This window comes from Orbicella faveolata, unplaced genomic scaffold (assembly GCF_042242905.1).
Source record: "Orbicella faveolata isolate gen_17 unplaced genomic scaffold, um_ofav_v1 contig_26, whole genome shotgun sequence".
NCBI classification, from domain to species: domain Eukaryota; kingdom Metazoa; phylum Cnidaria; class Anthozoa; order Scleractinia; family Merulinidae; genus Orbicella; species Orbicella faveolata.
Genome location: NW_028301554.1, coordinates 20,815,566 through 20,876,513, shown reverse-complemented (window position 1 = coordinate 20,876,513; position 60,948 = coordinate 20,815,566). Strand labels below are relative to the sequence as shown.

The following is a 60,948-nucleotide window of genomic DNA, read 5'->3' as shown; positions in this document are numbered from 1 at the left end:
CAGTTCTGCTTTGTCATAGTTTGGATGGTACTCTTAAGTTGAATGAATCTGTTCTTACTTTTAGCGGAAAGCTAACAAATGAACTCTTACGTGAAGTTTTATCTTCTTAGTTTAAATAGCTAACTTTCTGTAACATTCATTGTTCGTTTTTTTTTCATTTTATCATGATTTTATTGTTATTTTGGATAACTAACGCCAAAAAGTGTCATCGGGGATTGTTAATGAAATTTTTATTACATTTGTATCGTATTCAGTATTGTTGTTCACTTTTGGACGCCATTAACTAGAAGGCTAGTTTAAGTGGTCTTTAAATCCAAGAGAAAATAATTTCCATTCTTTAATTTCATGTCATGGGGGTAATGAAAGGGAAATTTTGTGGTATTAGTTGTCAGGGGATAAACTGCACTATTGTTGTCCTAAGCACCTCACTAAAAATAACTGACAGTTGGTGATTTTATTGATGATGTAATAATCTTGTAAAAGTACTGATTACTAGTAATTTCTGCATTTAGTACCGAAATTTCAAGAACTCTCAATGAGACAATTGTGACACGTGAAATGTAAAAGGTGTAATCTATTTTTAGTTGCTTGAACTCGTCTGTAACATTCATTGTTTATCTAGCTGATCAGATGTAACTTAATCATGCACTCGTTACTATAAATCAAGCGACATTGTAACTACAATTCGATTTATATTCCGATGTACTCTCCGATGTAGACTTGGATTTAACCGAGTGCTTTAATTTACAGTCACAACTCATCAATGCTAATGTGCACGGGTTGTTGTGTAGGTAGTGTAGTTTCTAACAGTTTCTCTCGTTCGGTTTCTCCTAACCAGCGTTGGAAGCAGGCGCTTTTACGCATTGATCTCGCTTGATTATCAGCGAGAGCTGAATTCTTCAAATCTTTTCATTCTTGCCACTGAAATAATTTCTTTTTACCATCAGACTTTGGTGAGAAGATTGACCGAATGATTCCGAAATTGGTTTGGTTGTTTCTTGTCCTGTCCTTTGCCACGATGTTACACCTGGGGGAAGGGTGCCTGTGGGGTTCAGGTTGCCACAAAAGAGACTGCAGTTTGACTTCTTGGTCCAAATGGAGTTCCTGTAGCCAGCCATGTGGTACTGAGGGAATGCAGATTCGTTACCGTAAAGTGACCAGATCAGCTAAGTGCGGTGGATCCTGTTGGTCACTCACGCAGACTCGGCAATGTAACAGGGAGTGTCTCAATGGTGGAACTCCAGATCGTCTGCGGTGTAACTGTAAAACTGGTTACAGTGGAAGATGCTGCACTGGAGGTAAACAATAGCATTCTTTCCGTCGTCCATCCATCCATTCATTCGTGTATTCAACAAACCAGCCAACCTATCGAACAATAATCAAACAATCAGCTAGTTAAACTTGTTAAAGGAGGTACGTCACGGTTTCGCATCTTAAAACGCGTAGCCTAAATTTTTGAAGTTCGTCGTTTGTAACCCGTGTCAGTCTTCTCCATCTTAAACCATCTTTGTTTCTTTATGGTGTATTATTATCTCTTTGGTCTTTTTCTACCTTAGTAAAGTATCTTTTTCTCTTAGTAAACTTCTATTATCAGGTTTCATGGCCAAAATAATCAAAAATGCCGCGATTGAGCTCCTTTAAGAGGAAAACGCACAGATGCGATTCATAACGTACCAAATTCGAGGAGGATAGGAAATGCGTGATGCAATGTGACGCTAGAAGATTGTATATCTGTTTTTCACAGTTGACGGTGGTTGGTCAGACTGGAGTGTTTGGAATTCCTGTAATGAGACCTGTGGGACTGGTTTTCAAGAGCGTTTCCGAAACTGCACGCAACCAGCACCTGAAAATGGTGGGAAAAATTGCAAGGGAGAAACGCAACAAAACCAGTTGTGCCAACTACCACCCTGTCCCGGTAAGTTAGAAACAAGCTGTCACGTGAGTAAATCTAGATCAAAGATGAAAGCGCGTTTATTATTACTGCCGGATTATAAGAATAAAAGAAGCCACCTTAACCATCGATGGAAGTAGCAACTTAGCTTTAAGAAACCGAAGAAAACTAACTTTTAATATGAACAAAGGTATTAGTGAATCTCTTGTTTCCAAAGAAACTGTCGAGCTGCGTAGGTGGTCAAGTGAAACTTTTAAGCTCCTGTAGGCTTTTTTTTTCACATGCCTAAAGACGAAGTGACTGACTTTTCCCCAGCGGCCGCTACATTTCGCCAGTGAAAAGTGGGTTGGAAACAGGAAGCGGGGAGCTTGATGGTTAGGACGCCTAACTTTGGGAGTGCAACGGTCCGCAATTCCGCGCGGTCCAACCAAAAGGGACTTGCATGGGGACGAGAAAAGGAATTTAGATTCTATACATTTTGATGTATGTTTATCTCCGTATTGTTACAGTTGATGGAGGTTGGTCAGAATGGAATGAATGGACGTCCTGTAGCGAGTCGTGCGGAGGTTTTCAAGAACGTTTTCGAAATTGCACGAGTCCAGAGCCCAGTTTTGGCGGGAAACCTTGCGAAGGAGAAGAGCGGGAAACTTATGAATGCGAAAATCAATGTGCAGACCTATTTGGCCGTTTGTAACAAATTTCACGAAGCTGTATAGATTTGAAATCTTTTGGCAAGTTAATTATTTATGTTGTTTTCAATGATTATCATTTTAACCGTTAGGCCAGCTTGCTCGGTCCGTGCATAGTTAATAGGGGGGGGGGGGGGGTATCATTAGTTAATATGAGGGTTTTATTTTATTAACTAGCTTCCTCACTTGATGTTTCTATTACCCATAGCTTTCAATCTCTACCCTCACTCCTGTTCTTAAGTGCTTTTGAACTTAGCGAATTTATTTGTAACAGCTACATGTATTTGGACATGTAACACTAAAGCCTTTCTAATTTAGTATTTCAGTGTTTTGTATATTTAATAAAGTAAAGTAACACTTCTCAAACGTTGTCTTTTTTGTTCCACTGTGTACCAGTTTGAGTCATCTACTGCAGTAGCTACTTTGAACAAAAGAACACAAGAAGCTCTTGAATGGCTTTGTCTTGCACTCTCTCTCCCTCCCTTTGAACAAGAATCTACTGGCAAAATTTTAATATGTGAAGAATATACCCAAGGATAAGATTTTTGAGAAGTTTTTGTGTGTGTGTGTTGATGGGAGTAAAATACAATAAAATAAATGAACTTTATTTGACTGTTGAAAAGTGTGGTATTATTTCATTTCTCTAACAAAACCAGGTAACAAAACGAAAAGTAAACTACGTATAACGTAAAGCGATAAAGCACGTGCGCAATGTAACAAAATACTGATACCATACACTTTTATTCAGCTGAAAGCAAAGAATGTGCACCACAACATTTTCAGCATTAAGTCGGCAGAAAAATAAGAAAATCCAGCCTGGGCATGAAAAATATACATTCTTATTAAAAGTGAGTGTACTTCGGTGGCATTTCAGGCGGGTTTGGTCGAGCCATGGTTCATATTTTGGTGAGACGTAGTAGAACCAGAATACCGGCCATAGCGAGACCAAATCCCGGGACGGGGTAGTCTCCTCCGCAGCCGTTTTTTGGGATGTCACGCAACGCTCCCCCCGAAGAAACGGCTGCTCACACCCGAACAACATTCCTTTCAACAAATTAGCCAATCACCGCTTCCGTTCCATTATCAAGAACGTTTTCGCGCCAAATTCGCCCTTTGAAACTTGTCCAATCGGAGAATGTTTTTTATCTTTGTATCCCGTCGTGGGAGATGCCACAAATGAACATACAGATTTCCGGCTTTTGTTTATGGACGCCGAAAAATACCGGCGACGCTTGAACGAGCTTTCTATGTAGCTGAAGACTCTTCAAAGTTCAAGCTAATTATTAGAAGCTTTCAACTCAAAAAATTGTTGTCGAGAAGGAAGATATCTATTTTAATTTAATAAAAGAATCAGAAAATCAAGTAGCTTCGCTCGATTTGTTGACAGCAAGTTCTGAATGCCGCTCTTTGTCCTCTTTCCTCCTGATTTCAATCTGTAGGAAGCGTTTAGCCCTTGATTGACGCTTACAATTTAACATTTCCAGAAAATATATATTCTCTCATTAGCTGAACATAGCGATGAGCACATGAAGCACTTGTACTTAAGGCTTTCATTTATCTTTTGTTTTCGTCTGTCATGATGGTAGCCCGCGAACACCGCCTATTTTAGGCGACGTGCGGCGTGAAACAAAAGCCAGAAATCCCTCGCGTGTTCGCACCGCAGGCCTTTTCGCGCGAAAACTTACATCATTCACACTTTGCTATTATGTAATTGGTCTGTTCAACAGAGCGCAAACAAACCACAAACACAAAAGGAAAAGAATGTTGTTTGGATGTGAGCAGCCGTTTCTTTGGTGGGAGCGTTGCGTGACATCCCAAAAAACGGCTGCGGAGGAGACTAGGGACGAGGGAACTCCCAGATAAAAAAGACGGGGGTTCTCTGTTAGTTTTAAGGGGTTAAAAGAGCGGTTTTGGTGCCTCTTAGGGTGTTCCGCCTCAAAAGGTCCACAGCAGGAGCTTTTGCAGTACCTTTTAGGGTATTGAACCGAAAAAATATGGCAGGAGGTAATGCTTTGTTTTAGAATTGGTATCTCTTAAGGGCGAAAAAAATTTCAAGCCACGCCCACAAAGCAGGATCTTGGTACCTCTTAGCGGTTCTTTTCAAAATTTCCGACGAACACCCCCGTCCTTTTATATGGGAGTTCCCCCCGGGGATCAAACGAGCCTGATACGCCGCTGAACCATACCAAAAACGGTACGATTAGCTATTTACCGTAACCAAATTCGGCCAAGTGTGCATGATATCGTAGCCATATCAGGTCATATCACTCACAGATGGTGTAGTGCATGCGCAAAACAAGAGACACAAATTTTCTGCTTACTGGGAGGTGACACGAAAAAAATGTAATAGGCACTGTAAACGTTTTCCAAAAGATGAATAACTTTAAAAAAAAGCGTGGTTACCTCTATAATTTACGTTATGAAATGGAAGTGGCAAGCCTATTCAACACCTGCATAGTTTCTAGTTGTGAGGAAAAGCTATTTAGACTGAAGAAGAGAAAGGCTGTCAGAGATGCTAAAAGCGCTGTTGCATCGATTTTGTTATTAAAGGAGGAAGAGTTTCCTGTAGTGCTTTTTATGATGCTCTCCATGAAAAACACTTCTCCCTCTTCGGCTCCCCTACAAATGTCCAATGTTTTCCTGGACTCATTCCCCCAAGGAATTGCTGATGTCCTTCGTAGGGCGGCGGAAGTGGGGGATAGTGGGTGAGAATAAGCCTGTGTGGCCGGCGGTCAAAAGTGAGGGAGAGGGGGAAACTAACCATGGAAATAAAAAAAGACCTGAATTTGTTCCTTCTCAAGTTAACATTTATCTTTAAACTATGGTTTCGCCGTCAAAGGCAGTTTGAGTACTGGATTGTGAAAATGACTATTTCAGAATTCCTCTCAAGTTATTTTTAGGCATGGTACCATGGTACGTTCTTTCGCGGACCATGTTACCATGAGCGTCGCGTGGATGTTTTCGTTGAATGTGAAGACGCTTGTAAGCTGCTTGAGCTATCCATGTGAGCAGAATCCGCGTCAATGGATCGGCTATTTCTAGACGTTTCTGGGAATTCAGAAACTGGCAGGGCTCAACAAATAACTTGAGTGGGATTCATCATCGTCAAAGCTCCCAGCTCTCCTCTGGGAGAATAGGGACATTGACTTGTCTCCTCCAATCTGCTGTCTCTCGCAACGGTGACAGCTTCATTCCAAGTGCATGGCAAATCCCATCTTTTGCCTCTCTCCCTCTACAGGGATTACCTTGGGAGGGGACAAACACTGTTACCCTCCATCCTCTCTTGTCTTGCCATATTTTTTAAGGTATAGGGTGATCAGATTCCTTTGCCAAAGAAATCCCTCTCGATCTATTCATTTTATTGAAAAAAGATGATTGCTTGACTCATAATGAGAAAAACTGATAGGACACTAAACTCTTTTTCACGAAAACTAGTGAGCTCAGCTGTAAAGAAAACGCTCCATTTTCTTACTGCACGGCCACTGATACGCAGTTTAACAAACTGACGTCAGTTTTACATGCGTCTGTCCTGTTATTCATTATAAATTTCATCACAACATTGTCAAAGTAGCTTTGGATCCACGAAGCGATAGCCTACTTTGACAGGGTTGTGACGAAATTCATTGTCAATAACGGGACAGACGCGGTGGCCTCATGGCCTCGTGGTTAGTGCGCTCGTCTCCGGATCGAGCGGTCCGGGTTCGAGCCCTGGCCGAGGACATTGTGTTGTGTTCTTGGGCAAGACACTTTACTCTCACAGTGCCTCTCTCCACCCAGGTGTATAAATGGGTACCGGCGAACTTAATGCTGGGGGTAACCCTGCGATGGACTAGCATCCCATCCAGGGGGGAGTAGAAATACTCCTAGTCGTTTCATGCTACAGAAACCGGGATAAGCTCCGGCCTGATGGGCCACTTGGCTCGTATGGAGACTTTACCTACTACTTTACTCGCTCATTGACGCATCGCATAAATTATAAATTCATGTGTCTGTCCGTTTATTGACAATAAAAATTAGCCAATGAGCGCGCGAAGAATGTTTGCACTTGTCGTAAAAAACGATAACGAGCGCAATACTAAAGAATCACCCCAGAACTCTCACAGCCTGCACTTGTATACTGATTATGTTGCATCCTTGGAGACCCAGGGGCTGCTAGTGGGGACGATGCAATATTTTCGGCTGAGCTCGCTCGCCCGAAAACATCGCATCTAGCAGCCCCTGGGTCTCCGTGGATGATTATGTTGATTTACAGTAAAACTCCGACATTGAAGGCCTTCCACCAGTATATTAACCGTTAACATTGTCAACCTGATGTAACTTACAATGCAGGCTACTGCTATGCAGAGCACCTATTGCAAGAGCTTTTCCGACATCGTAGGAAACGCGCAAGTGTTTTGGCTTCATTACAGAAACTTAGTTCTGAAAACTCTTATTAGGATCGACACATCAATGTGTTTTACGACACGGCTAAGTAAGCTCAGGGGGCCAATAATTAAAGTCAACCAGTCACAACTGCTGTGTTTATAACTGCGATGATCAATCACGTCTTCATATCTTTCTCCGCAGTTCAAATATATGAAATTTCATATATTCACTTGTATTCTTCACCATCTACTGGTATATTACGAACTCAAAATGTGACCAGCACCCAGTTGGCTTGATAGCTTAGTTGGTAGAGCTCTACACCGGTATCTCAGAGGTCATGGGTTCGAATCCCGTTCAGGCCTGAATTTTCTTCAGGCTTGAATTTCACACCGTTTAAGTTGTGTGTATTATTGCGATGATCAATCATGTACTCAGATTGCTCTTCTGTTGGCCCAAATTTTGTGCTGGACCGGGCACCGTCCCTGGCTTTTCTTTTAACAGCTTTAACTTTTCTATGAGAATTAACGACCATTAACTTCAATGTGAAACTGTCTTTTTCTTCAAAATCTATTTTCTTTCTTTTTTTCAAAAGCTAGCAGACGAGAGTAAAAGCAATTTGATCGGTTTTCTTCAGGCTTGAATTTCACACCGTTTAAGTTGTGTGTATTATTGCGATGATCAATCATGTACTCAGATTGCTCTTCTGTTGGCCCAAATTTTGTGCTGGACCGGGCACCGTCCCTGGCTTTTCTTTTAACAGCTTTAACTTTTCTATGAGAATTAACGACCATTAACTTCAATGTGAAACTGTCTTTTTCTTCAAAATCTATTTTCTTTCTTTTTTTCAAAAGCTAGCAGACGAGAGTAAAAGCAATTTGATCGGTTTTCAATCAGAATTGCGGGCTTGAAGTTTACGGTGTGTGCGTGTGAACTGGCTGTTAGAGTAACAAGCGGGCGTGGCCTGACGGGAAGAAAGGAGTCATTTTTTTTCGAGTAGAGGAATGGGACGACTCGTGTTTACGAGCATAGCAACATGGCGGTAAAGATCAGGAAGTTTTTGACGAACTATTTGTCGCCGTGAAACTTATTTCACGGAGTTAAAAACTCATGGCAAGAGCTGGAGGTAAGCCTGCAACTTTACTGTCCCTCGAAGCTATGAATGACGTATTTTTATTAGAGTGTTTGATACAGTTATAGTATTTTCATGGTATTTTCCCTCTGAACATGTGCCCCCGATGGACGGTCGAATTTAGCTCAAGGTTTCTCTGGTTTCTCTACTTTATAATTATGTTTGGTCTCTAATTGTTAATGATTAGGCTTGTTAGAAAGATAAGCTGTTTGTTAAAATTACAGGTACAGTGCATGTAGGATAGGAGAGGCAAGAACGTTTGCTGGCATGCATAGTTTTCTCGACAGAATTGGGGAATAATGCAACAAGCGCATGCTTGAATGGTCCTTTTTGTTTTTCCCTCCGCTGTTCCAGGCTCAGTCTTGACTCCTCACTTGCTGAAGAGCAGAACTGGTGAATTTGATCTTGAGAGCATCAGTTTTTTGGATCTCAGTGGAATGGGTAGGTACAAGAAGCACATAGTAGCTCAAAGTACAGGTACTTGTAGTGGAATGTGGATAGAAGACCCAGCTTGAGAGTTGGAGGTTTCATTCATCACAGTATCTACCAACTAAATATAGAGATGTGGAAAATATGCATGTTTGCACATAACGAGAACCATGAATTTCCCAGTTTCCCAAGTGAACACTCCCCAGACCATTTATAATTTATGACATACATGTATGTGTGTTTATTACAATAGAGAGATATAATATAATTATGCAATGCTGGAATGGTAAACCCTTGTATTTTCTCAGCGTACACATGAGGCTTTACACAAGTGAGTATACCGAGAAAATACAAATATACAAGGACAGAAATTATGTAACAAAATGCAATGTGTTCTCTAGGTTTACAGGACGTCAGCTGTATAAGTGACTGTATGGGACTGCTGCACCTGGATCTTGCCAAAAATAATATTTCTGATCTGAAGGATTTGGGTAGGTTTAGAATTTTACATGTACAGTGTATATATAGTCAAACCAGAGTTCCACAAGCAGATACTCTTGGAGCATGAAAAGTGCTTGTAGGAGGTGTCTGCTTTATGGTAGGTTAAATATGTACATGCGCATGTACTTGTTTGTATGTGGGTGGAACCTTGACTAAGTGTCAACCTATCGAAGGCATGTAATTTCAGTAGGTGTCTGTTAGTAGAGGTTGGACAGTACATATCAGTGAAAAATGGCCTGTCTACAGAAATGGATGTTCTGTGTACAAGTATGTACACTTGTTTGGAAACTGTGGTAGTACATGATTGTATAATCATGTAATTTTTTAAAGTTATGCAGACACTGTCAATACATGTACAAACATGGGAGACAATTGTTTTTGTATTCTCAGTGAAGTTGCTAGTAGTTTTGACACTATTGAGAAGCAGTTTCTGTCCTGTTTTTATTGTTCTTATGGTACTCATCAGTGGATAGAGACCATAATAATTTGGTACATTGAGCACTGATATTCACTAAAGATTTACCATGTTACACATGTACAATTGTACTGAATTTATTCAGAGAACTTGTATGTACTTCTAATAGAACATGTTGTAGCTGGATACTAGTGGCTAGACCAGACTAACATGTAAGAGAGCAAAATTTGTTATACTGGGAACACATTGATTTGTTACTTTCAAGAAATGTTGAAAACAACCATTTGCATGTACATATTTCTGAATGAAAGAGATCAATGCAGTCATAGTTGATCTCTTCTTTGATTTAGAACTCTTTTGTAAATTTGTGCTCCAATGTTCATTTCAGGTGAGCTGGAGCTGCTGGAAACCTTGAATGTTTCTTGTAACAAGTTGTCTTCCCTTGGTAAGTGTTAGAAAGACACACAGTGATAAGTTGCCAAGCGTAATTACCCTTATGCACTGTGTATGCATGTGTAAACAGGTGCTATTACACATAATTTATACGTATCTACAAATCATATATGATGTATATACATTCAGTACTACAGTCATATGCAGTAATTTTGGTATTTTGATTGGCTGATAGCATGCCATGTCATGCCATGGTTTTTTTTTTTGCCCACTGTAAAAAGTCTGCATACAAGCCAAGTGACCCATCAGGCCAGTGCTTATCTCCAGTTTCTGGAGAATGAAGCGGCTAGGAGTTTTTCTACCCCCCCCCCTGGATACTAGCCCATTGCAGGGTTACCCCAGGCATTAAATTTGCTGTACCTATTAATTCTATACATCTGGGTGGAGCAGTGTTTCCGCCAGAGCACGCCATTGAGGGAATCCCGCGTTACAATCAGAGATGGCCCCCAGAAAAATGAAAAAAGGGCCAATTTGGCCCTTTTCTTTTACAAGACTGCAGGCTTAACACAGGCATAATATTTTAAAGCCATCCCAGGGCTCAAAATTGTGATCGATACGGTCGCCAATGCAACAAGCATTTCATCCTTGGCGACCAAAAGTCCTGGTTTAGTCGCCATAATTCTTGGTTTTCAACAGTCATGTGATCAAAACTAAAAATCGTAACCATTCAATAATTAAATTCAAGAATCTGGGATATGATAGATGATTGCTATATAAACAACCTCACCAAGAATCAGGTTTCTGCTGTTTTTCATTCGCCCGTTATTTGCAGAAGTGTGTCACCCAAATTTATAGAGCTTTGTATGGAGACGCCATGTTTGTGCCGTTCGGAGGGGCACAAACATGGCGGCTGTAAAATAACAAAAACATCTGTTGTTCAGTTTTGCCATTGAAACGAAAATTCTTACTCGAGCTGCAACGCATTGAAATAAATGCTTCTTCTAGTGCAAGCACCGTTTATTTAGCAAAAACTAAAGCGATAACTCATCTTTTGACCTATGCGACAGTCTTTGTGGGCCGCCATTTTCATGTCACGCAACTTTGGCAAAAGCTTGGAGTGTTCTATTACAAAAAGAACTCTGTTGAGCTAAAACATCGTCAAACATCACATTCCTGTAGGGTCTTTTATCTGATGAAATTAAAACCTCAGAAGGAAAGATAATTTCTAATTTTGGAATTTGACCGTGTCACACGAAAACCAAGAATATGGCATAATGGCAACTACATTTCTCTGTGTTGACGATCAATAACGGTTATTTTGTCACACATTATGTCCTTGTATAAAAATCATATTGAAAGATCTTTGTTTCTAAAACAGTCAACATAAGAAAAGAAGTCAATCCGTCCTTTTGCTTTGCCCTATTGATTCTCTCATATCGGAAAACTTCCAAAAGACTGACCATGTTTGAAATTGCCCTATAATGCATTGCAAACCCTTGACCATTGACTACGTCATGTAGGCCTAAGGATTGTTCTCTTGTAATGCACGGATCCTTCATACTAGTATCTGATTCAAAAGAAACTTTATTGAGTAGAAACCCTTCAAAAAGCACTTACTATTAAATTTTATCATAGATCCTAATAAACTGCTTTATTTTCCTTGGTACCCTGACACATTTTTTCCTTCTGTAGCTTTCAATTTAGTGACCCCTTTCCTAAAAAACTGGCCCCTAAAAAAGATCTTCTACGGCCACTTTGGCCCTCAAGTAAAATTTTCTGGCTGAAACACTGGTGGAGAGACACTATGAGAGTAAAGTTTCTTACCTAAGAACACAACACAATATCCTTGGCTTGGTCTCAAACCCGAACCGCCAGATCTGTATCAAGCGAACTAACCATGAGGCCACCAGCCTCGCACTGTATAGGCAACATATAATGGAGAATTTTTAATCGAAAATACAGGTAAATTCTGTGCACTGAAGGTGTGCAATGGGAAACTAAAAGTTGATTATTTTTAGATGGAGTTGAGGACCTTTCAAATCTATCCTCTTTGAATTTGTCAGGCAACATGATAAGAAGGTAAGAGAAAGGAAACATATTTATGTTGTACCGCTCTTAGAATTTTTATATCACAGTCTGTATTTAATGAACAGCATCTGTTTATTGTGACTGTAAAAGTTACTTGCTCATTTACATCTGCAGTATACATAAATTATGTATTGCAAGTCTGTTAAGTAGATTTGTAGCAGACATGAAAATGACGTCTTGAGAACTGTGAATTTGTTTGGTTGTGTCATATAGGGCATATATGTGTAGTGGATGGGCATCTTTTGAAGAAAATAATGTATATGTACACATCCTGCTATACTATGTTCAAAGAATAGTCAAGTTGTACAGTAAAAGTACAATTACAGTGATATATACAGTATTCCCTTTAATAATAATAAAAGTACCAATGCTAGATGAATAGAGACAAACCTGTCTATTGTGGCTATGCTGAGAAAGAATTTGACTGGCCATTGTAGAAAGGTTAACTTTTAAAGGTTTCACTTGGAATAAAAAGTATGAATTTAAACACAGGGTTTGGATGAAAACTCCTGGCTGTTAAGGAGAGGTGGCAGTTAGTACAGGTTTGAAGCTACCTTTAATTCCATATCATGGAGTGATCAAGTTTTAATTTCTCATTTCAATACCAATATATTTTCAACAAAACAGGTGATGAGAATAAAGAAAACCATCATCTATATTGCCTTGATATAACACCAAATTCTCAGAACTGACATTAAGAGAACCAATGACTGCCAGTAAGAAGAATTGTGACATTCTGAACCTGGGACTAGACGGGTTAAATACTAGAATATTTATTTTAAATCAGGTTTTTTTAAAATCCATAATTTTTGTTTACATTTTGCAGTATCGACAGCCTGTCATGTTTAACAAAACTGGAGAACTTGAAAGTGTTGAGACTTCATGACTCCATACAGGGTTTTCCAATCCTGGTAAGAAATTAATTTCAGTATATTTGATGCTTGTTAACCGCTGTGCAGACGTGGCCACTTGTATATGATTGTGCATCTACCAGACTGTACATTTTTTTTGTGTGTGTGGAAATGTATCCTTTTTTGATACACATAAACCTATATACAATACAATGCAATAAACTATAATTTTAATAGTTGCAAAATTAATACATTTTAAGCTATAGTAAATGAAAATAAAGAGAGATTTAATAATAATAATAATGACTTAACCAGAGTAGACCAAAGCGGGAGCATCATTGCATGTAAATTTTGATTGAAATTTTCTAGCCTGTACTTAGAGGAGATTTTGCTGACAAAATCTGTGATGAGAAGAGAATTATTGTGTAACTTATTTGTATAGATAAAATAGTGAGCAAAAAGCAAGGTGTAGTTAAATTTTTCCAGTTCTTTATTGGCAGGATTGGAAAAAATCCCAAATAAATATTCTTGATTTGATGGTGTGAAAGAAGACTGATTACAGTTGTTGAACCATTGCACCACTTTTGACAAGAAATCTTTCGTAAAAAACAGTCTGAAAAGGTATGTTCTATCAAATCTTGTTCTCCACAATATAGGTATTCACTCTTGTCTTTGATATGAAATCTATGGAGCTCTTTTTTAGTTACAACTATTCGATGGAGAAATTTGAAGTGAAAATCCCTCAGCTTATTTTCTCTGGAAACCTGTTTAATCGATATAAAATTTTTTTCCCATTGTTTTGCATGCACTGGCATAGATTTACATGTACTCCATTTAGTTGGTCCAGTATGTGGACCATTATTAACTTGCTTGTTCGATAACCAGTAGAAATCCTTTACCTTGGCAGTTTCAAAGTTTACCTTCGTTGAACTATCAAGATCAAAAATTGAGTGGGTTTGTAGACTGTACATAGAAATTTGAATTTAGCAAAAGATGTGCATGTAACAAAAAACCATAAATATCCTGGTTAACAAAATAACATACACTTGTAGCCATTTTAAATGTAAAGAACTCACATGTGATTGTACAGGACTGTATTTGTCTAAATTATCACTTTCACTGCACTTTCAAATCATGATACATGTACATTGTACAGCACATGTAAAAGTTTAAGTACATGTATGTTGATTTCTTTGTTTTGAGCTGTGTTAATGTTTTTGTTTCTACAGTTTGTGTATCTGAAGAGAATTACAAGAAATCTGTTTGTGACCTTCTACCTAAACTCAAGACTCTTGATGGTGAGTTATGAGTGAACTGTGTACTTGTGTTACAGTCTTAACTACCAAAATATACTGTAAATTAATTTCATTTGTAACATGTCTGGGTGAGTGCTGATTAACAAGAGAAATCCTTTGTCTGGAAATCTAAGAACACGGTGAAGGTTCCTATTCACTATAATTGCTGTTTCTTTAGGTGAACGAGTCAGTGGAAAGGGTGCTGACTTGTATGAGATATGTTATGAACTTGATGCCCTGCTCACAGGTAATAATTAATTTTTACTGGTGCATGATCAGTACACCTACTATGTGTACCTTTGACCCACGAGGCTTCACTCACATTGGCATAGCCCTTTGCATGTACCTTAAATGCTAGGTGTTACTGTACTAATATCATGGATGACAAATTACTCCTTAATTTTGGCACAAAATTTCAGCATTAATTTACAATTTCACGCACGAAATTACAAAATTGCCATGGTAACATTTGATGCAGAATTTCTCAATAAAATAAACAGGTCAAAACCTCATGATTGTAAGCATAATTTCTCACCAACAACAGGTATATTAAAAAGATGATCAAATGGTATATTCCTAAGCCTAAGGAGGCCTTTTGCAACCCATGGGGTAACAAGGACAGATGGTGATGATGAATTTGCCTAAAAATTCCCTGAAAACAATTTTACTGCTATCTGTCTTCTTGTTCTCCTTATTTAGGTAGCATTTTCAGCATTGTAAACAAATAAAAATTCATTTTAAAGCCATGAAGGCTCTTTCACTTTTTAAACGATATTTTTTCTCATCTTGTCAGATAATGATTTACAATCTGAACATGGAGTAGCTCTCAAGACAATGCCGTGGAACACACATAAGAATTCAAACAAAGTGGTTTCTTACTACACAAGCACCTTCCTAAGAGCTGCCGTGAATCTAATAGAAAATCTGAGGCTGTATTCTCATCTTCATCTGCCAATTTTAAGGTCTGTAGCATTCAATTTCAGGCAAACAGTCCTCCATCCACTTGAACTGAACATCATGATTTTTTCACCACCATTTTGGACAAACATGGTAGCTTTAATGTCCACAATGTCTTCATATTAAGTGGGTTAGTTTGACAAAAAAATTAATGTATGGGCTTACAGCACACCAAGACTCAAAGCTGTCTGTAACAAGCAGGTGTCCATATAAGGCAGCTGGCTGAGTGTTAACTGTCAGGTTCATCTGTAACATAATGTACCTGTTCTCTAATGCTATTAGTTTCATGCTATTGGAGTGAAGTTTCTTTGCTTTATAATTTGTGTTAATCAGATATAAGGGGTTCCTCTTTGCATGCATGAAGCAATGCTCTGGTACAGTGTATTTTCTCATATTTTGAACTAGAAAAAGTTGCACTTGTAGCTAATGGTTGATGTTATTTGTAATCCTACAGAAAAGCTGCTGTCCTCTAACACTTTGGTAGAGGATAGGAGCGTAGAGGAAGCAGAGAAGGGATTTAGAGGTAAGCTGTGTTTGCAGCGAGTTCTCCATCTTTGTACACTGTATGTGCAGAAATTGATCCTATTTACCTATGAATTGATTCATAAAATTTGACTTAAGCAAGCTCGTTCAAGAGTTGATTATTTCAAGTTTGTAAATGCTAAGTAATGTAGATTGTTGTCAAGGTAGCATAATAATGTCATGTGGACGGTCATTTATTAGAACAACTTTGTCATTGCACTTGCCCTGACTGGTCAATCACATCCATTCATGTACAACAAATGTTGTGACTATTGTTTGTTAGTCACTATCTGTGATACCACGCATGCTTTGATCGGTCAAAAACCACTAGCCTGCTTATCAAGTGTTCCTGTATGGAAGAAGAGTTTCTCCACATTCTGGCTCTGCATGGTCAGAGACAGAGATGAAAGAAGTTGTCTAAGTAGGCTATTACCTGTAGAGGCAAAATTGTCCTTAGTAATATAAGCAGGTGTCAGCCAAATTATGAATACACATTTAAAGAAAATACACACACCCTTAAATTTGGAAGACATGTTTCGGAAAATAATGTTTAATTTTTGTGATTAAAACACAATATCTGAATTTTGTGAATGACAATTTACTAATGTACACATGTGCAACTAACTTAGGGTCCACCACTGACTAGAGAAAAAGAAATACAGAAAGTGCACTCTGTTGCTTAAATTCATTAGAACTTTCTCTAGTTTATAACGGCCAGTTCTAATGAGAGCATGGTATATTTCTTGCATTGTATGACTATGAGTTTTAGCATACTTGAGTAATACTTTGTAAAACCACTTTTGTAATGAGTGACAATGACAAGAACATTACATGATTCTTACATTGCATAAGTTATAGTCTATGTGGATAATTCATAGATAAACTACTTTTTATTCATCATCTACTTTTATGATCAGTGGTAATAATATTGTAATGACAACCTGTATTAAAAGAAAAGGTTAAGTGTAGCAGATTTTGAATTATATTTTTGCAAGTGTTTTTCAATTGTAATTTCATATTCTGAACTCTTAACCATGCACAATTGAACATGATATGAATTCTGAATAGTTACAGTAATTAATTAATTAATTGACTGTCACTTATAAATTGATTATTATGCCATTTTGCAATAGTGACCTTTTCGCACAGTGCCCAGTGTCCAAGTGTATCGTCACTTCATTAATCTCAGTGGATAGTGATATGCAAATCAAAGTAGATTTCATGGTTGCTTTTCCCCCCAAGATTCTTGAATTTTACGATAGCAAATACTTGAAGAGCACTTAACAGAAATAAGATGGCATCATAAGGATTGACAATAACACTGTTTACCATTTTTCGAAGAGCATTTGCACAGAACAGTACACTCCTTTACCATCGCACCTCACAACCATTCACCCAGAATATCAAGATATTCATACGTTCCGTCACTTAGCATGCACAAAGAGAGTATCTTTCTTCCGGTCGTGGTTGACGTAACCAGCCCTTAGCTATCTCTCGTCAATCTTCCCGCACTTTCTGTTCGCACTTTTCCTGCACTTTGCTTGTTGGCCATAACACCTCGGCCCTAAAGTCCTGTAATTTGTGTGTTTTCAGATGTGATATTGCAGTGTAAGAAGATCAACGAGGATGCCTATAAGGCCATCAATAATGCCAAAGAAGCCCTGTGGAACTAGTGACTATAATAGTTACTCAGCTAATTGTTTCGGCCGGCTTGAGGCTCCAGACTGTTGTGTTGCGGTATTCACTGCTGAAACAAGAACTGCTCACATTTCTGAAGTGCAACAAGAGCTTTGCTTTGCTTCGGAAGTCGCTTGAGTTTCCCACCGTTGTGTTTGTATCCTGCACATTGCATGACACAACAAAGGCAGTTCCTTTGTTACCCGAAACTGAAGAAAGAAGCTGTAGCTAAATTCTTTTGAGAACTTCAATCTGTTTTGACGTTGCGTTCACGTGTTGTGAAGATGTAAAAATAACCAAGAAAGGCTTCCTCAAAGAGTGGACTTCGTCATTCACATTAATGTACAGCATTGGATTAGACATGTTATTCTGTCTGCTCGCAAGATGAACGTCGAATTTCTCGTTGCTGTTTATGCTCAGTTCTTTTGTTTTCAGAGGTGATCAAATCCTTCGTTTTACAACCTGAGCACTTGAATTTAATGGTGAAGAGAGCTTGAAATTGATCACAGCTCTTGATTAAAGGGTTGAGCTGCATTAAACACTGATTTCAACGTGCAAATTCTCCCTGCTTCCTGTAGTAGTTTTCATAGAATACCAGTTAAGAGAATATATTGTAGATTACGAGCATTGATCTTTTTCATTGGAAAATAGAAAATTCAAGTTGCCGTATTGTATGCCAGACTTTGTATAGGCGATGTTAAATGAAAGTAGTGTAAATGTTGAGTCAGTAATACTATGGAGAAAGTTCTCCGCACTGTTTGAATGTTCCGTTTTGGTAAATGTTGTGTATACTTCACCCAGCGGCTGTGCCTTTGTTGGCGTAGCAACCATTTTGAATTTCAAAAGCGCGACCAGTTGGTGCAAAGTCGGGAACTAAAAAATTCCGAGGCTCGAGGAGCCAAAACATTCAGGAAATTTTGGTTTGGAGGAAAATGGTAAACGTTTATTCCCGGAAAAATGGGCACTTTGAGATCTTAAGTAGAAGTCAGTTCCTTTTCTTTCAGAAATTTTTCTGTGGGGCGAACCAAAAAAGTGTTTACTGTTTTCTTCCGAGCCAAAATTTCTGGTAGTTTTAACTAAATTTAGTAGTTTTAACTACCAGAAATTTCTGAGTTCAAAGACTGAACTCAGAAAATTCAGTAATTCTCGAACATACGATCGCCTGCAGAGAGCGATACACACTGTCTGAGCAATTTTTTTTAATTACAATGGCCTCAACAAAGAAGCTGAGATAATTAACGCTGGTAAGATTTCCAGCTTGATGCTGTTAAAGATGCTGCTATATTTTGTAACCACAACTAGCTGCCAGATGCTAGTCTTGCCAGTACTCCGAGCTCTTTTTTCCATTGACAGCGCATGCAGAGACGTTTTTGAAAATGATAACGCGTAATGCAAACGCGCGCGAGACGCATTTACCTGTGCGTGAACTGTTCAACGACTTTCCCGTCACAATTGACTGTGAAAGTCGAGTTTTAAAAGTCGTCCAGCCGCTGCTATTTTGAAGAAACAATATGGGTATTCTACCAGGTGGAGTAATAGCACAGATACTATCTTATCTCCATCCAATATACGAAGACCTTCAACGATATTGCACGATATGTCGAGGGTGGCAGCATATCCTCCAAAATACCGGACTTCTGTGGAGACACATCCACTTACAGGACGATCGAGACGCGCAACAGGACTTCAAGGATGATTATGCGAGTATATTGTGCCTGTGTTTTAAAAGATATGGTCATTTAATGCAGTGCATCAGAGCAGAAGATCAAATGTTTTTCACTCGCGTTGAAGTAAGACGATTACTTACGGCGCTTCCGAACTTGACGAGGCTTGATGTCCCGGTGCTCTCTTGGAGTAGAGTTTTCGGACAGTCTTTGAAAAGTGCGCCAGTGTTAAAGTTCTTGACCATAGATGACTACAGAGCGCATGTGAGAAGACGTTTGCAGGTTGGCCACCAATGCCTTCGTATCCACAAGCGCGGAATACGGGTGTGGGATTTGCGAGTCCTTGCTCGGCAGTTTACTTCATTGGAATCCTTGACTTTAAATATCAACATATTCAAACTTTGTTGGCACAGAATTGTTCCAGTACTAGATAAACTTAACCTGAAAGAGCTGAATCTTGAATGTGCTCCTTATGGCATGGACGAACTTCTCATTGAGGACATTGCGTCTCTTCCTACGATCAAAGCTCTGATGAACTCTCGTCACTCCTCCACTCTTGCAAGCCTTGATTTACACTATCTTCCTGTAAGTGTCGCGGACCTGGTGAGTTATGTGGAAAATTTCAAGTGTTTGAAGCAGCTTTTTGTGGCCGTTACAGACGTAACGAACAATACCGCGTCAGATTCATTAGTTCTTAGATCGGATAGCCTCGCAACGCTGTTTCTAACTGGTTTACCAAGTATAAATGTGACGAGTTTAAAGTGCGTACTTCCTAGCTTAGAAGTTCTTCTCATTTCGGAATGTCATTATCTGACCTCGGTCGAAGTCCATGCGACAAATGTCCTCTCTTTTATTCTTCAAGGAAACTGTGTCCTGTCTAAAATCAAAGCTTATTGTAAGAGCATTCATGACTTACTGATGTACGAATGCCCCGCCTTCAAGGCAGACTCGTTTTTCGATTTCTTGTCAGAGTGTTTGAACATTAAACAAATGGAGCTTTCTGTCGATTGGAGCGTCATCGAATTGGACCGAGAGCACTGCGGTAGCCTTAAACAGCTGACAATCCGTGACGTATCCATGAGTCTCTCAAAGGTCAAAGTCGTCTGTCTCAAACTGGAATACTTCAAATGTTCTGGAGACGTATGTCCTGAAAAACACCGAAACAACAGACACGTGGCCGGCAGCGATATGGAGATCTGGGCCGATTCTCTGAAGAAGTGTCAAATTTCCGATGTTGGATGCGCCAAGTCAAGTACAAGTCAAGTTCGAGCCCCAATGAAGTTCAAGTCAACTTTTCTTTCTTTCATTCACATTTCCTTTTTTATGATATCGTTTGACTATAATATTGTTATTGTAAAAAATATATATTTTCAGTAAGGTTTGGCACAAAACAGTTTTCCATTGCCGAGGCAACTGCTAACTTAAGATTAGTGTTTTCGTTTTGCACTTTGAAATAATGTAAGCATAAATCTACCCCTATTCCTCATTGAACTACGCCATCTATTAATTTTGCAGTGCTCTTCATACAGAAGAAAAATATGTTAGATATGATCATTCAGATGAAATAAATACATGTTAGTGTGTACAGAAAAACAATGCCCTCCACCAATTTGACTACAAAAAGAATGGGTTGGAATCCTTTTTTTCTTCTATGGGTTCCCTGGGGATGCAACAAGATGGTACTTGATGGCCGAAAATCCTAATATTTTCATTCTCCACATCAGTTTCAACAGTGTTTAGTTAACACGGAATCTATGCCTTAGTTGTAATCAATTAATAGGGGTTGGAATCTGTGAGAAAAATTAATGGATGCCAAGGAGTGTTTGGAAAGGAAAAAACTTTTGGAAACAAATTAATTCTCACAACTGGCAAAGAAAAAAGAATCAAACCTTGTGCTGTTCTTGTATCTCTGGTACATCATTTTTACTCCGCAATTAAAACTAAAAGAGAGAGAAAAAAGTGGAAAGAAAAAGAGAAATTTAACTTGATTCACTCTAACTTGACTTGGGCTCAAACCTGACCCAAGAAATTACAGTACCACTCAGAGGCATGCAAACCATATAAAATGAGTTATTAACTACAGGCATTGTGTCCACCAGTTCATACAACATGTGGCATGTAACCACAAGATCGATTACTTTTGAAAACTAAATAGTCTGCATATGAACCAAGGGGTCCAACAGGCCGGAAAGCATGAAGCGACTAGGAATAATATTTGTACTCCCCCCTGGATGGGATGCTAGTCCATTGCAGGGATACCCCCAGCATTAAATTCGCCAGTACCCATTTGTACACCTGGGTGGAAAGGGCCACTGTGAGAGTAAAGTGCCTTGCCTTAGAACACAACACAGTGTCCCCGGCCAGGGCTTGAACCTGGACCACTCGATCCGGAGTCAACACACTAACCACGAGGCCACCGTCCCTCCACAATAATACTCCAAATATTAGTTTACAGCCTTCAAGTTTTCTTCATGAAAAACGGTTCCTTGGACAACGTTTGTTTCTGAGTTCAGATAAGGACTACACACATACACCACTGAAATGCAAAGGTGAATAGAACAATAAATCCTGCTTTATGCAAGTCTTCTGTTATGCAAACTGATCTCAATGTGTCGTCTACAAATGAGCATCATCAACCAAGTTAACAGCATTTGCGTTTCACTACCAACTGAAACACTAATGCGTTAAAACACATTTAGTTCAAAATGCAAACTAGTTTACTCCGAGTTTAAAACGCGCTTGATGGTTCACATATCTCTGAGTGGTACGTACTATATTTAAAGTAACAGTACCTGTTTGTGGGAGGCGCGGTGGCCTCGTGGTTAGTGCGCTCGTCTCTGGATCGAGCGGTCTGGGTTCGAGCCCTGGCCGGGGACATTGTGTTGTGTTCTTGGGCAAGACACTTTACTCTCACAATGCCTCTCTCCACCCAGGTGTATAAATGGGTACCGGCGAACTTAATGCCGGGGGTAACCCTGCGATGGACTAGCATCCCATCCAGGGGGAGTAGAAATACTCCTAGTCGCTTCATGCTACAGAAACCGGGATAAGCTCCGGCCTGATGGGCCAGTTGGCTCGCATGCAGACTTTACCTTTTTACCTTTACCTGTTTATCACCACTTGCTGAATTTTTTCCTTCCTCCAACAGGTCATATTCCAGTGTCTGGTCCATCTTAATCTGACAGTAATATTCCAAATTCACACTGATGCCAATGACTTCATTGTCTGCTTGCTCCAGGTGCCACATGCGGTGGATAGACACTGGGGCCCAAAAGGAAAAGAAGAGAAACTCTTAGCCTTGAGTTTTAGTTAACCTCTCTTTCCGGTTCCTTCGTCTGTGTCTATCCATTGTCTCTAAAGGAGTCATGTTCAGTATTGATCCCTTCATTTCTTTGGCAAAAATTACAAGAGCACAAAGTGATTGTCCTTAAGACTTCTATGACAAGACTTTAACTTGGACAGCAAGACTGCAATGAATGACAAGTTGAATCACTTCACAGTAAAATTTGATTTTTGAGCACCCTAAAAACATTTCCTCTCTCCATCCCCCAGCAATCAGCAATGCTGATTTTTTTTTCTATTTTCAAGACTGCACAGACTACAGCACCTACACAAGATTGAATTGGGGAGTGGGGGGTAAGAGAGAATTAACTCTAGATGTAAATGAAATAGATTAAGAGGTAAAATATCAAAAAGCATCATAATTTTCTTAGTGTATCAGCTACTTTTGTAACTCATTGTCTGTAGTCTATTTGTCTAAACTTTAACAATATCTCTTATATTTCCAAGCTCCAAGCTCAAGTTTTGCCTAAGGTGGTGTTTATAGCAGCCACTTTTTCACAACAAAGTGAGTCTATCTCACTTTCATTCAATGCAATTCTCACCATGATACAATGGCTACAAGTTGTTCTTTGTTCAGTTGTCACATTTTGATCTGAAACCAGAAATTGTACCATTCCAAGCCGAGCAAAATTCTACTATTTCTGACCTGAAAGCAATGGCTTACCATTGCTGCTGACTTCACTATGATGTCGCAGTGACTAGGCGTATCATTTTCAGCACATAAAACTTGATATCAACCAATGGTTTTAGTGCTTTTCAACTTTCATTGTGCACATTTTCAACCCATTTATATCGAAAAGTTAATTTGAAAATTATTTCTATTTCTAATCCTTTACCATTGGTCAACTGTTGACAACTCAAGAGATCCCAAGTGCAGTGCTGTGCAAAAATAGTGCATACAAACAATAATCATTACAATATGAAGCTTTATTCTTGTGATATTTAGCCAATATCTCGGTGATATATCATACATATAAAAGGATGCATTACAAAGGTAATTTCAAAGAGATTATTAGCACTTCCCTGTGATATCTTGCTGAAATGTTGTTCTTACAAAATATCATTGTAGCGATATCTCGAAGAACGTTGGACGGATTCAACATGATATCTTACTTAAGGATAATATCACCATAAGCTATGTCTCATACAGTGAGAGCCACATCATCACGATACATTGTTCTAGCAAATAACACCACAGGGACATATCATAGAGCAAGATAAAACTCTCTTCACTCTAAAATTAAGAAAGGGGCACTGGGTTGGTTAGCACTGTAATCTAAGCTTAATCTAAGGTTAATCTAAGTTACTATATAACAATGATTATCGCAGGACTGCAGAAATAATATTTGAAGACACATATATAAAGTGACAGAGTATTCCAAAGAGAGTTTTTCATTCTACAAAACAAATTAAGAAATGAAATTTTAAGACCTGAGTTAGATATCTTACACTATTGTTGAACAACCCAAGTATAGCAAAACTAGTGACTTACGTTGTTGCTCAATTCAAAGCCAAGCTGAACAAAATGATCTAGCTACTGCTAAGCCACAGTACAGTGGTATTTCATGGGGCAAAAATGATATTTAATTATATCGCTAAGCTGCATTGATATTTGTTGAGTAAAAATGATATCTATGTAACACTCGGTGCAAACGATAAATTGTGCAGGACACCGCGAAATTTTGCAACAGCTGCAACAAAAGCTCTGTGATGACTTGCACAATATATCACTTCAAGCAAAATATTATTCAAATATTGCCAATATTTGCCACTACTCGTTTTTTATCATAGTATACAATAATAATAATAATTATAATTCTCAAGGAGTGGTTTAATTTGTTCCTGTAGATTTTAGACAGCACTTAATTTCAAGAATATGGATAGGAGAGGTATTACTTGCATGTACAAATTATTTGTTCTTATGTTTACATGAATTTTTAAGTAGACCCTTTGATAACCAAGACTTCCTAAACTGATATATTTCCCTTTAATTTTTGAGTGGAAAACATGTGTCATAAACTTCAGGAAATTTATTAAAGAAACTATTGTTGTTTGGAACATTATACCCAGGAAATTGACACATACTTTCAAGTTGTTAGAGGGTCTTGGAGAAACTTCAAGTTGTCGGCTTCGTTCTTATTGAACAAATATGGTATATTTATTTGTCTCAGCAGGTATATTAGCAGAGCAAATGGAAAAATATAATTACAGGTAAATGATCTCATATGTCAGAAAATAATAAGCCACCTATTTGGTTTTTGAAGTCAAAGTAGTTAGTGAAAATATTATTGATACAGGTTGCTGTGTGTGAGATTATCCTGGGTGCTACCGAAATCAACAGTGGAAACATAAAAGAGTAAAACCCATCCAAAAGTTCTACAGAGGCATTATGATTTTGGTGATTTAATAAATTCAAATTATAATAATCACCCATTAAAAAACATATCTTATTTCTCCCTTCAGGCTCTGGCTAAAACTTAGCCTGCGTAGCACAAATTCAGTAATTTTTTAAGCATTGAGCGCGAGCACAAAGCGGCAAAGCCACGAAAAGGAGCGGCGAAGCTCCCAGATTTAGTAGTTTCACTCGTGTTTGCTTGCGGTTAGCTTTTGTTTGTTACGGACAGCATTATATTGCATATGGCCCTGTCCGACAAATAAAAGCTAACCCACAAGCAAATATAAGTGAAACTAACCGCAAGCAAACAGTGCATTCGGCATTCGGCGTTCTGCAAATTACCCCTGCCGCACTGAGCGTGTCCACAAAAATACTAATTAACATTTTGGTTTGGCAGTCTCTAAATTATACCCACAATAGCATTTTTCCCATGAGGTCTTATGATCTCGATGTAAATAGTGTTTTCATCACCTCATCAACATGAGTACTTTTATCGTCACGGTTTTCGAAATCAAGATCATTTGACACGTACAATCCAACACCCCGCCTGATCAATATGAGGTTCATGTAAACAAAATCGTACAAAGTTGGATTATCAGTCATGATCGAAATGAAAAGGGCATTTCAGAGCTCATAAAACAACAATGCAAACTCCTCATCGCCTAAACGACTAAATGATAATTAAAAGTAATTGGTTTTTTTTACGGCTTCCGCCGAACATTCGAGCGATAATGGCAAACATAAAGCAGTATGAAGTTGCCAAAAAACTGATAAGATTGTAACAATTAGGATAGAGTTAACAGGAGCTTATCAAGACTCTCTGAAGCGGGCTTAGCGAGAGAACGATGAATTTGATGTTATAGCACAGGCTTTTTACGAGGTTTGACATTAACTTTCTCGAGAATGCTTCAGAGTTTAATCGCGATGTCACTTATAGAGAAATGAACTAAAATAAGATGTTTCAAATAGTATTCAAAATGTTGCCGCGCTATTACGAGCACGAGTGGGTTTCTAGTAAATAATTTTGCATTTAATACTCGAGCTTTCAGTAGAATCCGTCTTTTAAAAAAAATAGCTAATATAAAAGGAGAAAAAAATATCTGGACTCACGGCTAGGTCTATCCTCAACCATCAGTCTATCCAGGACAAAATATGTCACCTTTCCTCGCATCTCTCCATCCACGCGCACGGCGCGCCTGATGCTCGAGTTCTGGTTCTCCAAATTCAACTGTTTTTCCGAGACAAGCTTTGCCTTCGCTTCTGTGATAAACCAAGTTTCATCGTCACCTTCACACATTTTATCAATCCGGATGCCATTTCGACGGCGATGACTCTCGAGGTCTCGATCGAGGTGTTCCATTTTACCCGTGCGTGCGAGTTCATGTTTCCGTTACGGCCATTAAGTATGTTGTCACATTGTGTCCAACTGGCCCAAATACGGGAGCTTACAAAACGACGCCGCCGAGTGAATTTACCTTCGAATCTCGCAATTGCCTAGATCAGTTCAGTGCGCGTATGGCTCTAAAAACGTGCTCAGGCTGAATATGCAATTATTCCAAATGGAGATACGAAAAATTAACCGTCGTCGTTCGCATTGTTAACGTTAGGGAGCTTAAGAAAACCACGACGCACAACGGCAACTTCACTAAACAAAAGGTTTGATGAGGGGAACAATGGCTGTGCACGTGCATTATAATTCATGGTACATTTCTTTGCCGTCCTCTGCAAAACAACAACGTGAAATGACCAAATTCTGCGTTGTCAGGAGAACGTGAACCACGACAGCTAATTTTTTAAATTTTTTATTTCGAATTTATCGTTGTGTCCTAGATTCAGTTTCGTTATAGCTTTGACAGTGATAAACAAAGTAAATGACTCTAGAGTACCACGAGATTCGTAGGTAAAATATAAACTCATTTTTTAATCGACGTTGTCCTCGGCGTCGTCGTCGTGGTTTCTTAACCTCCCTGTTGTTTTACAGAGGACGGTAGACTACGAGTAGTCCCTCTTTCGCTTAGTCCGTCCAGGATTTCGCGCGGTCATTTTTTTCTCGCGGTTTTCTTTCGGGCCACGTAACACGGACTAAGCGAAAGAGGGACTACTCGTAGTCTAAGAGGACGGCTAAGAAATGTATAAACTTTGATAACGTACGTGCACAGCCATTGTTTTGCTCACTAAACCTTGGTGGCGTTCTCGTTGCCGTCGTCGTCGTGTTTTACTTAAGCCCCTTGACATCTGAAGTGGACGATTTTGATCAGGAACGCATTTCGTTTACTTAACGCACGTTTCCTAATATTCTAACCTTAATAGTACTCCGTCCTTCGGAGTACTGAAAATAAATCGTTACAAATTAACGACCTTACTCGGTGAATTTTTGTAAATTTATAGAAATGACAACTTTGAAATGCAGTCGTGGAAAGCTTCTCGCTGTGTACACGTCGTATTCGTAAGTACATTTTGTCAAGTGACTCAGTTACAGTACTTTCTCCTGGACAGCTTTTCTTTGCAAGCTGACTAAATGAAGAACATGCACACAAACAAGGAAGTATTTACTGCACATTTACGGCGGTCGAGGTAAACACAAAGATTCTTGTGCTTGTTTGAAATAAGTCGTCCAAACTTTTTTATAAGCCATCTTTGTGCTTGTCTTGGAAGGTCTAAAAAATACAAAGACCAATTACTTCTGTTCTTACTGAAATCTATTGCACAAGAATGCTACGATTTACTCAAGCACGTTCTTCGATCAAGTCATTTTGTTCACAATAAAACAAAGGAAACAAAGCCACACGGACGATATAAACGCAATCGAACATTAACATAGTTTGATTAAGTATACAGATATCTGTCAGTGTCGGTCTACTAGACATTTTCTCTTTATTTTCTTGGTATAGCCTAGTTTTCTTTCGCGATTATTTCAGTGCATCTATTAATTTATAATACAAAGTCTTGCAACGACGAGTCCCACAGTTTTGCCAATGGTCGACTCCGTGTCACATCCGTTGTAGCGTTCGAATTTTAATACGTGAACTCAAGCGGAGCAATTGGTCATGAATTTTAAAAGTATATATATATGTCTGTTAGCAGCGCTCCACCATTAAGCACAAAATCGTTTTCTTTAACAGCTAGCTCACTAAGAAATTAATTTTCATTTCGGAGGAACCTAAATAATTTCGATCGATCGAATGAGGGAAAAAAGCACAAGGAAGTAGATAAGCGAACAGTAGCGAAAAATTAAAAACAAAAAACAAAAAAAAAAAACAGTTCTAAGACTGCTTTGTTTTGCTGACTCGAAAATACCTGAAATCCGACGAAAATGAACAAAGCGAAAACTGTAAACAAGGTTCATCGGCTTTAAGATTTCATTCGTAGAAGGAAGAACTGTCGTGGTGAACGTTTGAAACCAAAAAGAAATCCAAACAACGCAACATGAAAAGGGCTTTGATAACGATCTGCATCATTCTGTTACTGGTCGGGACTTCAATGTCCTGGCGAAGAAGACGAAGACGGCGGAGGCGCAGTTGCAGCGCTAGAAACTGTCAAGTGGGTAGCTGGACAAGTTGGAGTTCTTGTTCATATCGGTGCGGTACGAGCGGCACACAGTCACGAACGCGACGACAGGTACAGGCCGCGTCGTGCGGTGGCTCTTGTCCTTACCACATGCGTGAAACGCGAGCCTGTAACAGAAATAATTGTCGAAACGGTGGCACACCGCGCAGTAGTGGATGTAGCTGTAGATCTGGATTCCGTGGCACTTGTTGTGAATATGGTGAGTTCAGGCTAAGAAGTATTTGTTTAACCTCGTAAAGTGTCAAAATTAGCTAATAGTCCTAATACGATCTCACGAATTCAATAGACTGAATCGAAAGAGAAAAGATCAGTTTAGTTGCCAATACAATGCCTGATATTATTCGAAGTTTTAGAAGTATTTCAGTGTCAGAATGCAATCCGCGTAGATCAACGTGTATATAAAGGAGCTTAGCAAATACTAACCAAAGCTACAACAATTGCATCCTTACAATATATGTAATATTTACGGTTATCGAGACTCGTCAGATGCTAATTCCCACTTCGCTTTCCCCAGTAGCGCTAGATATGCGTTAGAACAGCGCTGTGATTGGTCAATTGGTAACACTTAAGTTTGAAGTGGAATATGGTCGCTTAAAATATGTTAGCCTAGAAAAAATCTAAATGATAAACTATTTTATTTTCTCGTCATTAAAATCCCTTTAGCTCTTAAAAACAACACCTACTTGTACGTGTATTAATTAAAGCAGCACATTCTTCTTACACCTTATTATGGAGGTCCCACTCAGGGATTTTGGGATACCAGATATTTAGCTGAAATATTTACGGGATACAGGATATTCGGGGGGGGGGGGAAACTAGTGGCATATAGGACATTTAAAACAGATATCCCGGGATATCAGGAAGGAAAAATCATAATTTTCATAATTGGAACTAATGGAATACAGGATATTTAGGCCAAAAATTAAGGGGCTAGGGGATATTCAGACCCCCTCCCCCCCCCCCCCCTTAAAGAGCCCTAGAGCATTATGTACATATTGGACACGAAAAGTCTCTCGTGAGCAAAAGAGTGTCAAGTAAAGTATCAAACGGGTACAGGAGAACAAGAAAGTGTATTTCTATGTATATCAATCAGTTTAACTTAAGAAAAACATGGAAGTTTTGTCATTCTTTGTGGAGTACCATTAGCAGGAGCCCATGCCGGGGGTCCACATCTAAGACTACTGACAGCAAAGTTAAAGTTAAACTAAGTTAAACCCTTCCACTTTTAAAATCTGCACATGGGATAAGTGTATTAGAAATGACTGGGCAATAATTATTTAATACAATAACAATAAATTGTTAATTACTTAATTGATTGATTAATCAACTAATTTTATATTTTCCTCTTCAATGCTACCACCCTGAACTTTTAAAAATTTCCTGGGGAAATGCCCCAGACTGGCTGGTAATTGAGACCCTAGAGTAGACACCAGACGTAATTTATTATTCTGTAGGTTGCAAGTGGCAGGTTGAAAAGACCCAACGCAGCTGTTAGGCTTACAATGAGCAACCTAAGCTAATTTAGGAAAACCAGAGTGCTATTCAGGCTAACCACAGTGCTAAGTAGACTCACTCAGACCTAATAGTATATTATCTAAACTTATATTTCTGAAAAAGAAACTGCGTATAATATCAGGTGACATGTTCAGCCTAGAAAAGGGCTCCTGGCAATTATTATTACTCTCCTAGAATGTGACACCATTTACCAAAAAACAATAAACAATGAAAGTGACCATGAGTGACCACGATTAAAATTACATCAAAATATTATGTGAGTGATGTTACACATGCATTATGACAGCAATAAATAATGACCTATATACCAAAACTGAGATTATTTACTGAAGCCAAAGACAACCTGACACCAAATAAACATGCAAACAAAGGAAAGCACCTGAGTAGGGAAAAAGGATGGTGTAATGCATGACAATGTTTACTTTGAACTGTGGTATTTTGAAGTAATTTAGAGGAACTTTTCCATTTCTTAAATCAGATCATGTGCTAGATCACTTTAGTTTCATTAAAGCTACCATGGGTTCACCTGGAAGAGGCAGGTTTTAAAGTTGATGATATCCTGCAAGCAGACTTGCTTCTTTGTACTCTAGGGAAAAAGACTGAGTTGATCCATTATGAAAGAATGTGCCATCCATATACATGGATCTTCACAGAACTAGTTTTTCTTCCTTACAGATGTGAACGAATGTCTGAAAAACCCATGCCAGCACACCTGTACGAACACACATGGTAGTTTCACTTGCCGCTGTCATTCCTGCTACACCAAAGTTGGACTCAAGTGTTACCTGAGGCAGTGTAAAATCAACAATCAGTGTTACTCATATGGTTCAGTGAATCCCAGCAATCAGTGTCAGGTAAGATGAGAGCAAATATTTAAGACTAATCCTACAAAATAGGGTAGAATATCGCTTAATACCTTAGTTATCTAAGCTCACATGGCTGTAAATAACAAGCCAAGTGGGCTAAGTCAGATATAATATAAACCATATATAAGCATTGAAATAATTGATGAAAAAGAGTTCAGTTACGGGAGTAAAGTAGGCAGGAACTGTGCGAGAGGCGGAAAACAAAAAGGAGAAAAGCGAGATCCCCAAGGTGGCAGAAGCCAAGAGAAATAAGAAAACCCTTTGCAGCCCTGAGTCAAAGGGTAAGAAAAGAAAGGCAAACATTAAACCCATCAAGGATGGTAGAAGAACGATAGCAAAGGATACATGCAAAATGCAGGTAGTACCCCTAGGGTGAAGAGAAGAATGATGAGTTGTTTAAAAAAAAATAATGTTGCCTGAATGGTATATTGCTGTTCAACAGGATTGTAACAGTGCCAACAAGCTAGCCTGGACAAACAACAATGCTTTGAGGTGCAATGATAATGTGGCTTGCACTAAAAATGATCGGTGTTCAAATGGTGCCTGCTCTGGAACACCATTCACATGCCTTGTGTGTGAAGAGTGTTACAACGATGCATGCCGCGTGAAAGCAGGATTCTGCGTGATCAACGATGGTGGAACACGAAAATGTTTTAAGCACGGAGCTGTCCGACCCGGCTATCCTTGCCAGGTAAAACACAGTAGTGATCAGCTACTACAGTAGTAACACAGTAGTGATAGCTCTGTATGATCAATAGTAATCAAACACTAGTAGTGATCAGCTTGTAGTTTCTCTGTTGATAAATCATCTTTGCAAAGGAAGGTAATGGGAAGGAAAAATTTTGTTATCAGAGAAGGGAAGTCTTGTTCTCTCCTAGATAATTTTAGTCAAGGTAAGAAGGGCTATTGGGAGGATTTAGCTTTCCTCACTCAGTTTTATAGCAAAACCAGTCACAAAGTAAATTATAATCATACATTTGAACCCCTATTGAGCGGCCATCCTTGGGGAAATGAGAGGTGGCCACTTAATAGGGGTTTGTTTACCTGGAATATTTTCACCATCACGTTAATTTCTTGGTGAGCTGGAGTCACTTCAAAACAATCATGATAAATGTGTGTTCAAATGTTTTCATCACTAGTCACCTTCTAGTTTGGAATTTTCTAAAACAAAATTAATTTACACACATTAAATTTTGGGTGGCCATTTTATAGGGGTAAAAACAATAGGAAATCCCTCATCTGGATGAACAAAAGGTGGCCGCGGCCACTTAGTAGAGGTGGCTGGTTAATAGGGAATTTATTTACAATATTTTACCTACAATAATTTCAGGACTTCAATAACTGGCCGCTTAATAAGGGGTGGCTGCTTAAAAGTTAAAGAGGTTCAACTGTAGATGGAAAACCTGGTTTAGTAGTTCTGTTGTTTGCTGAGGACTGTAAGCAAAAGCCGCCTCTGGGACTAGCCTCAATTAATAGCTTGCTCTGACAAGTGCAAGCTCCACAAATACCATTTTACAAAATACTACATAATAATCAAAGGCCCCTTAGAGCCGCAATCTTGGACAAAATGAATGAAAAATTAACAACACTCCTCCTCCATTTCAATGATAAAAAAATGACTCGTTCTGGTTGTAGTGCCAGTTTATCATTCATCCAGGGAAAGGGTGGTTTTATTTCTTATTTCATTCTGTCCAAGATTGCAGCTCATGGATGAATCTGATTAGAGTAATAGAAATTACAAAAGGAAGTTCAATAAAAAAAGAGTGACCACAAGTGAGATTCCATCAAATATGTCAGTGAGATTACACAGTCATGTATTATGACATCAATAAATAAAGTGGTCGACCCAACGCGAAATAAGCACGCAAACAAAAGAAAGCACCCGTTTAGGGACAAAAGACAGTGTTATGCATGGCAATGTTTTTATTAACTGCTGTACTTTCAAGCACGTTAGAGGAATTTTGTGATTGCATAAATTTAATAATATTGCTATTCAACAGGACTGTAATAGTGCCAATAACCTAGCCTGGACAAACAACAATGCTTTGTCGTGCAGTGATAATAAGGCGTGCACTAAAAATGACCGGTGTTCAAATGGTGTCTGCTCCGGAACACCATTCACGTGCCTTCTATGTGAAGAGTGTTACAAAGACACATGCCATGCGAAACCAGGATTTTGCGCTATCAGCGATGGTGGAACACGAAAATGTGTCAATGGAGGAGCCTACCGACCTGGCTATCCTTGCCAGGTAAAATAGCCATTTACTATTGCATACACAGTAGTGATCAGCTTAATAATTTCTCAATCTGTTGATAAAATCTCTGAGAAGGAAAGTTATGAGAATGAAGAAGTTGATTGTCAGAGAAAACAGGTCTTGTTCTCTCCTGAAGAATTTTAGATGATGTAGTAAGGACCAGTGGGAGGATTTAGCTTTCTAACTCAGTTTTACAGCAAAATCAGTCACAAAGTAAATTATAATTGAAGATTGAAAACCTGGTTAGTAGTTTTGTTGTTTGATGAGAAATGCCAGCAAAAGCCAACTTTGCGATTAACTTCAATGGATAGCTTGCTCTAACAAGTGCAGCTCCACTAATGCCATTTTACAAAACGTACATGTATTATTAAAAACTGGATCATTGGACAATGCAATTCAAGAGTTTTCATTGGCTTACCCATCTGAGAAATTATACCATGCTAGATGGTAAGTTTACGCATAATTTTTGGGGGCGTTTTTGTTTTCATTTTATTTTAGTTTTCTATTTTTGTGGGCATTTTTAATAGAACAATTATTCCACTCATGCTTGTTAGATATGAGATGATTAGAGCAGAGCATTCATTTGCCTAATTACATTTACTTGGATCTTTTTAAAATGACAAAGAGTTAAAATGAGTTAAAAGTTGTCATGTGGTATTGCATCTGTGAACTGAAGTCTATTAAAAGACAATGTTTCAAGGAAGATCCAGCAATGCTTTAATCTTGTCTCTTTGGTATATCCTTTCTTTCTCTTTCAGTGGTGTTATCCATGTAACAGCAGCAGCACATGGTCAAATCTTGATGGTGTAGCGTGTGATGATGACAACAAATGCACACGTGGAGACACATGTAAGAGTGGCCAGTGTGTAGCAACACCCTTCACTTGTAACTCTGTGTGTCACTACTGTAATGGAAATGGCTGCAGTCTGAAAGCAGGATATGGATTTGTGAACAACACGTGCACATGTAAGATAGCAGGTGGGTGTGGTGTAAAGAGTTACTTAATGGCCTGTCCAGTAGGCAAAATACTGATGTAAAACTCGCTTTTTACGAGTATGACTACAACTATTATGTATACCTCAACACAGAGGTTGACTAAGAACTCTATAACACAATGACATAACTCATTCATTCAACCATACATGTTTAGGAGTCTTGTAGCAGCCTCCCAAGGCTTTGACAATTTGAACTTTCACCATCTTGGACTTGAATGCAAGAAGGAAGCCCGCAAATGAGTTTGGCACTCCTGTTACTCCACTCACCACAAGTGCTAAACAACAAAAGTTATCCGAATCCTCACAAGTGCTCGCAGCATATTTTCATTGGAGAATAGGGATCAGATATATAGTTTTAACTGCTGTAGGTATTAGGTACAGAGAATCGATATATCAATACATACATGTAGCTCAAAACAAATAATAACCAATGATTAATTTTGCTCTTTAGGTCAGGACTATAGTCATAAAGCATTGAACCCATCAAACCAGTGCCAGTGGTGTGATTTGTATGATGTAGCAGCTCGTGGTAAGAGCACATGGAGTAATTGTCCTGGAGGGGCGTGTGACGATCAAGACAAGTGCACCAAACAGGATACATGTAATGCTGGCAGGTAAATAATGTGATTACAAAAGAAACAAACAGTTTCTTTATGTTAGGCAAGGTAAATTTCCCTGGGTAGTTCATACATGTAGCTCATTTGCAAACAAACTACAAACATTACTCCTTGTCTGTGAATATTATTTCTTGAGTCTCAGGGTACAGATAATGTCCATGATCAAGTTGACATAGATATCAGTGAATCTGTTTAAAACTAAGCACAGTATGACCTTATTTTGTTTTGTTTATGTTTGTATTTCTCAATTTGATTTTGCTTTACTCTGGATTTTTTTGTTTACCACACAAAACAGTATTTTCTTAGTTACCAATATTGCTTTATTGCTGTCACAAAGCACCTCACATTTCAAGAGCTAACAACCACACCAGATGACCAAGTTCAAAAGGAGAGCTATTTATTGTCAGAACCACACTAGTATTTAGTAGGTTAGCTGGTTATGAAAATTAAACTTTCGCTCTGGAATGTTGGCAACGTTGTCTAAACAAGATGAAAGCTGGTTGGAAGAACATAGTAAAACACGTTACACAATTCTATCTCCTCCTTGCTGCTTCACCTGTACCAAGATATGCATACATGTAACTCTTATTATATTGGTTCCAATACTGTAGCTGAACACTGTACAAGCCTAATCCAAGATTTTAATCAACCATATCCTTCTAAATTGACAGATGTGTAGGAAAAGACTACTCTTGTCAATCATCTTATCCTTCATCAAGTTGTAAGAGGACTTCTGAGTGTGTTGGTGATGGAACTTGTCGAGTGATCATGAGGTCACGTGGAACAATTTGTCGCCCGGCTGTGGACGTCTGTGATCAACCCGAAAGGTGGGTAACGTTAGTCTACATATATATACAGTTTGATCTTGACTTTATTGTCACTGTCCTGAATTGTTAAAAACAAAAGAAACGCCTTTTTGTATCCACATTTTGATGAAAATGGCATTTCGACAAGTTCTTGACTCTTCATCACATAGTTGTAATGAAGCAATAATAGAAATACAAAGCATGGGATTATCAGTGCGTTAGAATTTTTAAAATTTCCAAGATTCAATATGATCATTAAGTCACGCTCCCAAATACTATGAACATCACTATATAAAAAAACACTGGTTAAACTTAAAATGTATTGGGCTCATTATTTACAGGTGTGACGGAAGCCTTGGAACATGTCCCCATGCGGTGAAAGACAAGATTACCCTTACAACTGGCACTGTCCAATTAATGGATCACAAATTTAAGTCAGTCGTGAGCTATCAGTATTTTACAGACAAACTTTACCTCAAAATTTCCGGCTTTTGTGTCTCATGTGGCCAGCTAACCCTTAAATGGTTTCTTCTGCCGTCAACATCCACCTGTTCCACTACCTCTACAGTGAGCGGCACATTTCCTAACAACAACTTGCAGCAAACATTGACCGGGCTTACTCTTCAAGTCAATAGAAGATACAAAGTTTCCATACAAGCCTATGATATGAGAAACAATGCTGCACAACTTGTCTGCACTGGCGTTGTAATAATTAAAACATCAAATCAAAGCACAGGTTAGGAACTTTACTGTTCCATAATTATAGCCACCATAAAGATGCCATAGAGCCTGTATCTACGGAGCTTTATGGGTCTTTATGAGGACATCTTTATGGAGCTCGGTAAAATCTTGTAAAGGGACTACATTTAGGGTTAGACAATAATACAGTGAAACTTCTACTAAGCAGACCCCCAATTAAGCAGACACTTACGGCAGCCTGGTCCTGAAATAAACGTCTTATATTTCCCTTTATAACAAACCCCTATTCAGCGGACACCTCTATTAAGTGGACGCGGACACTAAAATAAATTGTATTTGGCTAATTTCTGTTGTTAAAAAAACTCTATTAAGCAGAAACCAGACTGAATTGACAATGTGGCATTGGATTACGTCCTATCAAATAGTCGATTAAATACCCGTATTATCATTGCTGTATTGAAAGGGCATTACATGCATTTCAAACAAATTAAAGTTGGATGCCCTCTATTAAGCGGAGACTTGGGAAGTTCCCAAGGGTGTCCATTTAGAAGAGGTTTCACTGTATGAGACTCTTTAGGGGGTAGGGGGGGGGGGGGGGAGGGTTGGTGGGTGATTTAACATAGGCATTTTTTTCAGCAATGTCATCCACTAGGAATTTTTTCCTCAGGGCATGTGTATGCATGATATTTTTTCCAGTGTAACATGCTTTTTTTGGCTCACTGAACATGTGTGAAATTTTTTTTCAGCAGTGATCATTTACATGATTTTTTTTTGGTACAAGTATTCTTACAGGATATTCTTTTTCGAAATCACCCACCCCACTCCCTCCCCCTCAAAAGTCTAATGGTCCACCCCCTTATGTTTGTGTTTAAAAAATAAATGTGGTTGCACTGTCATATTTTTAAACTGCTGCTGGGATGAATACAAAATGGGATCAGAACTTGCACATACCTCTTAACTGTTCAACAGAGCCTAGGCACTGCTGTTTTCCTCCATAGTCAGTATAAATTGTCTCTACAACTTTGTTGAATACAGCTATGTTGCCTTCACATGCCAACCTTGAGGATTATATACAGTGTGTAGGTCAATTCAAACAAATAATAACATATAAGCTGGGAGAAAGTAAGGGAGGCACGGTGGCCTCATGGTTAGTGCGCTTGTCTCTGGATCGAGCGGTCCGGGTTCGAACCCTGGCCGGGGACATTGTGTTGTGTTCTTGGGCAAGACACTTTACTCTCACAGTGCCTCTCTCCACCCAGGTGTATAAATGGGTACCGGCGAACTTAATGCTGGGGGTAACCCTGCAATGGACTAGCATCCCATCCAGGGGGGAGTAGAAATACTCCTAGTCGCTTCATGCTACAGAAATCGGGATAAGCTCCGGCCTGATGGGCCACTTGGCTCGCATGCAGACTTTACCTTACCTGGGAGAAAGTAAACATCTTTTGTCACAACATTTATCTCTAACCAAAGGGGATACCACCACAATAATATTGGGTGGTACAATGTTATTTAATGTTTATAAAATCTAGAAAATATAGTGCATATTTTGTAAGGGTTTTTATATATCAAGCAACTTTTCAATAAAAATTAAATGCTGGGAGTCTTGTACAATGTTCAATTTCAATAGGTCACTATATTCTCATTTGGGTAAAAGCCACGTCATGACTATTAGTCAAATTGGAAAACTACGTGTGTTTGTGGCAAACACCCAGTTGGTTATTTAGGTCCCCTGGGAGATTCCCAGAAGCTTATATATGCCCCTTGCATGCAAATCTTGCTATTCTCACAAGTCTAGTCTACTCGACGGCTAAACCAAGTTTCCCCACCCACCTCCTGTACAGCGATGCTAGCAAATCCCTTCATCAAGTAATTCTACATGTACGTCTTTTGCAAAAAATTTTCACCTATAACTTATCCTTCATAAGGGTATTGTGCAAATGGAAATTAAGTACTATCTGAAAAAGGCATTCTGATTTACAAGTTTCAGGGCTCGACACTAACGGTAGCCAACTAGCCACAGACTAGTAGAAATTTAGTTTTGGCCAGTATGTTTTTGACTTCCACTAGCCACTTTGGTTAGTAAACAAAATGAAATTGGCCGAACTAGTTTCTGTCTTCCTCAAGGAAGTCAAACACTAACACTTCACTCAGAAACAAGGTCAGAATTTCATTGTGAGCGTATCATGTTTACTTTTCGCTGTGTGGTACTTGAAAGGGTATAAAAACTGAACATGTTATTATATATTTGAAAGAAATACTGACAAAGACAACAGCATTTTCTGACAGCACACATCAATCTTCTTTTTTTTTTACAAAATTAGTAGAACAAAACATGAGCATCCTGATAAAATCATGCGCAAAATCGTGCCAAACTGTAAAGGGATAACATTTCATTTAGCGTAACAACACATAGTGATTTGTCGTTGTTTCCATACAGACAAAACTTATACCACTGCAGAAATAATTACATGAGAAAGATTTATTTCCTTTGACATTTAATAGCAGTCCAGTTTCACAAACACTGCTTTTGAAACAGTTTGAATTTTACAGCTCCTGTCTGTGAAGAGACTGAAGAAGTCTCAACAGTTTTTACAATGACGTCTTGGGGTCTTGATATTTTCCCAAGCAAGTCTCAAAGAAAAACAGGGTCCTGAACGTCTTTTCGGAAAAATCGCTGGATTTTTTTTTGTGATCTGTTGGCCTGAGAGATTTGATGTGAGGAAAACACGAGGCAATTTAACAAAATTCAAACTTGCATAATTCGGTGATAAATTGGTTTGCCTTAGTGTTTAACGTTACCAGTCAAGTGTGACACAAGGTGTGCCGACTATAATTAATTTTATGTCAACTGGTTAAGAGGTTTCAAGAGTCGCTTGCATTGTGCTTTGAAGTCTTGCTAGTAATTCTGCTGTTATTGGACCTAGCCAACATCAAGGCTTGGCTAATAAAATTTTTTTGGGCTAGTAACATCTAAGTTGTCACTAGCCACCAGGCTAATAAGTTGGAAAGTTAGTGTCGAGCCCTGAGTTTGATAATGATATGAAATCAAACCTCCCAGACACAAAGGAAAGTGCTTAAAGTAGATTTTCCTCAATAACTTTGGCCAATTTTGGGCATCTGCAGGGGAAAATTGTGGAGTAATAAATTGACACATTCTTGTGGTTGACTTGGCAGAGCTCTAAGACATTCATTTTTTTTAGAGTCGAAAAGGTAAAATTGCTGATCAGTTGGATTTTGTTTTGTTTTGTTTTGCGGGCATCTCAGCGTTCTGCAATAGCCAAGATACAGTTTAATCCCTATTAAATGGCCATCCTTGGGAAATGGATAGTGGTTGCTTAAAGGGGGCTGGCCGTTCAATAGAGGTGTAAACAATAGAAAAACCCTTATCGGCACTTTGATTACTGGCCGCCTTATAGGGGTGGCCGTTCAATAGATGGCTGCTTAACAGGGGTTTGACTGTATTAGTGATGTGGCCAATTGTTGTATAATATGTACCAACTAGAGAACTGTTAGTTGTTGAAACAAAGAGTTCTTTTGTTTCATTGCCAGGGAATTTGAACAACAAAAACTGTGTTTGTAAACAAATATCCTCCCTATATCATTTGCTAGAATAAACATTTTAAAACAAAATTGTCACTCGAGCAGATCAACTACATGCACAAATTATCTAGTAAACAAGCATGTCATGGATTGTAACCAGTGTGGGAGTGGGGTCCATTATGTTCACCTGAGAAATGAATTCACATTGTATCTAGGCCTATATTACCATGTTTACTCAATTAAATACCACGGCGTTTATTAAATTTTTTGTGACTCAAGTGTGGCATTTATTCGAGGGCAGCATTTATACAAGGGCAGCCTTTATTTAAAATCCAATTTATTTCTTGCAAACAATAGTGTGGTAAGAGCATTGAAAGAGCATTGAAGTATAGTCACTTCGAACTGAAAAACATTGTTATCAATGAAAGCAAATTTCCACTTGAAAGCTTATTTAAACTGAACTAACATATAACCGCCTTTGGCGAGTTGGATTCCCTCACTAAATATTATTATTATTATTATTATTATTATTATTATTATTATTATTGTTCTCGTGTTCAGATTATATTCCTTTGAGCTTCAAATGTACTGATTTTAAAACATTGTAGCCATCAAGGGAAATAAATTTTTTAGGTTTGCTCAAACTTGATTATTACCGCATTTGCCTTTTGAGTTTGTTATTCGAATAAACGACACATCATGATGCAGCATTTATTCAAGGGCAGTGTTTATTAATAGGGACCTTTAGATTGGACTAGGTGTACGCGATTGAGTACGAGTACAATTTTCGAATTTCAAACTAGTGACGTTTCCAGAGCCATCGCTCTTCATGTTAGTGTTAGGTAGAGAGGGTAGCTCATGGGGTGAAATTAGTATGTGACATGATAATGTGAAGCCTGCAAACTAGAATTGAAAAGTCGTTTTCGTACTCAATCTCGTACTCATACTCAAATCTAAAGTCCCCTAATAATTCTGCTCTTAAATGTGGCGTTAATTCGAGGGCGGTGTTTAATCGAGTAAATACAGTATTCACAGCTCTGGATAGACCTTTTCACGGTTTCTGATACCATTTTGACTGGGGGGCAAATACAGCAAAAATTACAATAAATGTTTGGCAAAAGTTAAAAGTTCGATGTCAAATAATTGGGAGTGGTTGATGTTCTGAAGATTTCATAACTTGCAAGTGGTTTTTGATCATACTTCAAGAACATAGATTTGCTGTGAGGCGAAAAATTGCTCTTTATATTTTCCATACAAATATCTCTACATTTTCCAACGAATTACATATATCGCTTTTTGGGCCGATTTTTATTTTTTGCAGGATCGAGCTAATTTTTGGCAGACTGACCTGTTTTGACATGAAAAGCATCATTCCATAACTGTTTTTGTTAATTTGGGCTTCGTTTTGGAGAAATAACGTACATGTATGCCAAAAAACTCAGTTTTCCAAGGGTATCCTTTGGAGATCTTTTGTTAAACGAAAAACAAAAGAGACCTTTTGTTTTGCTTAACGATGAAGTCACCGAAGTGTCACATTTGCTGCTAGTTGTTCGAACCGATACAAGTTTTATTATTTATATAATTACGCTAATCTCTTACTGTTGCTTCATTAGTGGAAGCGAATAAGGCACTGAATGAGCCAGATTCGAGTTAGTTTTGTCATGACAGCGGTTCGATACGAGGTGGGTTGATTTTTTTTCCCGGTCTATTTCTCTACTTCTTTCAAAAATAGAAACATGTATTTAAAAAAAAACATACTGTCGAAGCTGCTAAAAGTAACCGTTTAAGTTTGCGTCGCGTCAAAATCCACCTTCGAAGGATTCGCTTCAAAAGATGCCGCTTGGAAAAGTGAGTTTTTTTGCATAGTTTACGTTATTTCTCAAAAACCAAGCGCAAATCAACAAAAAACAATTATGGAACGATGCTTTTCACATCAAAACAAGTCAGTCTGCCAAAAAATTAGCTCGATCCTGCAAAAAATAAAAATCGGCCTAAAAAGCGATATACTTCCTTTTTGCACGAAAGCCTTCATTTGTGCTTGGCATCTTAAGTTATTACCTCATAAAAACTTTAGAACTTGAATTTCTATGAATTGTTAGACAATAGATTCTTCACTTTTCCCATGCATAATCTGTCATGTTTGCCTCCCAAATAAGATGGCGTCAAAAACCATGAAAAGGTCTATTTAGTTGGGAGATTGTGAATGAAGCCTTCAACCCTTCAAGCTGGCTCTACTCTCCAGATTCCACTCCTGTACCTACCCATTCCACTGTGATCTAAAAATCTGATACTCTCAAGATCAAATTAACCAGCTCTGCTCTTCAGCAAGACTACCTTTAGTGAATCACTGGTGAACACATTGTTGTTATCATTTTAATGACACAATAGGTTACCAAAGCAACAGTATGACCTCCTAAAAACACCCTTAAGCTTTAGGGGCTTATAATTCCAAAAGGGCACGGTGAAATTTTTTTTATACTAACAACTTTTGGTAAGCATGATAAGTCGCAACTTTTGGCAAAGTGTAAAAAAATTATGTAGGTTTAAAGCCACCTTAAATTTTCAAAATTTAAGGTGGCTCTGAGCCCTACCTACAGAATTTTTTTAAACTTTGCCAAAAGTTGGGTCTTATCATGCTCAGGACCGGAAATAACAGTTGGTCATCAGACATTGAGCGACCAAATTTTGAATATGTCTGGCCAATTTCACATTATGATCGGACATGATGTCCGAACATTTCACCGACACCAAGTTATTGTCCATCCATAAAATTTGGTTATATACATTGTTAAAAGGCTCGAAATTGCAACCGGTACGGTTGCCAATGCGGCTAAAATTTCATCTTTAGCAACGAAAAATTCTGGTTTAGTTGACAGCCGAAAACACGTCTGTGTTCACGGGCTACCATAATGGCGACTACATTTCTCTGTGCTGACGATCAATAGCGGTAATTTTCTCAGACATTAGGTCCTTCCAGAAATACATGGTGAAAGATCTTTGTTTCTATAACATTCAACGTAAGAAAAGAAAGCAATCTATCCTTTTGCTTTGCTGTAAAAGATTCCCTCACATCAGAAAACTTGCAAATGGCTGTTCTAATCCATTGCAAACCCTTGAGCATTGAGTAACTCATGTATGCCCACGGATTGTGTTTCCCCAAAAGGACCCATCAGGTAGTTCTTCGTCCTTGTGCGCCTTGGTATTCAACTGACATTAGTGTTCAAAAGAACATAAGGAGGAAGCTCGAACGTAACTGGCGACGTACAAGATTACCTGCAGATAGAGAGCGGTATGTGTTTCAGAACAGTGTTGTTAATGACATGATTGCCTCCGCGAAGCACACATTTTATTCATCAGTGATCCAGGAAAACTCAGGGAACTCTGGACTTCTTTTTAAGCCAATAGAGAAGCTTCTGCACTCCAATCCAGTCCAGCGTTATCCGGCCATCTGGGCCTAATAACTGTTCTCTCTCCGAATCATTCGTTGAATATTTTATTGACAAAATTGTTAAAATCCGCAATGATCTTGACAAAGTTGATGGAACTCTGAGTGACGGTCAAGTTACTTCATGTAATGCTGAGTCTGAAAGCTGTCTGGCTGGTCAGCTGCTAAGTGAATTTAAACTTGTCAATGAGGAGGTCGTATCTGGTTTTGTGAATCACCTGTGTTCAAAGTCCTGTACACTTGATCCAATTCCATCTTCAGTGTTCAAAAGGTGCCGTCATTATCTGCTTCCAGTGATTACTCGTATAGTTAACTTGTCTCTTACAAGTGGCCAAGTACCTTATAGATTCAAGGTTGCCATGTTGAAGCCGTTGTTGAAAAAGAGTGGAGCTGATCATGAACTATTTTCTAACTTTCGTCCTGTCTCGAATTTATATTTTCTATCCAAAGTTACGGAAAAAGCAGTTGCAGCACAATTAATGGACCACCTTAACGATAATGAAGGCTTATTAGAAAAATTTCAGTCGGCATAAAAATGTCATCACAGTACAGAGACTGCGCTTGTGAGAGTTCAAAATGATATTTTGAAGGCTATTGACAATAACAGATCGGTTATATTACTATTGCTCGATTTATCGGCTGCGTTTGATACTGTCGATCATTCGATTTTGTTATCTAGACTACAGAATCGCTTTGGTATTAGGAACACTGCTCTTAATTGGTTTCATTCGTACCTTCACTCACGCGAACAGTTTGTTTCTGTTAATGGAATTGAATCATCAAAGAAGAATTTACCCTACGGGGTACCACAGGGTTCTGTGTTGGGACCCTTGTTGTATTCCCTTTATACAAGTCCGCTGGGTGACATAGCCAGATAGCATAGCATACTGTTTCATCTCTATACAGATGACACACAGTTGTACTTGTCGTTTACGTCCAACTGTCCTAATCACCTATCAAGCTCAAAGATGGCAGTAGAATTATGTGTTAAGGACACTGGGGACTGGATGCTGTGCAACAAACTTAAGTAAATCAGGATAAGACTGAACTTTTGGTTATTAGTTCTAAATATCGTCCACGACCACCCCTTGACTATATACGAGTTGGTGATGAAGTAATCAAGTCTAGTAAACAGGCCAGGAATTTAGGAGTTGCATTCGATCAATGTTTGGATTTCAAAGAACACGTTAAAATAATCTGCAGGAGCACATTTTTCCGCATTCGTAGTATAGCTAAAATTAGGTGATACCTATCCCAAAGTACTACTGAGACTATTGTTCACGCTTACATAACATCGCGTTTGGACTATTGTAATGCCCTACTGTACGGTCTCCCAAAGTATCTGATTAATAGACTTCAGCTTGTACAGAACTCAGCAGCTCGCCTTGTTACCTTGACTAGAAGGCAGGAACACATCACACCAATACTAAGGAGCTTACGTTGGTTGCCAGTTCATTTTAGGATCATTTTCAAAATATTGTTGTTAACTTACAAAGCTCTGAATGGGCTGGCCCCCGATTACATTAGAGACCTACTGTGATTTAACATTTCTGGTCGCACACTAAGATCTTCAAACAACAGGTTGCTTGATGAGCTTAGAGTAAATCTTAAAACATATGGTGAAAGGGCTTTTTCCATGGCGGCACCAAGGCTCTCGAACAAACTACCCTTCCAGATCAGACTTTCATCATCAGAGGCAGTTTTTAAGGCTAATCTTAAGACTTATCTTTTTAAGCGTGCATTTGATTTGTAGTTTTTTACTTTTTATTTGTCGTCTAATTGCATTATATAGCGTATTTAATTCTTAGGATTTTAAGTTTCAGGATTTAGGATTTTTGGTTTTTAAAGGATTAGAATTTTAATTTTAGGATTTTAAACTTAGGATTTTGATTTTAAAGTATTGTAAAGCGCCATGGACAATTAATGGAAAATGGCGCTATATAAATGTATATTTATTCATTTATTTATGAATCCTTCATAGAATACATTAGCTACGTACACAAAATTAGCGGCCAAAAACGTCTTTTCTTTACAGGTTTAATGCATTGAGTTCTTTTCTGAATAAAATTCCTACTTGATTTTTATCACTTAGTCACCGAATGGCTACTCAAGAATTTTTTTAATTTGGGCCCTTGACTGTGACAGTTTGAGCCATAATTGATAAGCAAGATAAGATGCAACTTTTGGCAGAGTTTAAAAAAATTCTTTGCATAGGGGTCAGAACCACCTTAAATTTTCAAAACTTTAAGATGGCTCTGAACCCTATGCACAGAATTTATTAAAACTTTGCCAAAAGTTGCGTCTTATCATGTTATTAAAATTTAATGATATAATAAAATTTCACCGTGCCATTTTTGAATTATAAACCCCTAAAGCTGTAATTAAGGGTGTTTTTAGCAGGTCATACCGTTGCTATGGTTATTTATTGTGTCACAAAAATGATAACAACGAGTTCACCAATGATTGGGCAGCTTTTTGAGACTATGATTATAGCATCAAGTGATGAAGAGTGGTTATAATGAACGATCAAAATCTAACTGCTGGAAACTGTTTTGAGCCACCTTAGGCCCGGTTCATACGTCACATTTCTGCCGTGTCGAATTCAATTCAACGAATTAAATTCGACAGAAATTCGACGTCTGAATCGGCTGCCGCATTTCTGCCGCACATTCGACTGGTCTTGTCGCATTATCCGACAGAAATGCGACACCGATTCAGACGTCGAATTTCTGCCGTGTCGAATCTAAAGCATACATTATGTTAATGTATTGAGCATGCGTAAATGTTTTCCCGTCAAAGAAAAAGAGGAAACTTGGCCATTCTCGACCCAATGCAACCTGAACATATTGCAACACATACTGCTCCGTTGTCAGCCTTCTCCTTCTCGTTCCATTGGCGGTCAATTTTTCGCAAAATTAAAGTCCTTCGTCGCTGAGTATTTTCGTCCGCCATATTAAATACCCTCCGCTTGAAACATTTTCCGCTGGCCGATATACCCGACAGTACAAATTCTGAATTAAGTGCGACACAAGTGCGACGTATGAATCGACAGTCGCATTTCTGCCGCACTTAATTGAATTGAATACGACACGGCAGAAATGCGACGTATGAACTGGGCCTTAAATGCAGTTTTGAACTATTTGTGTTGAAAATCTTTACAGTATGCTAATAAATTTTCTTATGCTAATTAATTATGCTAATCAATTATGCAAATTAATGTCCGGTCAAATTGATAAGATGTCCGACCAAAATGAAGATTTGAAATGATACATGTCCTGTTAAAGAAGAAAAATTATTTCCAGCACTGATGCTTATTAAAAGTTGATAAATAAGTATAGAAAAATTTCACCGTGCCGTTTTTAAATCATAAGCCCCTAAAGCTGTAATTAAGGGTGTTTTTTTAGGAGGTCATACTGTTGCTATGGTAACCTATTTGTCACGAAAATGATAACAATGTGTTAACTAATGATTGGGCAAATTTTTGATACCATGATTGTTCATCATGTGATAAAGAGTGGTTATAAACGACCCATCAAAATCTAAGAGCTGGAAACTGTTTTGAGTCACCTTAAAGGTTAAACTTAACTTAAGCTTATTTCAATGAGGTAACTGAAATGCATATCAGACGTAAAAGTAGTAAGCTTTAGTAGTATGTTCACAAATATTGAATCTGCAGATCGAGCTAGTGCCGTCCGTCAGGCGCCCATTCTGACGGAAAATGTCCTGAACGAGCGACAGCAAAAATGCAGGCTTACCTCTAACTCTTGCCATGAGTATTCACTCCCGTGAAATAAGTTTCACGGCGATAAATATTTAGACAACTATTGCGACCTCCACCAAAATTTAGACTTGCCGCCATGCTGCCGTGCTCATAACGAACTCGAAACATTACCCTGCTCGAACGGAAACACCTGAAATTGTCAGTCAGTGCGTACGTACGTAGCTTGTGTAAAATTTGTTTTCCCGCGGCGTCAAATTACGCATAAAGTTCTCTCATATTTTTAGCAACTCCAACTTTTGATGTGGATATCTAGACAACCAATTAGAATAACGAAAAAGTCTAGCACACTTTAACTAGTAAATAAAATATCGCGCTGCAAAGTTGCGCCGAATAAAACACCCTTTCTCTCACACTGTCATACTGTCATACATACTGTTTTTTTCCAAATACAGTAATCCCCTTTCGTACTGGAAATTAAAGATACACAGTCCAGTCTCGCCTTTATCACGGATATCGCAATAATACAAACAATTGTATGTTACATATCGTTTACTTGGTCCCAGAGAAACTAGATTACCTCTACCTCTTTGGTGTCTGTAAAAGAACGTTTGAATGTACGTTGGCCGGGTGAACTCGCACCGGTGTAGTAGAAGTAGTAAAGCTTTATTTTTTTTTCAAGGGCGACCCATGGTGTGACCGGTTTAAACACCTGCAGGGTGTGGCCCAGGGTGTGACTTATCTTATCTGAGAGTCAGGGCAGGTATCATGTAAAAGAATATATACAGACCCTGGCTCGATTAGGAACCGGGATGAACTCGTACCGGCACCAAGAGTAATTTCCTAATTATTCAGGAAAGCGGAAGTTGATTCAGTGGTGAATAAAGCTTTTGTGATCTCTCAATGCGCATGCACATGCACATGACACGTACATGTTCATTGATCATGATTATCAATGTAGCCTGCGTAGCGTTAAACGGGGAATGAGTGGGACTTCCTCGCGTTTTTTGCCTCCCTACTCCTTCCCCGTCTACGCCCGCAACGCAGGGTGTTATTAATGCAGAACTCGGACGAGTTTATTTGGAAAATTGAAAATAAAGCTGTAAGTGCAAGGCTACTACACTCTGGGATTTGGTCATTCAATGCGGAAAGTGTTGGGGATTAAATTCGAGAACACGAAGAAATAGCTGTTACGTGACATGGTGTCTGTTATTCCTGAAGCGCTATTGACCTAGAGCCGTTTACGTCCTGCATACGCATTGTAAACTACAAAATACCTCGATTTACATCAACTACACCTTTTGCTGTTCATTTACAGAAAATAAACATTCATTTGTGTCCAAATTTCTTTCTTTATGGTCAATAAACTCTCATTAACACCAATATGACCTTCATTTGCGCGTAAGGAACGTTCAAGAATAACATTTACATATGCATTAACATTCAAAATCATCAAAAGAAAAACAATACCTTCATTTGACATTCATTGACTGTAAATGTATTTTCATTTTGGTCGAAAAAAAATTCGTTGTCGCGAAACGACAATCATTTACACTTTAGGACATTCAGTTTTCAACAAAAGACTTTCAATAACACAATTTGCATGAGAACTAACATTCAATTGCATTATTAGGCAACCATATCCATGAAGGTAACAATCTTTAGTGCGGTAAGACAAACATTACCGTGTTTTCACCAAACGTTAAGAGAAAACAATCGCTCATTCGCGCAGTTCTTTTGAACAGAGATATCTCGCCCAATTCTCCTCGAAATTTTGATTATAGAACAAGGGACCATATGTACTTTTTTTTAAACATATAGTCACAATCCTCCCCTTCCAGATATATGTAAATTCGGCCACTTATGAAACTTTTTGCGTACAACTCAGGGGGCGCACAACAGTATACATGTGTCATAGTGACAGTTAGATTTCTCCAGAAATGCCACGAAGAAATACTGTAGAATCCCATTTGAACACCACGAAAGGATAGTCAGGGCCTTTGAAGATGTCAAAAGAGACGAAGCAAGACGCCAGGGAATTGCTCTGTGAAATTATCGCACGCAGCTGTTGCAGCAAGCTCTACAACGAAATATGTATTGGTACCATTACGGCAGCTAAATGTGGACAGTGGTTTCGTTTCATGCAAACGTATTTGCCACGATGCCTCAATAGTGAGGCAATTGAAGGATAAATCGTTCAGCGAATTTGATATTCTATCTTTCAAAAATAAATGTTATTATGGCTGTAATGTTTGTCTCGCCGCATTAAAGATTGTTACCTTCATGGATATGGTTGCCTAATAATGCAATTGAATGTTAGTTCTCATGCAAATTGTGTTATTGAAAGTCTTTTGTTGAAAACTGAATGTCCTAAAGTGTAAATGATTGTCGTTTCGCGACAACGAATTTTGTTTCGACCAAAATGAAAATACATTTACAGTCAATGAATGTCAAATGAAGGTATTGTTTTTCTTTTGATGATTTTGAATGTTAATGAATATGTAAATGTTATTCTTGAACGTTCCTTACGCGCAAATGAAGGTCATATTGGTGTTAATGAGAGTTTATTGACCATAAAGAAAGACATTTGGACACAAATGAATGTTTATTTTCTGTAAATGAACAGCAAAAGGTGTACTTGCTGGTTTTAAAGAACGATAAGAAAACTCACAGCGAAACGATCATTCACTGTGTATCAATCAATTCTCGTTTAAACTGAAAATGTGCGCTCGTTTAAAGCCTGATTTGAGTCACATTGAAAAATACCTCTTCCGGTACTGATAACCTTCGTTCCATTGGCAAGGACATGGAAGGAATTTGGGACTAGCGTTCAAGGAAGCTTGGCTTTATTATATTTTTTCACGTCTTCAGTACTATATAAAAGATGCACTTCCCTTCACTTCTGCAGATTCGAAGTTGCGGCAAGGACTTTCATAGTCACTACTAGAGGAGAAAGCATCACACTCGATCTTGAGGCAGTTAAAAAGAAGACTAAGGAGGTAAGCCAAACCTAACACTAACAGGAACATACAGAGATAGTTATGCTACATAAATATGCTCATGTAAAGGAACTCTGTTATGCTTAAAGCTCAGTCGGGACTACTCACTAGGCACTTAGTTTTTTTTAATTCTATGCTATTTTTTTCAGGGTTCGTAAACTTCGGAGTCCGGAGAAAGCGTTTCAATATTTAGAACCGTAGACTTAAAGAATTCATAGTTCTAAACATTGGAAGCTGTATCGTTTGTATCGTTTGTTTGTCTCCTTTCCAGTCTTCGTAAATAAACATGGTAGGCGCTGAAGGGAAGTCTTCTTTACCTTTGCTCGACTTAAACAGCTCAACTATTTAAATCCCGTTTGTACCTTACTCAGTTGCTTGAACGCGCTGGCCAAGATTGCAACTCGATTATTTAGCTTTTCATCCCCGTCAGGCATAATCACAGAAATTGAGTCAAAGAAGTTCGATAGCACTCACATTGACAAGTGAAAGAGAGACAGAAGTAAGACAATCAAAATTGAACCTAGTACGAGTAAAGCTGTAATTAATCGAAATGAAGACAACATTGCACGACTGGGAAACTGATTTCTAAAACTGAAGTTAGCGTTTGTTTTTCATTCGTAAGGCTCAGGTCAAGCCTTGTTTTGAAAGCGCGAAGTAAAAATACTTTTGCCCACGGAAGTTCTTATTTTGAGCATTTTGATCTTCCGATTGTTATTTTCGTGTTTCGTCTTGTGACTTTTGACATTCGTTACTCCATGTGTGCTGTAATGTTTCGTGATTCAGCGAGGAGAGTTAAGGGGTCACGTGACTAGAAGTTCTACTTTTTAACATCCCGCTCTTTAAGAGCATTGCGGGACAAAGAACCTTTACATCGAACAGTTCTACTTTGTCATAGTTTGGATAGTACTCTTAAGTTGTATGAATATGTTCTTACTTTTAGCAGAAAGCTAACAAATAAACTCTCACGTGAAGTTTTATCTTCTTAGTTTAAATAGACAACTTTCTGTAACATTTATTGTTCGTTTTTTTTTGTTGTTTTTTTTTTTTCATTTTATCATGATTTATTGCTATTTTGGATAACTAACGCCAAAAAGCGCCACGGGGATTGGTAATAAAACTTTTATTGCATTTGTATCGTATTCAGTTTTGTTGTTCACTTTTGGACGCCATTAACTAGAAGGCTAGTTTAAGTGGTCTTTAAATCCAAGAGAAAATAATTTCCATTCTTTAATCTCATGTCATGGGGGTAATGAAAGGGAAATTTTATCGTATTAGTTGTCAAGGGATAAACTGCACCGTTGTTGTCCTATGCACTTCAGTAAAAATACTGACACTTAGTGATTTTATTGATGATGTAACCATCTTGTAAAAGTACTGATTACTAGTAATTTCTGCATTTAGTACCGAAATTTCAAGAACTCTCAATGAGACAATTGTGACACGTGAAATGTAAAAGTTGTAATCTATTTTTAGTTGCTTGAACTCGTGTAACATTCGTTGTTTATCTACGCTGATCAGATGTAACTTAATCATGCACTCGTTACTATAAATCAAGCGACATTGTAATTACAATTCGATTTATATTCTGATGTACCCTCCGATGTAGACTTGGATTCAACCGAGTGCTTTAATTTACGGTCACAACTCATCAATGCTAATGTGCACGGGTTGTTGTGTAGGTAGTGTAGTTTCTAACAGTTTCTCTCGTTCGGTTTCTCCCAACCAGCGTTGGACGCAGGCGCTTTACGAATCGATCGCGCTTGATTATCAGCGAGAGCTGAATTCTTCAAATCTTTTCATTCTTGCCACTGAAATAATTTCTTTTTACCATCAGACTTTGGTGAGAAGATTGACAGAATGATTCCGAAATTGGTTTGGTTGTTTCTTGTCCTGTCCTTTGCCACGATGTTACACCTGGGGGAAGGGTGCCTGTGGGGTTCAGGCTGCCACAAAAGAGACTGCAATTTGACTTCTTGGTCCAAATGGAGTTCTTGTAGTCAGTCATGAGGTACTGAAGGAATGCAGATTCGTTACCGTAAAGTGACCAGATTAGCTAAGTGCGGTGGATCGTGTTGGTCACTCCCGCAGACTCGGCCATGTAACAGGGAGTGTCCCAATGGTGGAACTCCAGATCGTCTGCGGTGTAACTGTAAAACTGGTTACAGTGGAAGATGCTGCACTGGAGGTAAACAATAGCATTCTTTCCGTCGTCCATCTATCCATTCATTCGTGTATTCAACCAACCAGCCAACCTATCAAACAATTAATCAAACAATCAGCTAGTTAAACTTGTTAAAGGAGGTACGTCACGGTTTTGCATCTTAAAACGCGTAGCCTAAATGTTTGTCGTTTGTAACCCGTGTCAGTCTTCTCCATCCTTAACCATCTTTGTTCCTTTATGGTTTATTATTATCTCTTTGGTCTTTTTGTACCTTAGTAAAGTATCTGTTATCTTAGTAAAGTAATATCATCAGGTTTCATGGCCAAAATAATCAAAAATGCCGTGACCGAGCTCCTTTAAGAGGAAAATGCACAGATGCGATTCATAACGTACCAAATTCGAGGAGGATAGGAAATGCGTGATGCAATGTGACGCTAGAAGATTGTATATCTGTTTTTCACAGTTGACGGTGGTTGGTCAGACTGGAGTGCTTGGAATTCCTGTAATGAGACCTGTGGGACTGGTTTTCAAGAGCGTTTCCGAAACTGCACGCAACCAGCACCTGAAAATGGCGGGAAAAATTGCAAGGGAGAAGCGCAACAAAACCAGTTGTGCCAACTACCACCCTGTCCCAGTAAGTTAGAAACGAGCTGTCACGTGAGTAAATCTAGATGAAAGCCCGTTTATTCTTACTGCCGGATTATAGGAATAAAAGAAGCCACCTTAACCCATCCATGGAAGTAGCAACGGAGGAAAACTAACTTTCAATATGAACAGAGGTATTAGTGAATCTTGTTTCCAAAGAAACTGTGGAGCTGCGAGGTGGTCAAGTGAAACTTTTAAGTTCTTAATGTAGGTTTTTTTTTTTTTTTTTTCCACATGCCTAAAGGCGAAGTGACTGACTTTTCCCCAGCGCCCGCTACATTTCGCCAATGAAAAGTGGGTTGGAAACAGGAAGCGGGGAGCTTGATGGTTAGGGCGCTTAACGTTGCGAATGCAACGGTCCGCATAGGGACGAGAAAGAGAAAATTTAGATTCTATACATTTTGATGTATGTTTCTCTCCGTATTGTTCTAGTTCATGGAGGTTGGTCAGAATGGAGTGAATGGACGTCCTGTAGCGAGTCGTGCGGAGGTTTTCAAGAACGTTTTCGAAATTGCACGAGTCCAGAGCCCAGTTTTGGCGGGAAACCTTGCGAAGGAGAAGAGCGGGAAACTTATGAATGCGAAAATCAATGTGCAGACCTATTTGGCCGTTTGTAATAAATTTCACGATGCTGTATAGATTTGAAACCTTTTGGCAAGTTGATTATTTATGTTGTTTTCAATGATTATCATTTTAACTGTTAGGCCAGCTTGCTCGGTCGGTGCATAGTTAATAGGGGGGGGGGGGGTATCATTAGTTAATATGAGGGTTTTATTTTATAAACCAGCTTCCTCACTTGATATTTCTATTACCCATAGCTTTCAATCTCTACCCTCACTCCTGTTCTTACGTGCTTTTGAACTTAGCGAATTTGTTTGTAATACCTGCAAGCCACATGTATTTGGACATGTAACACTAAAGCCTTTCTAAGTTAGTATTTCACGGTTTTGTATTTATAATAAAGTAAAGTAAAACTTCTCAAACGTTGTCTTTTTTTGTTCCACTGTGTACCTGTTTGAGTCATCTACTGCAGTAGCTACTTTGAACAAAAGAACACAAGAAGCTCTTGAATGGCTTTGTCTTACACTCTCTCTCTCTCCCTTTGAACAAGAATCTACTGGCAGAATTTTAATATGTGAAGAATATACCCAAGGATAAGATTTTGTTTTAAAAAAAGTTTTTTTGTGTGTGTGTTGATGGAAGTAAAATACAATAAAATAAATGAACTTGATTTGATTGTTGAAAAGTATGGCAAATTATTTCATTTCTCTAACAAAACCAGGTAACAAAACGCAAAGTAAACTACGTATAACGTAAAGCGATAAAGCACGTGCGCAATGTAACAAAATACTGATACCATACACTTTTATTCAACTGAAAGCTAAGAATGTACACAACAATATTTTCAGCATTAAGTCGGCAGAAAAATAAGAAAATCCAGCCTGGGCATGAAAAATATACATACTTATTAAAAGTGAGTGTACTTCGGTGGCATTTCAGGCGGGTTTGGTCGAGCCATGGTTCGTATTTTGGTGAGACGTAGTAGAACCAAAATACTCATAGCGAGACCAAATCCCGGGGCGGGGGGACACCCATGTAAAAAGGACGGGGGTTCTCTGTTAGTTTTAAGGGGTTAAAAAAGCGGTTTTGGTAGCTCTTAGGGTGTTCAGCCTCAAAAGGTCCACAGCAGGAGCAGAAAAGATATGGCAGGAGGTAATGGTTTGTTCTAGAATTGGTATCTCTTAGGGGTGAAAAAACTTTCAAGCCACGCCCACAAAGCAGGATCTGGGTACCTCTTAGCGGTTCTTTTAAAAATTTCCGACGAACACCCCCGTCCTTTTATATGGGAGTTCCCCCCGGGAACCAAACGAGCCTGATATGCCGCTGAACCATACCAAAAACGGTACGATTAGCTATTTGCCGTACCCAAATTTGGCCAAGTGTGCATGATATCGTAGCCATATCAGGTCAGTGACATGATATCGCAGGATATCAGGAGACGGCTTCTGATTGGGTAATAGCAAATATGGGCCGTAATGATAGTGTAACAGTCCTTGACTTGTATGTTCTCTTTGGTCAGTATACTGGAGGCAACTTACAGCAAGTCTTCCCTTGCTAATTCGTCCCCTGTCAACTCTAAAAATAATCAAGAAGTCCTGATCTTAGTCGTCCAATGTCCTCTGTTTTTCGATCTTTTTCCGTTTTTCCCTTGTCATTACGACGGTCACTTTTGAAAATGTATGTAGACTAGCATACCAAACGTCAAGTTCTGTATTAAAATGCGTTGGAATACAATGTTTATCGCCGCTGTCTGCGTTATATTCTTTCCCATTTCTTACTACTTTTTGAGTCACCTCCATCTTTTCAAATCATCAAACCCTCTGGCATGGACGAATTTTCCCGCGCAACGCTAGCGTGGCCTGACGGGAAGAAAGGAGTCATTTCTTTTCGAGTAGAGGAATGGGACGACTCGTGTTTACGAGCATAGCAACATGGCGGTAAAGATCAGGAAGCTTTTGACGAACTATATGTCGCCGTGAAACTTATTCCACGGAGTCAAAAACTCATGGCAAGAGCTGGAGGTAAGCCTGCAACTTTACTGTCCCTCGAAGCTGTGAGTGACGTATTTTTATTAGAGTGTTTGATACAGTTATAGTGTTTTCATGGTATTTTCCCTCTGAACATGTGCTCCCGATGGACGGTCGAATTTAGCTCAAGGTTTCTCTGGTTTCTCTACTTTATAGTTATGTTTGTTCTCTAATTGTTAATGATTAGGCCTCTTAGGAAGATGAGCTGTTTGTTAAAATTACAGGTACAGTGCATGTAGGATAGGAGAGGCAAGAACGTTTGCTGGCAGTTTTCTCGACAGAATTGGGGAATAATGCAACAAACGCATGTTTGAATGGTCACTTTTGTTTTTCCCTCCACTGTTGCAGGTTCAGTCTTGACTCCTCACTTGCTGAAGAGCAGAACTGGTGAATTTGATCTTGAGAGCATCAGTTTTTTGGATCTCAGTGGAATGGGTAGGTACAAGAAGCACATAGTAGCTCACAGTACAGGTACTTATAGTGGAATCTGGATAGAAGACCCAGCTTGAGAGTTGGAGGTTTCATTCATCACAGTATCTCCCAACTAAATATAGAGATGTGAAAAATATACATGTTTGCACATTACGAGAACTATGAATTTCCCAGTTTCCCAGATGAACACTCCCCAGACCATTTATAATTTATGACATGTGTGTTTATTACAATAGAGAGATATAACATAATATTATGCAATACTTGAATGTTAAACCCTTATATTTTCTCAGCATACACATGAGGCTTTACACAAGTGTGTATACTGAGAAAATACAAATATACAAGTACAGAAATTATATAACAAAATGCAATGTGTTCTCTAGGTTTGCGAGACGTCAGCTGTATAAGTGACTGTATGGGACTGCTGCACCTGGATCTTGCCAAAAATAATATTTCTGATCTGAAGGATTTGGGTAGGTTTAGAATTTTACATGTACAGTGTATGTATAGTCAAACCAGAGTTCTAAAAGCAGATACTCTTGGAGCATGAAAAGTGCTTGTAGGAGGTGTCTACTTTATGGGAGGTTAAATACATATATGTACATGTGCATGTACTTGTTTGTACGTGGGTGGAACCTTGACTAAGTGTCCACCTATCGAAGGCATGTAATTCCAGTAGGTGTCTGTTAGTAGAGGTTGGACAGTACATATCAGTGAAAAATGGCCTGTCTACAGAAATGGATGTTCTGTGTACAACTGTCGTACCCCCATTGACATCTCTGTTTAATTTAAGCTTCAAGACAGGCATTGTCTTCCAGGAGTGGAAAACGGCAAAATTAACAATAGTACATAAAAAAGACAACGAAATGGAGAGAGGAAACTATCGTCCTCTCTCTATTCTTAGCATACCAAGCAAGATTCTGGTATCATGTGTCAACGATGCAATTATAGACCATGTGCTGAACTTTAATCGTCTGGTAACAGATAGTCAGTGGGCATATCGAAAGGGCTACTCCACCGAGCTCCTCCTTGTCCACCTGACAGAAACTTGGAGAGATGCGATAGACTCAGGTCTTGTGGTGGGTGCTGCATTTGTCAGCTTCAAGAAAACCTTTGACTGTGTAGATCATGACATCCTATTAAACAAGCTTCAATGTCAATTTGGAATACGTGGCCTCTTACTAGATTGGCTGACGAGTTACCTTATATCTAGGCTGTAGTACATGGCCCGAAACGAGCAACGATTCAGATTCTGCTCAGTGTCTTCCGGTATCCCACAAGAAAGTGTCCTGGGTCCCACTCTATTTGTTCTCTACACAAGCGATCTCGTGGGGTCAGTTCAGTCTTGGACCGTCCATATGTACGCTGATGATACTACCATCTACTGCATAGGGAGGAGCGTAGACGAGGTCGCCGCTGTGCTAAATCAATCCCTAACCGAGTTGCATGTGTGGTGTGTGAGAAATAAGCTGACCCTGCACCCGACAAAATCCGAATACATGCTAATCCACAGAGGATCCTTTACAGGCCCCCACCCACCCATAATTATACCTTGGAAACAATATTCTGGAACGGGTCACACAAAGTCGACTCTTGGGTGTCAATATTGACGATAAATTGAACTGGTCAGCACATATTAAGGGACTAAAGAAGAGCTTCGTCAACAAATTGAGTCTCATAAAGAAGAGCAGATTTTTACCTAAGCAAGATCTCTTAAACCTATATTTCAAAGTTATAATCCCTACAGTGACGCACGGTATATCCGTATGGGGAGGCACGAATCACTCAGATGACCGACTCACTTGAAAGACTACACTGCAGGGCAGCAAGGCTTATTTTCAACTTTCCCAAAGACCTACCATCAGTTGAAGCCCTCAACAGGGCCAAATGGGACACTCTAAGAACCTATTATAAGAACTCCATTCTGAAACTAATTTATAAAATGTACTACAATGATTCACCACCCTGTATGACTGCACATATTGCAAAATCACAATCATCCTATAATCTAAGAAACAGCCTTAAGTTGGAAATACCTCATTTTAAATCAAATATCAAGAAATCCTCCGTATCTTACAGAGGTACAATTCTGTGGAATTTTATCACCGATTGGATGCCGAATGGTGAACAGTGTAAACAGCTTCTCTAAGATGATCAATAATCTTATTTTGGTCAGGGACATTAGCTTTGCGAATATATACTGCAGATGACTCGACTGCCCATTGGTATACGTTTATTAGTCACATAATGTTAATAATTAGGTAAATTATTATTAGCTGCAAATTTTTATTTAAGCCGTTCTAGATTACATTTTACATTGTAAATTTTTTAATTCTTATTTTGTAATTATTCTTTATTGTTTATTTACACACGACCCTACAAGCTGCAAGCTTAATTACTTATTGTGTTTATGTTACAAGTAGAATGTGAGGGACTGGGCCCAGCCCCAGGTTACTTATTATTATGGGATCGAAAATCCCACGCGTTGGAGAGAATGAAAACAAAACAAGGATCGATGAGAAAACATGTTGTCATTGTAGTTTTGTAGTAGTTCCTGTGCGAGATTGAGTAGAGTGTAACATTTGGTGACCCCAACGTGACAAAGAAACCATCGAAATGTCTATAAAAGTCGTCGAAGAGATTCAGATAGAGGTGAGAACAGCAATTTGTCAGCTTAGCGAAGCGAGTCTTCGAGAAATCTGTGCGGGGCTACATATCGAAGTTAAAGAGACGGATACGGGACGTCTGGCGTTAATACAAATCCTAACGAAATATTTAGACACCGAAGAACTTGGAACTGAAGCACTAACGAATCTCAGAGAAACAATTAAAGAAAAGAAACCGGCAACGAAGGACGTGAAGAGTGAACAAGAGGGTGGTGTGAAAACTGAACATGTGGATCAGAAGTCTGCTGTCAAGTCAAGCACAAATGCAGTTACGCCTAAAGAAACCACAGCGATTCCACCGTTCAGGAAGGAATTTAAAATATCGGGACAGATTGGAGATTCACGTCAGAAAGATCGCTTGAGCTTTACCAGTCTTGCTCACCAAATTAACGCTGGATTGAAACGGGGCTATAAAGAAGAAGAAATTGTCGAGGCCGTTATTCGAGCCATCAATCCAGGCCTTAGATTGAGGAGCTACTTGGAAGGTAAGCCCGATCTAGATCTTGCCAGGTTACGTAAAATACTCCGGTCACATTACCAAGAAAGGGGGGCTACGGAAATGTATCAGCTGCTCAGTTCGGCATTACAGGAAGCTGGGGAGACCCCTCCGGACTTTCTTGTTCGCCTCCTTGATCTAAAGCAGAAAGTACTGTTTGCATCTCAAGAAGCAGGATCTGATTTGAAGTATGACCCAAAGCTGGTACAGTGCATGTTTCTGCATTCATTATTAACTGGGTTACGGAATGATAACATTAAAATGGAGATAAAACCATGCCTGCAAAACACCCAAGTGGAAGATGAAGAACTTTTTGAGAAATTGAATGCAGCAGTTAGTAATGAAACAGAAAGAATGCAGAAGCTTGGTTCCCGTCATGACCAGCTCACAAACCGAACCCCCACACAGCTTGTAGCCCAATTGGCCACCCATGACGACAGCCATGCCTCAGTTGAAGGTAAAACCCCAGAAAAGCCACCAAAAGTTAACCTTCTTACTGAAGTTAGAGAGTTGAAAGCGGAATTGGCTGCTATCCGGGAGGGCATGGAACAACAAAGCCGCGCTAGCCCTCACCCACAGTACAACCCTGTAGAGCAAGGGAGGGTTCGCCCTAGAGGGTGCTGGAATTGTGAAAGACAAGGAAGGGGTTTCCGTTGCAACCATTGTTTCAACTGTGGTGATGTCGGCCACTTCAGTTACCAATGCCTAAGGTCAAGCCGAAGGGGCTATAACTCAGCAAGCCCCCAGGGAAACAGACAAGGGTTGCCCCCACGGGACAAGGAGCAGCCCCCCCGATTCATGAGCAGTCCCAACAATGCATGAACTGTGGAAAGAGGGAGGATTGGGCACATCAATACTTGCAGTGTTCACAGTGCCATACTAGCCACTATTGTTCAAAAGTTTGTCAAAGGGAACATTGGGAGAAGCATAAGAAACTATGTCAAGCCATTAGCGAAGTTGGACTGAGGGAAAGGGCAAGTGTTGAAACATTGAAAACGTCGTTCAGTTCCCACCTAACCCCGAGACAACGCTCTAAACTCACCAAATTAGTGGGAAGAAAATGTGTGGTTTCCTGCTTGATTCAAGGGGAAAAGGTGGATGCCCTGTGGGATACCGGAGCTCAAGTTTGTGTTGTGTCCAAACATTGGAAAGAAATTAACCTACCAAACGAGCCAGTAAGAGACATAAGCGAGTTATTGGGGGAAGATGGATTAAATCTCCAGGCCGTGAACGGTACAAAAATCGCATATGATGGCTGGATTGAGGTAGAGTTCCAGTTGGTTGGGGAGGACAGGTACTCGGAGCCATTGACAGTACCCATACTAATAGGAAGTGAAGATAATCAGGAGTATCCCATCATCGGCTTTAATGTCATCGAAGAGGTCATTAAGAGGAGTAGTAGCCCCAACACAACCAGCCTATTGCCCCGAATAGTGAATGACTCGTTTCCATCTGTGAAAGAGGGCGAAGCAAGAGCGCTGGTTAATTTCATCCAAAGTATGGATGATGAAGCTGACACCGGTATGCTCAGAGTCGGCAGACAAGACATACGTGTCCCACCAGGAGAGACTGTGAGAGTCAAATGTCAGGTACACTTTGGACTATTAGAAGAAGATTTGCCTGTTGTGTTTGAGCCCAAAGAGGAAGGGGCGTGGCCTGAGGGGCTAGAAGTTCAGGGCTGTCTCCACCGAATCTCCCCGAGGTCTTCAAGCCGAATGTATGTTCCAGTATGCAACAACACCAAACGAGCGATGACCTTACGTAGGCGGACAGAACTGGGCACTATACAGTTAGTGCAGTCCGTCACGCCACTGCCAGTCGAAGCTGAACAGAAACAAGAGAAAGAGGAAGGTGAAACTTGGAGTGAGGCAACCAGTTATGAGTGGGAGCCAAGTCAGCCCGAACAAAGTAAAGCAAAGTGGACTCCCCCAGTTGACTTGAGCCATTTGTCAAGTGAGCAACGGGTGATTGTCAAGGAGATGTTGAGGGAAGAATCCGGGGCCTTCGCTATAGATGATGGTGACATTGGATGTGCCGAACATTTGAAATTGGAAATCAAACTGAGAGATGATGTCCCAGTACAAAAAACATACAATTCAATTCCAAAGCCCTTGTACGAAGAGGTAAAGTCACACTTGCAGGATATGATCAATCGTGGTTGGATAAGCAACTCAAAGTCACCCTACTCTTCCCCAGTGGTGTGTGTGAGAAAAAAAGACAGCAGTCTGAGACTATGTGTTGACTATAGGCAGTTAAACAGCAAAACTGAGGATGACCGCCAGCCCATCCCTCGCATCCAAGACATCCTGAATAGTCTCAGTGGGAACAC

The 60,948-nt window shown here is 39.1% G+C and overlaps 6 protein-coding genes and 1 pseudogene across 12 annotated transcripts in view; 6 read left to right on the top strand and 1 right to left on the bottom strand.

The window, feature by feature from the left end:
• Positions 1–435: 435 nt before the first annotated feature.
• On the bottom strand, positions 436–26,607 carry LOC149108491 (uncharacterized). Of its 4 annotated transcripts, none has more exons than XM_089296293.1 (4): positions 25,714–26,394; positions 21,973–22,127; positions 20,756–20,806; positions 436–1,365 (listed from the first exon to the last, which is right to left on the bottom strand). In XM_089296293.1, exons 1-3 carry the CDS (start codon positions 25,961–25,963, stop codon positions 20,801–20,803), a joined length of 411 nt encoding a protein of 136 aa, XP_089152419.1. In that variant the 5' UTR covers positions 25,964–26,394; the 3' UTR covers positions 436–1,365; positions 20,756–20,800. The 4 variants fall into 4 exon arrangements, with proteins under 4 accessions (XP_089152419.1, XP_089152418.1, XP_089152417.1 ...); XM_089296292.1 differs by lacking the exon at positions 436–1,365 and adding an exon at positions 15,704–15,958; XM_089296291.1 differs by lacking the exon at positions 436–1,365 and having other exon boundaries at positions 20,179–20,806; positions 25,714–26,392.
• Positions 1,164–2,946, top strand: LOC149108493 (uncharacterized). Its single transcript, XM_089296288.1, has 3 exons — positions 1,164–1,298; positions 1,745–1,915; positions 2,401–2,946. The coding sequence occupies exons 1-3, from the start codon at positions 1,230–1,232 to the stop codon at positions 2,605–2,607; spliced, it is 447 nt and encodes a 148-aa protein (XP_089152414.1). The 5' UTR covers positions 1,164–1,229; the 3' UTR covers positions 2,608–2,946.
• LOC149108492 (leucine-rich repeat-containing protein 61-like) lies at positions 7,815–15,412 on the top strand (annotated as a pseudogene). The gene is made up of 8 exons (XR_016209245.1): positions 7,815–8,515; positions 8,905–8,994; positions 9,808–9,864; positions 11,831–11,891; positions 12,727–12,811; positions 13,981–14,049; positions 14,225–14,293; positions 14,840–15,412. The product of XR_016209245.1 is annotated as a leucine-rich repeat-containing protein 61-like (transcript).
• Positions 17,119–20,462, top strand: LOC110069581 (uncharacterized). The gene has a single exon (XM_020777104.2). It carries the CDS (start codon positions 18,714–18,716, stop codon positions 20,241–20,243), a length of 1,530 nt encoding a protein of 509 aa, XP_020632763.2. The 5' UTR covers positions 17,119–18,713; the 3' UTR covers positions 20,244–20,462.
• A 652-nt stretch (positions 26,608–27,259) lies between the features above and the next one.
• On the top strand, positions 27,260–39,729 carry LOC110069598 (protein psiQ-like). The gene is made up of 8 exons (XM_089296280.1): positions 27,260–28,369; positions 30,361–30,539; positions 30,994–31,242; positions 32,552–32,800; positions 33,565–33,784; positions 34,253–34,415; positions 35,090–35,245; positions 35,566–39,729. Exons 1-8 carry the CDS (start codon positions 28,030–28,032, stop codon positions 35,963–35,965), a joined length of 1,956 nt encoding a protein of 651 aa, XP_089152406.1. The 5' UTR covers positions 27,260–28,029; the 3' UTR covers positions 35,966–39,729.
• An 11,933-nt stretch (positions 39,730–51,662) lies between these two features.
• On the top strand, positions 51,663–53,278 carry LOC149108490 (uncharacterized). Its single transcript, XM_089296289.1, has 3 exons — positions 51,663–51,813; positions 52,253–52,423; positions 52,867–53,278. The coding sequence occupies exons 1-3, from the start codon at positions 51,745–51,747 to the stop codon at positions 53,071–53,073; spliced, it is 447 nt and encodes a 148-aa protein (XP_089152415.1). The 5' UTR covers positions 51,663–51,744; the 3' UTR covers positions 53,074–53,278.
• A 1,616-nt stretch (positions 53,279–54,894) lies between these two features.
• LOC110069599 (leucine-rich repeat-containing protein 61-like) overlaps positions 54,895–60,948 on the top strand; it is a 34,462-nt gene continuing 28,408 nt past the window's right edge. For all 3 annotated transcript variants that reach the window (XM_089296287.1, XM_089296285.1, XM_089296286.1), the window contains exons 1-3: positions 54,895–55,016; positions 55,371–55,457; positions 55,841–55,930. In XM_089296287.1, the coding sequence (XP_089152413.1) occupies positions 55,001–55,016; positions 55,371–55,457; positions 55,841–55,930 (193 nt within the window). In that variant the 5' untranslated portion in view covers positions 54,895–55,000. The remainder of the gene's footprint in view (positions 55,017–55,370; positions 55,458–55,840; positions 55,931–60,948) is intronic.

What these genes read in the sequence shown, in the direction of transcription:
- LOC110069598 (XM_089296280.1), top strand. Translation starts at nt 28,030, where the DNA reads ATGAAAAGGGCTTTGATAACGATCTGCATCATTCTGTTACTGGTCGGG. An exon ending in GACCCGGCTATCCTTGCCAG is followed by an intron (nt 31,243 to 32,551) that starts GTAAAACACAGT and finishes GCTATTCAACAG; the next exon opens with GACTGTAATAGTGCCAATAA. An exon ending in GATACATGTAATGCTGGCAG is followed by an intron (nt 34,416 to 35,089) that starts GTAAATAATGTG and finishes CTAAATTGACAG; the next exon opens with ATGTGTAGGAAAAGACTACT.
- LOC149108493 (XM_089296288.1), top strand. Translation starts at nt 1,230, where the DNA reads ATGGTGGAACTCCAGATCGTCTGCGGTGTAACTGTAAAACTGGTTACA. An exon ending in TGGAAGATGCTGCACTGGAG is followed by an intron (nt 1,299 to 1,744) that starts GTAAACAATAGC and finishes TGTTTTTCACAG; the next exon opens with TTGACGGTGGTTGGTCAGAC. An exon ending in CCAACTACCACCCTGTCCCG is followed by an intron (nt 1,916 to 2,400) that starts GTAAGTTAGAAA and finishes GTATTGTTACAG; the next exon opens with TTGATGGAGGTTGGTCAGAA.
- LOC149108490 (XM_089296289.1), top strand. Translation starts at nt 51,745, where the DNA reads ATGGTGGAACTCCAGATCGTCTGCGGTGTAACTGTAAAACTGGTTACA. An exon ending in TGGAAGATGCTGCACTGGAG is followed by an intron (nt 51,814 to 52,252) that starts GTAAACAATAGC and finishes TGTTTTTCACAG; the next exon opens with TTGACGGTGGTTGGTCAGAC. An exon ending in CCAACTACCACCCTGTCCCA is followed by an intron (nt 52,424 to 52,866) that starts GTAAGTTAGAAA and finishes GTATTGTTCTAG; the next exon opens with TTCATGGAGGTTGGTCAGAA.
- LOC149108491 (XM_089296290.1), bottom strand. Translation starts at nt 25,963, where the DNA reads ATGGAACACCTCGATCGAGACCTCGAGAGTCATCGCCGTCGAAATGGC. An exon ending in GGTTGAGGATAGACCTAGCC is followed by an intron (nt 22,128 to 25,713) that starts GTGAGTCCAGAT and finishes TTTGGGCCCCAG; the next exon opens with TGTCTATCCACCGCATGTGG.
- LOC110069581 (XM_020777104.2), top strand. Translation starts at nt 18,714, where the DNA reads ATGGGTATTCTACCAGGTGGAGTAATAGCACAGATACTATCTTATCTC.